Here is a 62,051-nt window from a genome sequence, read left to right as displayed (position 1 = left end):
CACTGAGGGTTGCGATCCGTTGCCGGACACAGAAAAAGACAAAAAAAAAAAAAAAAGAAAGTTTTATAAAATTTTATAATGAACCTACCATAAAACTCAGTGTTTTAAGGTGTACAGTTCAGGGGCTTTTAGTATATTCACATTTGTGCAACTGTTATCATTATCTAATTCCAGAGCATTTTCATAAACCTAAAAAGGCACCCTGCACCCATCAGCAGTCAACCTGTTTCTCCCACTCCCCCAGCTCCAGGCCCCACAAATCTGCTCTGTCTCTGTGGATCTGCCCGTTCTGGACATCTCATCTAAAGAACATACCATCTGCGGCCTCTGTGTCTGGCTTCTTCTGTTTAGCACAGTGTTTGCCAGGTCCACCCGTGTTGCAGCGTGTGTCAGTGCTTCATTCCTTTTTATGGCTGGATCATATTCCAGTGTGTGCATGTGGCACATTGTGTTTGTTCTTCTGTTGATGTCACCTCTTGCAGAGTAACAGAGACACGAAAGATTACTCAGAGCCCATGTATTCAAAGCAATGAGAAGCCCAAAGGGACTGCACGGAGGAAAACTCCTTCAAGGGAGGAGAGCCCAGGCACAGCCCCGAGCCAGTTTTTGCTTCAGTTTTTATTGTAAAGACAAGAAAGTTACAGAAGAAAAACAGGTGGTAAATCAATCAGTGAAAACAAACTGGCTATGTGAGTGACAATCTTCATTAAAGCAGGTGTAACTTAAAATGGTTTAAGCAATTTACCATCAAAAAGAGTCATAAAACTAAGCTGTGTGACATACAAAAAGAAACAATTAGATAATCACTGAAGCATCTAACTCCCCAAGAAACTCAAAGAAACAGCTTAGGGCAAGATATGGGACGTCCCCCAAGTACTAACTAGCAGAATATCCTTGAAGATTTTAGCTCACATACTTTCCCGTTGTTTAGGTTTAGCTGCACCAAGTGCAACTGCCCCCAGAGCAATCACTTTTCACTGTGCTTCAATTCTCTTCTCTACATCAAAGTCTTTAGTCCTGTGAACGTTTTCTCGTCTTTTTCAATCTTAGCACTTCTACGTGTTCTCCTAAAGGGTTGGGCTTTGGCCCCCTAAACTATAGGACTTTGGTCCTCTAAACTACAGGCTTTGTCCTTCTAAGCTATAGGCTTTGGCCCAGACTAAGGACTTTGGTCCTCTAAACTACAAGCTTTGGCCTTCTACACCAAGGACTTTGGTCATGCGAAATACGTGTGTTTTATTTCTATCCCATTAATAACTTCTTAGTCAATACCCTCCACATGTTGAGAGGCATTTGGGCTATTTCCACCTCTTGGCTCTTGTGAATAGCACTGCTGTGAACATTCACGTATAAGTTTTTGTGTGGATATGTTCTCCATTCTCATTCTCTAGGTGTACACCTAGGAGTAAAATTGCTGGGTCATGTAACGGTTTAACTTTTACGGAACTGCCAGATTTTCCCACAGCAGCAGCACCTGTTTACATTCCCACCTGCAATGTATGAATTCTTCCACATCCTCACCAACACTGATTTTCCTTTTCTTTCTTTTTTTTTTTTTTTTAATTCTAGCCATCCTAGTGTGTGTGAAGTGGTATCTTATTGTACTTTTGTTTGTTTTTTGTGGTGGCTGGCCTGTACAGAGATTTGGGGGTTCAGACCCTTGACCTTGGTGTTATCAGCACCACACTCTAACCCACTGAGCTAACCTGCCAGCCCTCATTGTGGTTTTAATTTGCATTTCCCTAATGACTAATGATGAGCATCTTTTAATGTGCTTATTGGCTATTTGTATATCTCCTTTGGTGAAATGCATATTCAAATCTTTTGCCCATTTAAAAAAACTTTTATTGCAATAAATACATATAACAGACTTTACCATCTTAACTTGTTCAGTTCAGTGGCATTAATTACATTCACAATGGTGTGCAACCATCACCACTGTCTATTTCCAGAACTTTTTTTTATCACCCCAAATGGAAACTCTACCAATGAAACTGTAATTTATTCCTCCTTCCCTCCATACCTCCCCTCAGCCCCTGGCAACCACTAGTCTACTTTCTGTCTCTATGAATTTACCTGTTTTGGGTATTTCATGTAAATGGAATCATGCAATATGTGGCCTTTTATGTCTGGCTCCTTTCACTTAGCATAAGGTCTTCAAGGTTCATCCATGTTACAGCATGTGTTAGTACTTCATTCCTTTTTATGGCTGAATAATATTCCATGGTATGAATATATCACATTTTGCTTATTCATCTGCTGATGGGCAGGAGTTTCTATCTTTTGGCTATTGTGAATAATGCTACTGACCATGTTTTAATTGGGTTGCTTATCTTCTTATCAACCTGTAAGAGTTCTGGAAATAAATCCTTATTCAGATAAAGGATTTGCAAATATTTTCTCCCAGTGGACTGTCTTTTCACTTTCTCGATAGTATCTTTGAAGGACAAAAGTTTGTTTATTTATTTATTTATTTATTTATTTATTTATTTATTTATTTATTTTTGGTGGCTGGCTGGTATTGGGATCTGAACCTGTGACCTTGATAAAATTAATTTTGATGGAAATCAACTTACCTATTTTTTCTTTTGATTTCTTGTGCTTTTGGTGTCAGAAACCATCACCCCGTGTAATGTCATGAAGTTTTCCCTCCTGTTTAAGAACTTTATAGTCATAGCTCACTGTAAATAAATAAATCATTCATTTCATCTTTTATCTATTTTCATCCAATTTTTTTTTAATATGGTAAAAAGCAGGTGACCTACATCATTTTTTGTGGATATCCAGTTGTCCCAGCACCATTTGCTGAAGACTATTTTTCTCCCATTCAATGGTCTTGGGACTCTTGTCAAAAATTGATTGACCATACATCAAGGTCAAGGGTTCAGATCCCCATACTGGCCAGCCGCCAAAAACAAACAAAAAAATGATTGACCATAGATGCATGTATTAATATCTGGCATAATAGACAATTGTTGCACATGTTACGAAATTCAAAAGGAACAGGTTATAGAGGGACAAGTGAGTCCCCTCCCCAGAGGGAACCCCTGTTGTCAGTTTCTCATGTAGCCTTTCAGGGACTATCTACAAATCAACACAGGAGCACCCTCAGCCTTTTTCTCACTGTGTCTCACAGAGTCTCTGTCTCAACATTGAGCTGTCCCACCCTTTTTAACAGCTGTAAAATATTTCGCAGTGCGGAGCTCTACCACAATTTTTTAGACCAGTCCCAATGAGGAGTACTTTCTAATCTTGCTATTTTGAGTGAAGGTGTGTTGAATGTCCTCATGTATGTGTCATTTCACTTTTGTGTATATCCATGAGGCAAATACCGAGAAGTGGAATTGCTAGGTCAAGAGTCTCGGGGACTCGTCATTTTGAAACATGGTCCTCCATGGAGATTGTGTCCCAGATCGGGTCATGTCACTGCCCTGCCTAAAGCCCTGTGAAGATTCCTGGTTACCCAAGGGATCAAGGCCAACTCTAACATGGCACCTGAGACTGGACATGCACAGACACTCTACTCCTGGGTCATTTCATACCACGCCCCTGCAGACCACCCTGCCGTCCTTCCATCTGCCCCAAAACAGACCACAGGTGCTGCTTTCTCTCCTGGGGCACTCTGTGCCATGCCCCATCTCAGTCCCTCTGGCTGGCTTCTCACCCTCAGACTCAAGCCCCTCTAGACCCCTTCCTAGGGAGGCTGGTCTGTCTGCCATCCACCCTGGACAGCAAGCCCTGTGCAAACAGGTCCTCTGTCTTCCTCACCATCTTGTGTCCCAAACGTGGGAGTGCAAGTGTTAAGAAGAAAATTGCAAGGAATATTTGTCAGAAGGCTTTTGAAGCAAAATAAAAGCTTCAAGCAAAATAGACATCCCAGAAACTATAAAGGAAAAGGAAGACATTTGATCTCATGGAAATTTTAGATCAGTATGGAAAATGCCATAAACAAAGTTGGAAGATGAAAAAATAGATGAGGAAAAATATAGCAAAATACGATAAAGAAACAGCACCATACTTAATGAGCTATTGCAATTTGATGAGAAAAAGACAATGGGCAGAGACTACAAAGAGGTAAGTTGCAAAACACATCTAAAAGGCTAGAAGATACCTGGAAAGATGTGCACCCTATCAAGTGGGTAGGAAATGAAAATTAAGTTAACAATGCAATAACACTTTGTACCCAGCAGATTTGGGAAAAATTAAGAATTATAGCAACATTCATTGCTGGTGAGAATATGGGGAAAGGAGCAGCTTCATACCGTGTTAGTAATATGTGAATTGCTACAAACTTTAGCAGAAGAAATTAGCAATATTTAAAGTGCAAGCATTTTAAAAATAGAAGCATCTATTCCCTTTGAGCCTGCAATGCTCCATGTGGGAATCTGTCCCATAGAGATAAAGGCACCAGAAGGCAAGGATAATATATATACTAAACATTGACTACAGCATTTCAGTGAGACAAAGTAACTTGACTAAGAGGAATGGCTGAATAAAGTGTGGTACCCTGAATTAGGAAATGTTATTCAGGTACCTCCAGAATTTGTCCAAAACCAGCCCCCCCCCCCATGCCCCATGCTCCCCACTTCCACCGCTTCCCTGCCCCGGTGGAGCAAGCCTCCCGCAGCTCCTGCCTGGGCCATGGCTGTATCCAGCCTCCTCTCCCAATATCCATCCTGCCTGCACAGGCATATCTCCACATGGCAGCCAGAGGGAGCCTTTTAAAACCTAAGTCTGATTATGTCATTCCCCTGTAGCAGGCCTTCCAGTGTCTTTTTTTTGTTTGTGTTGTTGTTGTTGTTGAGATTTCTTTTTTTAAATTTTAACTTCTCAATATGCATTGTAGTTGATTTTTGTGACCCCTTTACCGGTTCCTCTTTCCTCCCCCTTCCCCTCCCCCCCATCATATCTGTTCACTTGTCTTAACAAGTTCAAGAAATTGTTATGATTGTGTCTTCTTCCCCGACACACCCTTTGTTTGTGTTTATTTATTTTTAGCTCCCACAAATAAGTGAGAACATGTGGTATTTCTTTCTGTGCCTGATTTGTTTCACTTAATATAATTTTCTCTAAGGCCATCCACATTGTTGCAAATGGTAGTATTTCATTCCTTTTTATAGCAGAGTAGAATTTCATTGTGTAGATATACCACAGTTTCCTTATCCACTCATCTGATGATGGACATTTGGGCTGGTTCCAACTCTTGGCTATTGTAAATAGTGCTGCAATGAACATTGGAGAACAGGTCTTCCAGTGTCTTTGAAGATAAATTTCAACCTTCTTCTACCCTCATTCACTACACAGGCACAGGACTTTCTTCCTGTCCCTTCAACAAAGAGCACCCCACCTATAACCTCAGGGCCTTTGCACCTGCCACTTTCTCTGCCTGATATGTTGTTTCTTCAGACAGGCTTATCTAAAGCAGTTCACACATACGTGTCCCTAAAGTTTCCATGTCATCACTATTATCATCTTCATAGAACATATCACTACGTTGTTTATTGTTAGTCTCCTGGATTGTAATATAAAGTCTAAGAAGACTGAGAAACCTTGCCTGTTTTATCCAGGGATACCAGGGTACTTGACACTGTACCTGGGCACAACGTGTGTGCTCAATGTGTCTTCATTAGCTGACATTAGGCCCTCAGGGGTTACCAAATGAATGGCTAGTTGCAGGACTTTCCTTAGAAATCCAGGATTTTTCTATCTGCTTGATGACACGTGTAACTAGGAGTGTTTGTTTAAAAACGCAGATTCCCTGGCACCAGCTGCCTTCTTACTGAGTCCAAATCTCCAGGAGAGTGGGCAACTGTGATTAAGAGAAGGGACTTCTGAGAACTAGCGGTGCCCCTATCAACAGCGCTCACTTCATGGGAGCATTGGGAAAGGGGATGCCTGGTCTTGGGTCCCCTAACCTGTTTTGCTTTCTGTGATTTAGAGGTAAGAAAGAGTAAAAGAAGTGGAGATGCCGGGGATTGAACCCGGGACCTCATACATGCAAAGCATGCGCTCTACCACTGAGCTACATCCCCTCACTTTGTAGCTTTGTCTTGAGGGTGGTAATTCAGAAGGTGATGCCCTCCCTCTGTTCGCATGGCTGTCTTTGCCGTTTTTTGCTTCCCCCCCCATTTTCGCTTCTGAATGCTCAGCGCCTCCGTTGACCCCAGGGGGCATCTTCGCGCCCCAGGAAAACCCAAAGACCAGTGTCGCACCTGTGGCGACCCCGGCCCAGAGCAGGTGGGAACGGTAGGCAGACAACACCGCTCTAGAGGTACCAACCTGAAAAATCCTAGCGTGGCATGTCCTCGTTAGTATAGTGGTGAGTATCCCCGCCTGTCACGCGGGAGACCGGGGTTCGATTCCCCGACGGGGAGGCCACTGAGAGTTTTACAACATTTTGAGATGCGAAAAACATCTTCCTGGCCTGCACTCCAAAACGCTCTGTGATATACAGACCCCCTTACACGAGGGTGTATGCGTCACGGTGTGCCTTTGACCCCCTCAACAAGGGCCCTCCGGAGGGTGTCCAGCTCCCCGAGAATATCGTCAGTGGAAAAAGACAGCTGCACAGCAGTGTGCAGAATAGGTTCCCTTTTATGCCAAAAATGACACGTATATACACACAAACACACGTGTGAGTATATTCATATTCATATTTCTGATCGGCATCACAAGAACAATAAAAACAGGTAACAGTTATACAGCACTTGTCTTGTCACATAAGTCACAATTAACTCTTTTTTTTTTTCTTTTTTTTGAAGGATGACCGGTAAGGGGATCTCAACCCTTGGCTTAGTGTTGTCAGCACCACGCTCAGCCAGTGAGCTAACCGGCCATCCCTGTATAGGATCCGAACCCGTGGCCTTGGTGTTATCAGTACCGCACTCTACCGAGTGAGCCACGGGCCGGCCTCACAATTAACTCTTGACATAGGTTACCTCTGGGGAGAAGGACTGGGATGGTGGGTAGGAGTGACTCTTTGATTTTCCATTTCTGCACCTTTCTGGACTGTTTAAATTTTCTTTTTCTCCCTCTCACCTCCCTTCCTTCTTTTCTTCCTCCTTCCCTCCCTCCCTTCTCTCCTTTCTCTCTCTCCCTTCTTTCTTACCTTATTCAACTTTTATCAAAAGATACACCTAAAAAAATAAAAATAAAAAAATAAGAATCACCTAAATTTTAAAAGTCAAATAAAAGTAAAATGCTTTAATAAAAAACAGCAGTAGGAGTCCCATGCCGTACTTTTTTTCTTTAATACCAGTAGGATTTATATGACCAAGGGCTTTATTGGCCTTTTTTTTTCTGTTTATTATACTCCACTGTATTTAATTGAAATCCTGAAACTGTGGAAACGTCTAATGGTTCCAATATCTCAGGTCAAGGAACATCTTTTTCCTTCTAAATTAAAAATATCGATTTAGACTCTCATCTCACTTTTGCAAAAATAACTTCCAGATGGATCAAAAAGGTATATGTATTTTAAAAAGCAAAAGATTAAATTTGAAGAAAAATATAGCAGCATATTCAACAGTCAGTTCTTACAAGTGTTACGGAACCCAAGTCCGGCTGCCCACCCCCTTAAGGAGGAAAGAAAACAAGCTACTCAGAAGTCAAATGGTTGGTGTTATAGGAAGGCGATGTATTCAGCTAAAGGAGATGGTCGGCGATTCCATCTCAAAGCCCCAGATTTGCTGAGGGTTTTTTTAAAGCGGGGTTGAGGGAATGGAATGTGGGAAGTGAAGAGCAGGAGAGAAGGGGCCGTGAGCTACCAGGGTTCCATGTAAGGAGTCAAGTGCAAGGTCTCGCCAAGGCCTCGTCTGGTTCCTGTTCTCTTCGCTGTCATCTCAGAGCCCTGCAGGACTTCGATTTGCTCCGGAGTGGAATCAACTTCTTTGCAAAGTCTTCATGCAGCCTGGCAGGGCTCTGGCTGACTTGGCTGGTGCCCAGGGTCAGCTTCCTGACATTTGGCCTTGATCACTTCTCAAACCCTGCAGTCTCAAAGAACTGTTAGGTTTACAAGGTACTGATTAGCTTCTCAACCTTGTTTTTCTATTTTGCAAGCAAGATAAAGTCATGGGATGGGAAGAAATACAGGAGAAAAAACCCCAAAACTACCCCTTTTAATTTCAACTCCCCCTGTCCCCCTCCCCAGCCAGTTTTAGGTCCTAATATGGCTTCAGTCCTCCCCACTCCAACACAAGCGCAAAAGGAATCCAAAGACGTTGCCTGACTTCCCTGGACAGAAATGGAAAAGTTCTTTTCTTGATTACAAGCCTTTAAGTATTTTGTTAACTATGACCATGTACTACTTTGGTAACTGTAGAAAATAAAGAACTCTGGCAAAGGATTAATATCTTCATTATGGAAATAATTTATTCAAATCACTAAGAAAAATTCTAAAATACCAACAGATCACAGTCAACTAACAATGAACTTACAGAAGAAAAATGATTTGTTCATAAAGCTTATGGAAAAAGTTTATTTTTACAAGCATTTGAATAAGTGGGAGTAAAACACAAGTTACCATTTTTAGTCTATGATATGAATAAACTTTGTTGTTTTGTTTTTTAAAAAGGCAAAAGATTTATACGATCTGAAGAGAAACCAGAGTGTAATTGTTTTGGTTTTTAAATTTTTTTAATTGACCAAATTCACAAAATCCTAGACAGGAAGCAGATTGGTGGTTGCCATGGCCTGGGGAAAGGAGAAAACGGGAATGATTGCTAATGGATACAGGTTTCCTTTGGGATGATGAAAATGTTTGGAACTAGATAGAGGTTGTGGTGGCACAACACTGTAAATATGCTAAGTGCCACCGAATTGTTCATTTTAAAATGGCTAATTTTCCCCACCAGCCAGCTGCCAAAAAAAAAATCCAGATCAGGAAAATAGTTAATTTTATGTTATGTAAATTTCACCTCAATACAAAAAAAAAAAAAAAACTTTTATTTTATTTATTTATTTTTTGGCAGCAGGCCGGTACGGGGATACAAACAACAAACAAAAATACATTTACTTAAGAAAAATGACCAAGACTTGTTTGGGAAAGAAAGGAATGGAATTGGAGGGATGGAACTATAAATGACTTCTGCCCTTTCATTTTTTTTTTTTTTTTTTTTTGAATTATGTAGAATCCTTTACTGCTCTGCTGAAGTTTCTGATCAAGAGGCAAATAGGAGCATTGGTCACATTTTCTATGAATACTTTGCAATATATCTTTTAAACTGACCCAAACCAGAAGAACTAACAAACATACTTATTACTGAATACTAGAAATATTGAATCAAATGTCAAACAATTTGATTTGCTTTAACAAGTAATACTGCATATTCTCTCACAAATTTTAGGAAAACATGAGCTCATTTTATCCTGACCATTTGCCAGGAAGTAGTCTATACCCATGAGATTTGTACAGATTTTCTGTTTGGAAGCAGGCAGAACCAATTTAGGAATTACCAAATTGTGTTTGTAACAAACTGAAAAGTATCTGTAGCACATAGTACACAACTAAAAAATATAATAGAAATATAAAGTTATCTGGGGGGGGATAAAGCTTTTCACTCTTTCTCCATCAGAACCAAGGTTCTTCATGGGAGAAAGACTACAGAAAAGGCGAAATTACAGGTTATTGACAGCCCTCAGTTATTGAGACACTTATATGACAACATGAATCATTATAGAAATCAGCAGCAATGAATTCTATGATTATACAAAGCAAAAAAAGTCAAAAAATTCTAGACATATATTTGACTGTAGGCCTGAAAAAAGAACCCCATCCAGATATCTGGTGCACAGAAAGCACATGCCCCATGTGCGTTCAACTTTTGTGCTTTTCTTTTCTGCACAAAACCTGATACAACCGAGGATCTTAGGCCGGACCATAGTAAATTAAAAATTCTGAAAAAGTTTCCAAAAATTAAAGCATCAATTCCTAGTTGTGTTTCAAAGTTGTGTTTCAAATTTTTTTTCTCTTCTAGGAGCAAACAAATAAAAATATAGCCATATACATGTAATTTTACATGTACTTATAGTTACATGCTGAGCGAGAAAATCTAGCAGGAGACAGCTAGTGTTGGAGGTTCAGCTTTGCTATTGCAATATTTCTTCATCTTTGCACACAAGACCAAGGTCTTGGGCCAGAGACAAGGCTATAGATCCTATGTCCCAACTTAGAGCACTTAATTTTTTTTTCCTCCAACATGGAATGTCCCAACAGCCTTGCTTCAGTCACTGTGAATACTAGAACAGAATAGGTTTTCCTGCAGTTTTTTCTCGGACGTAAGAAGTAAAACGTTTTAGAAATTTAGGATACTCTCGTTTTGCCACTGCCCTTAATACTGAGGCTGGTGCCCATCCTCCAGGGTTCACATTAGCTACATATGTAATCTTGCACAGAATGTTGTCCCTGCTAATCTCCTGGTTTCCTTCTGGTGGGCTTACCAAGGTTTGACAGATCATAGCAATATTTATTTTGGCACGGACACATCGATTGTTTAGAGGAGCACTGTCATGATCTCCAGAAAAATTACAAACTATCCAAGTTTCAGGGTCATTTTCAGTCAAGGCTGGTATCTTTCTAATGGCAGAAAGATACAATACATCTCGCTAAGCAGGCCACACTTGCTTGTGTGTATGATAAATTATGATTGCATTGTCAGCTAATGTTTCCACCACATGAAAGTTTTCTATAGTTGTTTCCCAGTCATTGCGAACATCGACGTTCCAAAAATAATTGCAGACCTCGTGTCCTATAACACCTTTAACTGCATGGGTAGCTTTCTGCCCTTTCAGAGACAGCTTTGGAAATCTTATATCCCTGGCTCTGACTTTATAATCTCATATATGGAATTTTGCCTTTTGTGAAACAAATCTTAAATACAAAAGGAAAAAACCTATGCACAAACAATCTAAATAGGTACAGGTTAGAAGACAGTTGCATTAATTACTATATGTCAGGTGATGAAATAGCCATTTAAATTGATATGAATTCTTTAAAAATGCCTCTAAAATGCTTAATTTATATTTTTTATATTTTTTAAAAAGATGACTGGTAAGGGGATCTCAACCCTTGGCTTGGTGTTGTCAGCACCAACGCTCAGCCAGTGAGCCAACCGGCCATCCCTATATAGGATCCAAACCCGTGGCCTTGGTGCTATCAGCACCACACTCTCCCAAGTGAGCGACGGGCCGGCCCTAAAATGCTTAATTTTTTTAAGAATATTTTTTCTTAGAGGAATTGGTTAGAAACTAATTTCTCTCAGAGGATAAAGTTATCTGAAATTATTTGAAATTCAGTAATTCCTTCAATTTCATTTATGATTTCTTTCTTCTGTTAAATTTAAATTATGTTGCTGCTTTTGTTAAGAACAGAATATAGAGTATGATTCCATTTTTTTCTTTTGGTGGCTGGCCAGTATGGGATCCAAACCCTTGACCTTGGTGTTATAACACCATGCTCTAACCAACCGAGCTAGCCAGCCAGTCCTGACCCCATTTTGATAAGAACCATATGTCTATCTCTCATCTAATATTCTCTCCATATATATCCATAGGAAAGGGACTCAGAATGATGTTCAACTACTATCCTCCATGAGGGCTGTTTTTCAGCAGAGAAATATGGGTGTTTATTAGCTCATATCTTCATACGTTTCTATGATTCTTGATACTGAGCATATTTTGATAAAAAAATCAACTCACAAAAATAAAATAACGTGATGGTAATTGTAATGGGTCTAATACTGGCCCTCACAAGATACCTCTGTTGGGAACCTAAGAATGTAAACTAATTTGGAATAAGGTTCTTTGCATATGTAATTAAAGTAAGGGTCTCCAGATAAGGTCATCCTATATTGTGGCGGAGCCTAAATGCAATGACACATGTTCTTCTAAGAGACAGAAAAGGGAAAAACACACAGAGGCATGGAGGGGAAGGCCATGGAAAGAAGAAGGCAGAGAGTGGAGTGATGTGTCTGCAAGCCGAGGAACACCAAGGTGCCAGCTAGCACCAAAACCTAGGAGACAGGTATCAGACTGTTTTTCCCTCAGAGCCTCCAGAAGGAACCAATCCTGCTGACATCTTGATTTTGAACTTCTGGCCTCCAGAACTCTGACAGAATAAGTTCCTGTTGTTTTAAGCCACCCCGTTTGTGGTAATTTGTTAGTGTAACCCTAGAAGACTAACACAGTAATTAAGACCTTATAACTTGGGGCCTACTGCTGGTTACCTCAGTTGGTTAGAGCATGGTGTTGTAACACAAAGGCCAAGGTTGATCCCTGTACCAGCCAACCACCAAAAGAAAAAAAAACAAAAAAAAAACCTAGTCCTGCCATTCACAGGCTATGTGAACTCAGACAAATTATTAAAAAAAAAAGACCTGGTAACTAATTTATTCAACAAATATTTATTTTTATTTGTATTTATTTATTTTTTATTTGTATTTATTTATTTTTTTCCGATATACAATGTGGTTGATTATTGTTGCCCATTACCGAAACCTCCCTCCCTCTTCCCTCTTCCCCACTCCCACCCAACAATGTCCTTTCTGTTTGCTTGTCAACAAATATTTATTGAAAGCTTTTATATTGAAAGCTTAACTCAAAGCTAAGCATTGAGCTGATATATTTTCAAGTGAGAAAAACAGGAGATGTGTCATATGAACCGAATGATTTGGAAAAGATGGGGGAACGAAACAAAGTGAATAAGTAATTTTAAAATATATTAACAACAGTCACAAGGGCTGGTGGGTCAGCTCAGTTGGCTAGAGTGTAGCCCTGTGTCACTAAGGACAAGGGTTCAGTTCCCAGTACTGGCCGGCTGCCAAAAAAAGAGACTGGGGTAGTTTTCCCTTACTGATTTTTTTAAATGACGTAAATTACGTTTCCAAAACACACACTTTGATTTGGGATCACTGTAGATTGAAGGTCCAGGTGGATATCGAAGCCTACTCCTTCTCTCACAGGCTCAAAGCCAGGTGTGCTGCATTGCTGAACTGGCTGTTTGGAGCTGGATCTTGCCAGACCTGATACCCATATCAGAAATGAATACACGGTTGCTGATCCCTGCCCCCACCCCAATACCATTTGCAAGGCCTTTTCTGAAAGCTTTTTAGACAGGGCTCTGTTCTGGAGCTAAGGATTCCAGAAGGGAGACAATCACTCCTATTTCTCCCAAATCATACCCAATATGATATACCAGAAATCAGAAATCTTCCCTCTCTCCAGGAAAATCCAGCCACAGTGAGTGTTAGGATGGACAAGTATATTCCAACCAGGTGTATTAGTCTGCTTGGACTGTGATAACAAAATACCATGTACTGGGGGACTTAAACAACAGAAATGTACTTTCTTACACTTCTGGAAGCTGGATGTCCAAGATCTAGGTGCTGGCAAGTTTGGTTTTTTTCTGAGGCCTCTCTCCTTGGCTTGCAGACAGCCACTTTCTCGTTGTATCCTCACATGGACATCCCTCCCACCCCCACCCCCCATGTGTGTTGTCTGTGTCCTCATCTCCTCTTCTTTTAAGGACATCAGTCATAGTGGATTAGGACCCACGCTGATAGCCTCATTTTAATGTAATCACCACTTTAAAGGCCCTATCTCCGGTCACATTCTGAGGTATTGGGCATTAGGGTTTCAACATATAAATTTTGGAGGGATGCGATTCAGCCCATAACACTGGTCAAGGGTTCGGATCAGCCGCCAAAAAAACCATGCAGCATGTTTGTGACAGAGTCTTGATTGCCTGGCTCACCCTGCGGGCTCCCGCCCTCAGTCAAGAGCATCCTCCATCTGCTCTGTCGCCTAGGCCAACCCTTGCGTGTCATCCTTCACCCCTTCATTTCTCCTACTCTTATCAAATCCATCAGCAAGTCCTCCCATTTTCCTTCTGAACCCTATCTCAAGCCTGTCCCTTTATTTATTCTTTCCTGGCCAAAGACACCATCAGCTCCGGCCTGGGCCACTGCAGCAGCCTCTCCAGTTGGTCTCCCCACTGCCACTCTAGCCCTCCTGTCCATTTTCCCTACAGCAGCCAGGGGAGACTTTTAAGATGTAAATCACATTACTCCCCAACAACTTTCCAACACTCAAGGAAAATACAAGCCCTTCTTTGAGGCCTTCAAGGCTGGCAAGATCTGGCCTTTGCCCACCTCTCAGACTTTGCCTATTACCTCTGGACCTCTGGACCTCTACACCTCTTCCCCGAAGACTTTCTGTTCTTCCAGCAAGCCAACCTTGTTTCAGCCTCAGGGCCTTTGTACTAGCTGTTCCCTCCATCTGGGATGCTCTTCCTCCTGGTCTTAATATGGCTGGCTCTTGGGCCGGCCCATGGGTCACTCGGGAGAGTGTGGTGCTGATAATACCAAGGCCACGGGTTTGGATCCCTATGTAGGGATGGCCGTTTAGCTCACTTGGGAGAGCATGGTGCTGACATCACCAAGTCAGGGGTTGAGATCCCCTTACTGGTCATCTTAAAAAAAAAAAGAAAGAAAGAAAAAAAAATATGACTGGCTCTTCATTCCTCAGGTCTTCTCAGAGCTCCCTTCTCTTACTGCCCTGCACCCCAGGTATGCCAGGCATCACAACGATTTATTCTTCTTTTTAGCATTTACTACTATACCGAATTATCTTGTTACTGTTACTGGTGGGCCAGATGGGCATCAGTGCTCAACGAAGGCTTATTGGATGGACTTCACATGACGAAGGACCTCCCCACTTCCTCTTCCTCCCCCAGACAGCACCCCCACTCACTTCCCAAAGGGAAGGGAAGCCGGCAGAACCCAGCCTAAATGCAGACCTGTGGATTTCTTCATACCTTGCAGTTGAGCAGGTGCGCACAGGTATGTAGGCTACACTTAGAGGCTGGATCTGAATCACCATTGCCCAAGGATAGCCACATTCTGGCCGATGTGTCCTCCCACAGGCCTTGGCTTGGTCAGCATCCCTGCCACACTTCGTGCTGCTTGGCAAGCTGCACCCAAGGGGTGACCTTATTCCTTTGGGCAGAGAAGGGAGCTTGAGAAAGCTGAGCTCTGAGTCAGATGTCGTCTTTCATTCATTTAGTCAACGAATATTTCTTTTTTAAAAAAGATGACCGATAAGGGGATCTTAACCCTTGACTTGGTGTTGTCAGCACCACGCTCAGCCAGTGAGCGAACCAGCCATCCCTATATGGGATCCGAACCCGGGGAGTTGGTGTTATCAGCACCACACTCTCCCGAATGAGCCACGGGCCAGCCCCAACGAATATTTCTTAAGCACCTACTATGTGCCAGGCACTGTTCTAGGCAACCAAGAAATACAGCAGTAACCGAAGCAGACGACTTCCCCGCTCCTTTTGGGTCTGTCATTCTAGCTGGGGAGACAGATAATAGACAGGAAAAAATGTTAAATAAGCTAACAATAAACAATAAGGGACAGGGGCCCTGTTGGGAGGTGGAATCAGGAAGGCTTCCCGGAGGCGGTGGTCTTGAAAGACGAGAAGGGGCCACCGCGTACAGGTTCCGGGCAATCCGGGCAGGCTGTGGATTCCCGCCAACTCTTGATTTTCGGCATCAGACTCAGCCTGGCTGCAAGCCCGGGGCCTCTGGAACGACGAGGAGGACAGAAGTATCGAACAGTGATGACAACTGCCGAAATAGCTCAGTTGGGAGAGCGTTAGACTGAAGATCTAAAGGTCCCTGGTTCGATCCCGGGTTTCGGCAGGTCTCTTTTCCTTCCGGGCTGAAGGGCGGCGGGCAGTAATGAATGGAAGCTAAACAGACTCCTTCCATTTAGTAAGGCAGGAAGCCAAAAGGACGGGAGACTTCCCTGAAAATCCCCATTTGGGTAAATCCACACAAGGTCAGGTTGTTCCTAGCTCCGTGTCATTTATTCCGTAAGTGCTTATTGATCTCTGTTATGTTTGTCGATGTCTGTTCATTAATTTTTGCTTTTTGTTTATTCCTGTTCTCTAGTCCCTCACGGCGAAATAAAAAGCAGAGCAGGAAACGGCCACCTTAAAATAGTATTAAGTCAAGTCGGATTTGAGGTTGGTTTGTAGAAAAAGTAGAAAATATTTAATTCCCAGAGCATGACAGTCTTTAGGGGAAGTAAATATACCTTAAAGAAGCTCCTTGAGAAGAATTTTACAAGGCTAATCCTCGTTAGTATAGTGGTGAGTATCCCCGCCTGTCACGCGGGAGACCGGGGTTCGATTCCCCGACGGGGAGGCATCTGTGTCTTTTATCGTTTTTCTGCATTTCTCGTTTCTTTTGTAAACAAATTAAATTCAGCTTTCATAGAAGTTCTGTTTATTCCTCCTCAAAAGAGTAAACCTGACTAATAAGCGAGATTCGGTTCTGCGGTTGTCTGTTGACCTGCTGCTTAGTCCTGGTCACCTCTAGTTCCTGAATGGTTAGTTACAAGGTTACGAAAGAGAAAGGAAAAGACAAGGCTCTCATGCTGAATTGTTATTCTATTTCCTGATGTAAATGGTTTATTCAGTATAAGGGTTTCCCAGACAAGGGTGTCAACTTCTAAGTACAGGAACTGCTTATTCTGCTGCCTATACTCCATCTTCTTATGTCTTGCTCCCGCCGCAAGGTTGGCCCTCAGAAAATATTTATGGACTTGAGACATTTTCTTGTCTTAATTCAGTTACAGACTCAACTTCCTGAATATAGCTATCGTCTTTCCCAGGATCCTATTCTTCCATTGATTTATTCATTTTTTCACTTATTTTTTTCACATTCATTTCACAAATATGTAGAGTACCTAATATATGCAAGGAATTGTTCTCGGCACTTGGGAGTACAGCAGGAAATAAGATAGACAAGGCCTTGTCCTGCTGAAATTACAACCTAGTGAGGGACACAGACAATAAACGAATAGTATGATAATGGGTAAATGTTATGAAGAAAAACACAACCAACCAGAGGGGTGCGATAGGGAATGAGTGGGATTTGTAGGTCCCTTTAGAGAGGTGGTTAGGAAAGCCTTTCTGAGTAGGTGACATTTGAGACAGGACCTGGACAATGAGAAGGAGCTAATCATGAGAAGAGCTGGGCAACAAAAAGAAAAAAAGGTGGTGGGGAGAAGGGGGGCTGGTTATCTAAGTGGTTAGACTGTGGTGCTGACAACACCAAAGTCCAGGGTTCAATCCTTGTACCTGCCAGCAGCCGAAAAAACTAAACATCTGGGGAACAGCATTCCAGGCAGAGGGAGCAGCAAACAGCAAGTGCAAAGGCCCTGAGATGGAGGTGGTGTGACTGGTAGTCCAACAAGGGAGAGGGAGAGGGAGAGGCACAGGAGGTGAAGTCAGAGCCCAGATCACAAAGGCCTTAAAGGGGTATGGAGAGTAAGGAGTATGGATTTGATGCTAACAGTTTTGAGCAGAGCACTCTGGCTGCCATGCAGGTGGGCAAGAGAGGAAGCAGGGGCACCTGCTGCACTGAATACAATCTCTTGGCTTGTTCCCATATCCCATATCCAAAATAATGCCACCTATGGTGCCATCATTCTGTTCTACTGCCAGGGTCTGTCTCTCTTGGCCTCCCACTTGAGCTAGAGAAATAAGGACAGAGGATGTGTTGGAGTGAGCAAGACTGAAGCCATGTTGATACTTTAACCACATGGGCTCTAGAAGATTTTAAAAGAACACAGTTTTTTTTTCCTTGACCTGCATTTCTCTGATTCCCTCTTTTCCCATTGTTATTTGATATTTTGAACCTTGGTTATGGGGCAAGATGACATTATTTACATAAATGTAAAGTTGTTTTCCAGTCGGCCTGAAGCAGTAGACTTGCAACAAGGCACATACTATCCAGCAGGACCCTGAGATAAGGATGGGAAAAGAAACCAGATGGAGCCTTGGCAAGAATTTGCATCTGGCCCCTTGCACATCCCCCTCGCTCCTGCTTTTCATTTCCCACATTCCATTCCTTCAGTCCCCTCCTTAAAAACCCCTCAGTAAATGTGAGTCTTTGATATAGCTTTAGTCTGGCCACTCCCCTTCAGGTTTACCAGAGAGATGGGTTAGCCTCACATCTCTCCTCAGGTCGCCAGTATTCCTGAATAAAAGCCGACTTCTGTCTTCACCAAAATTTGACTTTTGAGTTGTTTGTTTTTGAAAGGGGGCAGGCAGCAGGACCTGGGTTCAGTAACAAGATTTTGGGGAGCCAAGCCAGGAGCTGAGTGGCCCCCCACCGTGCCCTGTAACAGATGATTACACAGTGGTCCCATTCCACACCTCACCCCATCGCCCTCCTGCTTTTTCCCCTCAGTCTCACCAAAACAGGATCAGCAAAACATCAGTTCATGCCTTGTGTGGAAGCGAGAAGCAGCAGCCCTCCGCTGGAGATCATATAATGATATCAACATCTATCATAGCCGTAATTCACGTTTCAGAGCATGCACCTTCTACCAGACACTGCCCTAAATGTTTTATGTGTAATGCACTGAATCGTCACAACAATCTGACAAGGCGGGTACTATTAAAATCTCCATTTCGCAGATGAGGCCCAGAGAGATTAGGTAACACAATCACGGCTGCTGTGTCCAGGGATTCCTGTGGATGAGTTTTAGTCACCAGCAGGGAGCTGATAGGGAACAAGGTGGCAGGACATTTTTGAGGTGAGGTCTCCCCTTCACAGTGACTATTTCCCGGGAAATCTCAAGGCTGGTGGAAAGAGGTGTAGCCTTGTTTTCTGCCATCTCTTTGCCTCTCACCTGCTCCTTCATCACTGATAACCTGAAGGACACTAAACATTGTGGCTTCTCTCTCCTGGTGTGCTTGATAAGCCCCCTGGAAAAGAGAGAGGCTAATTCACAGTTAAAGAACGTTTTTTGTTTTTTTTTCCCTGGTGGGATATTGTAAAGAGACTCCTTCCTCCAAGTTTAACCCCTGATTCTGGGGACTGGTTCTGTTTGTTTGAGTTTTCTTGTTTTTCTATTCAAAACAGTTCTTTTGGGAGAAAAACAAAGTCTTCAAGTAGCTGAGCAAAACTCAAAGTCACTGAAGGTTAGAATGACTTCAAAGGATGAGAAATCAGAGATTTCTGGGTGGAGGTACAATCGGGTCAACACCCTTATTTATTGGGCAGAAACTATTTTCCTTTCCTTTTCTGTCTTTGAGGAGTACCATTCAAGAAGGGGTATTGTCTTTTTGTTTTTTGGTTCTGGTAGCAGCTAGAATTTTAGTTGCAAGGCTGTGAAGAACGGGTCTATCTGCTATCTGGGAAACAAAAAACTATTTTGGTTAGCTTTTGCCTATTTCTAACATCCATTTAAACATACAAAGTTTTAATTTAGGGAAAAAACAAAAGCAAGCCCTTTAAGTATAGACCATAGCAGAGATTTTCAGGAGGTAAAGCAGGGAGGGAGGGGGATGTAGCTCAGTGGTAGAGCGCATGCTTTGCATGTATGAGGCCCCGGGTTCGATCCCCGGCATCTCCACTCGATCTTTTATTTGCTTTTATTTCTCCTGGTTGCTCTACTTGAGCTGGGATTTTCATATTAGGTGTGATCTTCCCTTTCTGAAATCCCTAACATTCCAAATGTGCATTTCTTTGAAGAAGCAGAGAGGAAATATTAGCAGAAAAATCTAAAGGCAAAACATAACTTGTTTGAGACCACAGAAAAAGTGAGCAGAATGGTTATTTTGGGAGTTTACTGTAGGTTTAGCAGCATTATGACTGCAGTAAGCTGGCATTGCGGACGGTTGACTCATTCCTGGCCATCAGAGTGCAAGTATTTAAGTCATTTGAAGGTCGGAGCCACTTCCCCTTCATGCTGTAGTAAAACACCATTTTTGGAGGGAGCAACCCCAAAGCAAACTAGCTTCCCAACATAGGCTTTGCTTCATCAACATGTCACGAATGGATAAATGAATTAATGGCTTTGATGCACATACTGTTTATGTTTATATTTATATACTGTATCTGTATTTTATCATTAAAAATAAAAATGTACTTTTATAGAAAGAAGGGATCCTGTTGCATTCTGTGGGTACAGTTCTTTGTCTGCAGTAATAATGAATTCCTCACCTGTCACCTCCGTTCTCTCAGTTGACTTCATGTTCTAAATGGTAAAAGCATCTAATCTTAGAAGTGGAGGGATGTGCGTCTTTGCAAAGCTTTCATTTTTGAGATAAGGAAATTGAAATTCGTGAAATGACTCACCAGTTAGGTGGTGACGCATTGGTGACAACTCCTGTTCCTCCTAATGAGTTTCGGTGAAGGTTATTCCTCCCTAAATGTCAACAAGGTTTAGGGAACAAAAAGTTGAGGGTTATTTTTAAAGTGATCAGGCCTAACACAAAAGTAATTATATGCTTCTGTTTTACTTTGTATCCTATAATTAAATATTTCTAATAATGCATGACAAGAACAGATATCATAAGGAGTTTTTAATATTAAAGGCTCGTGTTGGGAATTGGTGCTTCCTAAGAAAGTTGTAAATCTTTGAAAAGAAATGTTTTTCCAACTATTAAATTTTATTTTACACTTAAAAAAAACAAAGCCGAGGTAGCTGGAGGAGGCAAATTCATAGAGACAGAAAATAGAGTGGTGGGTACCAGGGGCTGAGGGCATGGGGAGTGGGGAGTTATTTAATGGGTACAGAGAGAGTTTCAGTATTTCAAGATGAAAATAGTTCTGTGGATGGATAGGGTGACAGTTGCATAACAGCATGAATGTACTTAATGCCAATGAACTGTACGCTTAAAAATGGTAAATTTTATGTTATGTGTCTCTTACCACAATTTAAAAACAAAAACAATCAACAACAAAAACCAAATAGGTTAAATAACTTCCTAACATTCCCAAACTAGGCAAATTTGGAGACTAGAACTTAATACTGATTTTGACTGGTGAGGGATGAATTGGTTATTTTTTGGCTGGAGCAGTTTGCCATACAATTCAAAAGTGCACATGTAAACGGGGAAAAGAACAAAATCCCTTGGGTTTTTTTTTCTTTTGGTTTGTAAGGCATCTAACCTGCAGATACCCTTGACAACCTTTTATAGTTATATAACCGATGACAAAGCAAGGCAAACCTTTCCCATCCAGCTCTGATTTCACTCTTTCTGTTGGGGGAAAAATATATGCCAACCCTTGTGCTCTCTGAGGGTTTCGTGATCTGAATTAGTCACCTACAGGGTTGTGACCTTCAGGGGAACTGAATTCTTCTGGGGAAAAAAGAAAGGTAAACAGACAAGCTGGCACCAGTCCACCCCCACCCCTTCCAGCTGCAGCCCAACACCCTAGCCCTTTGTGAGCTCAGCCCATCACGTGCTCACATCTACCTGCCAATCCTGCCCTGTTGCTGGGCCTCTGTCATTTTACCATTGGTGCCAGCTCTGAAGCAGTCTTTCCCTGGGGTGCCTCCAAAGGATGGATCTGTGGGTGAAACGAACTCAGAGTGGATCCAATGACTCATCCAGCTTCTCGCACATTCTAGCACATCACATTCTAGGTCAAGGGAGTTTAGGTTTTAGGAGCATGACTTGATAGCCAACTCCTGAGTCCAAGTGGGATATTAAGACTTTAGCAGCCTTTTTCAGAAAATAGAAAAGAAGTTCTAACAACAACAAATGTCCTCTGTAAAACAGGGTTTTCAACCTTGGCACTACTGACGTCTTGGGCCGAATAATTCTGTTGTGGGGGACTGTCCATTGTAGAATGTTTAGCAGCATCCCCGAACTCCACCACTAGATGCTAGAAGTAGCATTCCCCCATCTCCACCCCAACAGTTGTGACAAAAACGTCTCCAAACATTGCCAAATGTCCCCTGAAGGGCAAATCACTCCTGTTTGTGAACCACTGCTCCAGAGAAGCATCAGCAGTCTCTCTCTTTGGGGAGATCATTTTCTCTGCCTCTCCCTCTCACCTCAGAAACCTTGGAGAAATGTTTATTTCTTTGTTTCAATAACAACCCACTGTTACACTGAAGTTAGGGAATGTTGGGGTGTTTGGGGAATTTTTTCTTTTTTTTTTTTTAAAAGATAACTGGGAAGGGGATCTTAACCCTTGGCCTTGGTGGTGTCAGCACCACACTCTCCCGAGTGAGCCACGGGTCAGGCCCTGGGGAATTTCTTCTGCTGGAGACAACACTGGTTTCTCTTTGGAGCTAACCCTTGGCCCATTCCCACAGCCCAAGCCCCTCTCCTTCTCCCTTCTCTTCTCTCCTCTTCTCCTTTGAAATCAGGGCTGTTTTTACTTTGTATCTTTTGGACTGTGAAAAAATGCTATGTCACAAAGCTCGTGACTCAGCCTTTAAACAACATGAATCACAAGGCTTGCAGCAAAGCAACAGCCAAAAGCAAACAGGGTGTGGTTTGAAGCCAGGCCTGGTCACCTTAGAAGGAACCTCAGCTTATATTGTTCCTTTAGAAACTTCCTGATACCAGCCAGCTGCCAAAAAATTTAAAAAATAAAATAAAATAAATAAAAAGCTTCCTGAAATCTAGAAATAAATAACTTTCACAGAAATCTGTGTTGGAAATCACTGGGGTCTCCTGCTAAACCTGGAAAATAACTTTTTAAAAATTATTATGTATTTTAATTTCCCAGTATCACATGAATTGTCTTTGAAAAATGTTAAAAATTAGAGGTTAATGTCTATTTTGAACAATGCTCAGAGCTTGTATTTTTATAAATATATACAAACATAGGTGACCACAGAAAATACATAGTTCTGTTTTGTCTGACATTTTAAGTATAATGTTTAAATAACTGACCTGTTCAGAGTAGACTTTTTATATAATAACCTAAAATAGGAATGCGGCCTTTTCCTAAGGGCAGAACATTTTTCAGTTAGTAGCTTCTTTTCCTGTCTTTTTTTCTCGAAGGCTTTAGGGTAGATGTTAAAATATGCTCCCGCCCCCCATGGTAGAAACTGGGAATATTTCTAGAACAGTCCAGAAGGAAGAGTGGCTGGGGAATTGATGGTGCGAGGGAGACTTTTCAATGTTAATTTTTAAAAACCTGTTTTAAAATCTCACCATGCTCATATATTTGAAAACACGTTACTTATTTTGTTTTGTTTTGTTTTTTGTTTTTGGAGGCTGGCTGGTACGGTAAAACACTTTTAAAACGTTGAAGAAATGACACGTAGGGCTCACAAAATAGGCTGTGGAAAAAAATTAAAAATTTGGCTGGGGATCCTTTGTACCCCCTCTTTTATCAAAACGGAATTTTCTCCTAGAATTACATTTCATATGCGACATATTTAAATACCAGACCCCCGCCCCTCGCCGGCCAGGACTGAAATTCGTGTGTTTTAAAATCTCAGGCTTAAGTGGGTTCAATATCTGGGCTAAACTGAATATCGAAAGAACTGAAATTTCGATGCTCCTTGTTGACAGCCAAGTACAACCTTCTCAAACCCCAGGCCACCGAGAATAGACGGGAAGGCTCAAGAACAATCTAGAAAGACCTAGTTCTGTCAGCTTTCAGTTCCAACTCCAATACGAGTAATTTTAAAAAGCTGTATGGATTTTCCCCTTTTATTTTCCAAATCCAACCTAGACACGCCAGATTCGTTTCTCCGTTGGCAAGACATTTTTCGTTTATTAGTTTTGAGGACTGCTTGTCCTTAGATCAGAGGCCTTGGCCTGTGAATCTGAGATTTGCCGAGTCATTCGCCTTGTCCCAGTGCCCGCTCGGAGGGGGATGGGCCCGGTCACCAAAAGTGGGGGGCTGGGGTCCGGGGGAGCCCCCACGACGGTCCTGCGGGTGAGGAGAGTTTAGCAAAACACACACTATGATTATCTATAATGTAACACAAAATAAAGACCCCTCTCTCGCACAGGACCGGAAGGTGGGGTGGCAGGGCGGGGTGCGCACGAGCGGAGGGGCGCCCTAACTCCCCAACAGGCGCCCGGCCGGCGCCCCTCGTGCGCCAAGTGGGGTCTCGAGAACCCGCGGGGACCGTTGGGGCTGAGGGGAGTGGGCTCAGGCCGCCTTCCCGCTCCCAGCGCCGCGGAATTCGGCACCGGGTTTTCGCCCCACCCGCTGGCCACCTCCCCTCCCCCAAGTCAAGTGCCGGCGACGTCCGTGGACGCAGCGCGCAACGGTCGCGCTGACCCTTCCGCCAGGCCGGACAGGACGGCGATCTATCTCCCACCAGATTCAGCCCCAAAGCCCTAGTCCCAACAGGAGGACATTTTAGGAGTGAGACTGGGTAACTCCGGGACTCGAATTTTCTTTCCAGAGAGCGGAACGGGATGAAAAAGTAGTCCCTTCTCGGCGTTTCTGCGGAGGGATCTCTCCGGAGCAGCGGTCACAGATGACTATATAAGCAAGCGCCGGGTGTGGCGCAGCTAGTTTCGTGAAGGTCGGCAGTTCGGTTGCTCTTTTTCTGTGTGTGCGGTTACCATCACCACTTGGTGAGTAGAGCGGCCGCAGCACTGGCCCTGACTGTAGTGGCCACAGGGGAGGATGGAAAGGTTCCCGCCGCGGGCGGAGAGGCAGCCGAGGCTGTTAGTCGCCCGGGGCCCGCGAGCAGAGTGGCTCTGAGGGGGAGAAACGCAGTAAGATGGCGGCCGTTTCGGAGCCGTAATTGGAAGAGGCCTTCCTATAAAGCCGCTTACGAGGTTGGGGACCCAAGACTGGGGGTATGGTGGGTGGGGGAAAAAAGAAGGGCTCTTTAAGGCTTTAAGTAGGGCCGGAGAGCAAATACTTGGACGGGACTGGGCACTGTACTGGGATTCTAACGCGAAGTCTGTCTCAGGGAGTGACTGAGAAGTCGTTTTTCGTTCGTTGATGGGCGCTGAGTATGGCGGTGCCGCTCAGCAGTGGTGCTGCCGCGGGAGAGGGCGCAAGCTCGTCGTCGCGGTCACGTGACGTCACCCGTTTCGTTGGGTAATAATGTAGGGTGGGGCCACCTGCCGGTATGCGTGGCGTACGTTTTTCTCAGTCGCGGGACACAGGGTTTGGGCCTGCGGTCGACCTTGGTGAGTTGTCAGGGGCCGGACATCCGGTGAAGGGGGAAGATAAATGAAGTGAAGCCCCTGAATTTACTTTGGTTACGTGTTTATGCTTTTCCCTAGTAAGTGGCTAAAACCTGGGTTTTGAAGTTTGTCAGGTCTGTCGCGTGTATTTCGGGAGTTTCTTAGGCAAGCTTATTATAGTTGTTTGAACTAGTATAAAATGATACTTAGCTTTTGGCAGTAGGAATTCAACTGGATTGTCTGCTAAACTCTTGGGTTGTTATTTGCCTTTCCCTTGTAACAGACAATGCAGATCTTTGTGAAGACCCTGACCGGCAAGACCATCACCCTCGAGGTCGAGCCCAGTGACACCATCGAGAACGTCAAGGCCAAGATCCAAGACAAGGAGGGCATCCCCCCTGACCAGCAGAGGTTGATCTTCGCTGGGAAACAGCTGGAAGATGGTCGCACCCTGTCTGACTACAACATCCAGAAAGAGTCCACCTTGCACCTGGTGCTCCGTCTCAGAGGTGGGATGCAGATCTTCGTGAAGACCCTGACCGGCAAGACCATCACCCTCGAGGTCGAGCCCAGTGACACCATTGAGAACGTCAAGGCCAAGATCCAAGACAAGGAGGGCATCCCCCCTGACCAGCAGAGGTTGATCTTCGCTGGGAAACAGCTGGAAGATGGTCGCACCCTGTCTGACTACAACATCCAGAAAGAGTCCACCTTGCACCTGGTGCTCCGTCTCAGAGGTGGGATGCAGATCTTCGTGAAGACCCTGACCGGCAAGACCATCACCCTCGAGGTCGAGCCCAGTGACACCATTGAGAACGTCAAGGCCAAGATCCAAGACAAGGAGGGCATCCCCCCTGACCAGCAGAGGTTGATCTTCGCTGGGAAACAGCTGGAAGATGGTCGCACCCTGTCTGACTACAACATCCAGAAAGAGTCCACCTTGCACCTGGTGCTCCGTCTCAGAGGTGGGATGCAGATCTTCGTGAAGACCCTGACCGGCAAGACCATCACCCTCGAGGTCGAGCCCAGTGACACCATTGAGAACGTCAAGGCCAAGATCCAAGACAAGGAGGGCATCCCCCCTGACCAGCAGAGGTTGATCTTCGCTGGGAAACAGCTGGAAGATGGTCGCACCCTGTCTGACTACAACATCCAGAAAGAGTCCACCTTGCACCTGGTGCTCCGTCTCAGAGGTGGGATGCAGATCTTCGTGAAGACCCTGACCGGCAAGACCATCACCCTCGAGGTCGAGCCCAGTGACACCATTGAGAACGTCAAGGCCAAGATCCAAGACAAGGAGGGGATCCCCCCTGACCAGCAGAGGTTGATCTTCGCTGGGAAACAGCTGGAAGATGGTCGCACCCTGTCTGACTACAACATCCAGAAAGAGTCCACCTTGCACCTGGTGCTCCGTCTCAGAGGTGGGATGCAGATCTTCGTGAAGACCCTGACCGGCAAGACCATCACCCTCGAGGTCGAGCCCAGTGACACCATTGAGAACGTCAAGGCCAAGATCCAAGACAAGGAGGGGATCCCCCCTGACCAGCAGAGGTTGATCTTTGCTGGGAAACAGCTGGAAGATGGACGCACCCTGTCTGACTACAACATTCAGAAAGAGTCCACTCTGCACTTGGTCCTGCGCTTGAGGGGTGGTGTCTAAGTTTTTCCTTCCTTATAAGCTTTCAACAAATTTCATTGCACTGTTCTTTCAATAAAGTTGTTGCATTCCAAAATTGTCTTTCATTGTTCGTTGTAGTGGGATGTGCAGGAATCAGTTTTTACCAGTGTTTCTGTCTTAACCATGAGGTAAGAAATGTCAAAGGTGGCTTTAATATATAGAACTGTAGCAGGTGGATACTAATAAAACTAGGCTATTGGGAGGTAAAGGTATTTTCCATATGTTAGATATACTTGTGAGCTGCTGACTTTAAAAGTGTGGTTTGAGGGTGAGATGCCTGAGAGTGGGAAAGTTTCTGGAACACTGGGAAGGAGGTCTTAAAAAGGTGGGAGTTGTGCAGGCCAGCTGTGTGCAACCCCTCCCTCCCAAAAGGAATGATGGGAAGGGGATACATCTCTAAAATTGATCTGCAGAAGTCACTTGACCAGGTTTTTTTTTGGCAGCTGGCTAGTGTGGGGATCTGAAGTTTTGGCCTTTGACCAGATTTTTTTGAAAAGGTGTGGCAGGTAACAAGTAGAAAGTACACTTACCCACTGTGTGGGAAGTTCAGATAGCAGATATTTAGAGAATAAAAGCTATTGGTTGAAATACCATGATTACTGAGGTTAACTTGACAAGATGAACTCAAATTTTGTGTGGTAGTCACCACAAAGGAAGGGTTCGTGTATAACCTAATCAGTGGGTGAAGCAATTGACCTCTGGCCTTAATTTGCACAAGTGTATAGAAGTGGCATTTGTCCAGTTAGATGGCACTGGTAAGGAATTACACATTGTGACTGGAACCTAAGGTGGAAATGGCAGGGAAGCTGGTTTAATATAAAGAATTGGCAGCAGATGGTAGGCATCCCAGAAATCCAGAGGTATGTTAAAAAACTTCCATTTCTCCGCAGAGCAACACACCCCTTCAGTTTGGGGGGGAGGGGGGGTCCATGCATAACCTTTGCTGTAGAAATTTGTGTTGTTTCTCCCAATTGTAACTGGAGTGAACAGGTTTAAACCAATCCTAGCTTTAGAGATCAATAACTGAAATTAATGCAGATTGAGAAATCAGCTAACGCTGTGCAAATTTATTGTGGGTGGGTTTTCACTTGATGTCATTAATGCATCTAATGTGTGTAATAATTTCCATGTCTTAACAGTGTAAGTCAGCACATAGGTAAAGAAACAACTTTGGAAGAACCCAAGGAACAAACCACCAGGCCCTGTAATTACTTCCCATTTAGAATGCTAGTTTCTGTAACTAGTGCTCATTAAAATCTGAGTGGCCTTGGTGTAAAAAAGTCCTTAAATAGTGTCTTGAAGATGTTCACTCTGGATGACAGGTATTGAAAGGTTCCTTAAAAAGTGCTGAGTGCTTTTTGAAAACTGGCTTCAAAACTACAACCAGAAATCAAGAATAGTGGGTAACAATACTGTTCTTAGTAACATAAGGTTGGGTCATCCCTTACAGCTCAGTATTCCTTAAGACCTATGTGCATTGCACAGAGCCAGAAGGATTTTGGCATTGGAGGGAACATCAGTCTGACAGCTAACCGTGTGAATGTTCTAGGGGTGGGGATACTTAATTCAAAAGTCAATGAAGAACACTCCTTGAACTGAAGTGCTTAAGTTCACTGAGAGGAATTGCTAGTTACAGGTGTTAGGTACTAGAAAGGTTTTGAAAAGTAGAGCAATACAAGCACAATGAAATGAGTGACATAGAAACTAAAATTTTCATACAAAACTCACTCCCAGGAAAAACTTTAATTAGGAATATATTTGCCTCTTACTATTTCTGATTACAGTGTATGCTTGTATGTTGTGTGCGTGCAGGCTTATAAAGTCAAAGGTGATAGTAATTCACCTGTTTTAATCACCCAATTTTATTTCCCAGGGATGACTACTTTTAAATTTGGTACTCTTGGACTTTTCTCTTGTGTAACAAATACACCATATTTACTATGTACATATGTACTTTTTTTTTTTTTGGCTGGCACAGGGTGAAACCCCAGACCTTGGTGTTATGAACACCATGCTCTAACCAATTGAACCAACCAGCCAGCCTTTATTATGCATGTGTGTATGTGTACACATACAAATTGGATAATTCTCAGCATAACATTTCTCAGCTTTTTTTTTTTTTTGGCAAATTAATGATGGGTATCTTTCAGTGCCAGCATATCCAGGTTTACCTCATTCTTTTCCATAATCTTGTATGGATAGCGTATGATTTATTTAACCTGTTCACCAACATTTGTTTACAGATTTTTGTTATTACAGTGCTGCTGCAAAGTACATCTTCATGTTTATCTTTTGTATATTAATATTTCTGTAGGATAGGTTACTTAAATTGAGGGCTGGCTGTTAGCTCATTTGGGAGAGCAGAGTGCTGGTAACACCAAGGTCAAGGGGTTGGATCCCCATACAGGCCAGCTGCCAAAAGGAAAAAAAAACGGTTGCTTCATCTGGAACTGCCAAGTTAAAGGCATCACGGTATCATACTCTTCATTTTGTTTTTTAATTCTGATTTTTTAAAAAATATAGAATGTGGACTGGCCAATTAGCTCTGTTGGTTAGAGGGTGGTACTAATAACGCCGAGGTCCAGCGTTGGGTCCCCGTACCAGCCAGCTACAAAACAAAATTTCAAGAGAACTTGAGAACAATGAGAAAAATCTGCTTTTATAACATCATATTAAAAGCATGCTTTACATAAAGATTTCAAAGGGATAACAAATACAAGTTTCTATTTTAATAGTTCTTGGGGGCAAAGATCCATCTCAGCACTTATTTTTATAATTAATTCATGATTATTTGTTATTGTCCCATGATAATTTTTCTATTTTCAATGTAACTTTTTGAATAGGTGGTAATCTCATATGTTCCAAGCACTTTAACCATTTTATTATTATTTTTCTTTTTTGGTGGCCGGTTGGTACAGGGACCCGAACCCGTTACCTTGGTGTTATAAGGCTGTTCTCTAACCAACTGAACGAAGCAGTCAGACCTGATTATTGAAGCACACCAAAATTTGTTTTCACACTCAAATTACTACGTAAGGTTCATTTACATAGGTGTGATTGTGTAAGGTTTGAATAAACCAGAAGCACATGGCTTGTATTTAAGTAGTTTTTCTTTTATGTTTTACCTGAAAGCACAACGAAATCCTAAGTTATTGTAAATATGACCCCCATTCAGGTATATTGTTCAGAGACTGGCAAATGCCTTTTAATTAAAGAGGTCAACCATCTTAGCCTGCAGTACTAATTTCTGCCAGAAGAGGGAGCTGCTGGGACAGATTTTGGTTTCTTCATGAAGCTTGCAGCGCTCCCAAGCGGTTGTGGTTGAGCAAGCAATTTATGCTTTTATCTTTCTTCTTCCAGAGGCTTGTTTCGTCATCAGTAGAAGTTAATTCACTGACCCCCGCCCCCCCCCCAAATGCCTTTTACTTTCTTTTTCTACCTAGAATGAGCTGCTCTTTCAGTCCTGCAGCCATATCTGGTTCCACTCAAGCTGGAATTACTCTATAACACCTATTGTAGCTATTGTTCAATGGAGACCCTCTATTTCCTGTTTTATCTTATCAGGTCTAACCCGTCAAAAAGCTCCTCCCCGTCCCCCCTCACCTGCCGCTTCCCTTATCTGCCGGCCACTTTCTTCTTCTCCATATACTCTCTGCCATTTTCTACCTCCCTCCTACACTCAAGCTATCACCTCTTTCTAAAATGCCACCACTCCCATCTCAACAAATCAAATGCTAGCCAATGTCAAGACCTAATTCAAAGATTCCACAAAGCCTTAAGTGTTCCAAGTAGAAATGACCTGTCTTCCCTGAAATCTCATCAATTTTTCTATTTTATTCTGAAGCTGTTTATTCAAATAGCCTAGCTCTATTTCTTTATTTGGTAATAATAATGACACATGACACAGGAGCTATGAGATCATCAGGTTGAATGGGGGGGGGTTTGCAATCCTACTTGTCAGATGATCAGAAGACGCTTTCTGGGAAGAGACTATTTAAGTGAGACCTGAGGGTGTGGCAGTGGAAAGTAGCGCTGGAGCTCCAGTGCTGGAAAAGTCTGGTATATTTGAGGAACAGAGAGGAGAACTGTATGGCTGAAATGCAGTCAGCAAGCAGGGAGACTGGGCTGGAGGGCTTTCCACAAATACCAAATGCCTGGTCTGGAGTGGGGCCTAGGCATCAGTATACTTAAAGACTCTCCTAGTGAATCTAATGTGCAGCCAGGGTTGGGAACCATCAGTTTAAAGAATTGTCATTAAGCTGGCCGGTTAGCTCAGTCAGTCAGAGTGTGGTGCTGATAACACCAAGTTCCGGGGTCCATCCCTGTACCAGCCAGACACCAAAATAATAAAGAATTGCTGTCATCAAATGGGTGAGATAGTTTTCAATCGAATTAGTACCACATAATTGTACTGAGGAAGATCGAGCTTCAAATATATTATAAAATAAAGTTTCATCACTACCATTACTTATTTTGGGCAAATGCAGTTATCCATTTAATCAAAGCTTTATTGACCCCCTGCTATATTGGAATGCTTCCATTAATACAGCACTCAACCCAATTGGGGAAATATATTATCTTTCTATACACATTCAGAGCTAGGGCTCTGGCCTCCTCTGTATGTCACTTTTTTTCTCGTCTCACCAAGAAGGCTGAGCAGTTCCAGACATCACAAGCAGACCCGATGAGGCCAAATGAGAGAAAAGTTGACATCTCTTTCCTGTGACTCATTAGAAGCAAGACAATCTTTCCCAGAAGTCCTCTCAGCAGACTTGCCCTCACTGGCCAGAATTGGGTTACATGCTTGTTCTTTCTATTGTTGTTGAAATTATAGAATTTATTTTTTTGTTTTTTAGTTCTTATTGCTCTTTTTCCTCTGTGGTTAGAACACAAGTTATCACAGGAAACAAAGATTAGGATGCATTTATCTCTTCCTCAGAGAAAAACAGGATGTATTTATAACCTGTCAAGTGAAACTCAAAATGTACAGAAACCCCCAAACTCCAGAAAGTGAAGGGTGAAGCCCTTTAGGATAGAATATGGAAGGGGGTGACTGAGTTTAATGGAGGTGGGAGAGGGCAGGTTGGTGTAATTGAAGGCCAATGTTTATGGTCAGCATTTCCTTTAAAGTCCATGTGACAACAGTCTGTTCTGCACTGTGCATACCTGCCTTTAGGAAGTCCAATTACCAGTTTCTCCTCTCTGGTATTTTTGGGGGCTTCTGAAGAATGACTGCCTCAGGAGATTCTGTCCGAGACCTCTTGCCATCCTGCACGTGGTTCCTCTGTGCTGCCTCAGGGACCCAGCTCTTCCCTTGGTATAGCCAGACATAGGGGTAATAGAAGGGATTGCAGTGTGGAAGAGAAATCACAATTGTGTGCTGCAGATATTTTTGCTGCAGGGTCACGCTCCTCCCCTGGAGGGCCTGGCAAGCCCTCTCTCTCCTTGGCCTAGACCTGACATCCTTCTTTGGCCCTGCAGTAATACTTTTAGCTATACCCTCCAAACCCAGAGCCAAACCCCATCCTGTTCTGTGGGGGACCAGTGTAAGGAAAAAAAAGGATTTACCTCACATCTAGGGAACATCATTGTCACCTCTAGAGATGCAGTCCTGCCCACAGTGAAGACAGCATTTACATTAGTTTGTAGTTTTACCTTCTCATTCTTCAAACTTCATTCCAGAGTAGAATTTTGGCTTTTTCATTGGGCCAAAACACTCACTGAAGTTTTTTCTGAGAATGAGTCATCTTTCCCAAAATGATGAATTAAAACAATATTAAAAGCTTGAAAATAACAGTATTTTCATACTTCCAGGCATTGAGCAAATGCTTGTTGTTAACCCATTTGCCAGCAAAGGAAATGGATGGACAATGACTGACCAAGGCTAACTGGGTTCTTCTCGTGGGGGTGGGATCACCATGCCTGAACCAAGTGGACATGAGGAGAATTCTTAAACTAAATGGAGGTTCCATAAGGAAGGAGGACAGGTGGTATGGTCTCTGAGCAGGTAACCATCCATACCTCCTACATACCCTGTGTTCATTGATCACTTACTCTCTCTGCTGTATTAGATATCTAATGCTGCAGAACAAATTATCCCTGAACTTAGCATCTTAATCACGCAGAATCTGTGGGTCAGGAATTGGAGCATGGCTTAGTTAGGTGGTTCTGGCTGCATATCTAATGAAGTTACAGTCTCACTTGAAGGTCTGACTGGGGCTGTAGGATCTGCTGCCAAGGTGGCTTATACCCACGTTTGACAAGATGATGCTACCATGAGTACCTCTTGATAGGGCTGCTTGAGTGACCTTACAACATGGTGGCCAACATCCCTCAGAGTGATTCATTCAAGCAAGCACAAGGTGGAAGGTGCCATGTCTTTCATGACCTAGCATTGGAGATCAGATGCCTACATTTCTTTCTTTCTTTTTTTTTTTTTTAAAAAGATGACCGGTAAGGGGATCTTAACCCTTGACTTGGTGTTGTCAGCACCACGCTCAGCCAGTGAGTGAACCGGCCATCCCTATATAGGATCCGAACCCGGGGCCTTGGTGTTATCAGCACCGCACTCTCCCGAGTGAGCCACGGGCCGGCCCGGGATGCCTACATTTCCACAGTATCCTATTGGTTGCACAGGCCAGCCCTGTTCACAGTGGGAGGAGAGTACACTATGAACAGGAATAGTAGGAGGTGGGGATCACTGGAGTTATCTTGGAGGTGGATACCATACTTGCATTGAGTTCTTGATTGATTATTATTATTTGGCCTTATTCAAAACCAGTGAAGTCCGGGCCGGCCCGTGGCTCACTCGGGAGAGTGCGGTGCTGATAACACCAAGGCCCCGGGTTCGGATCCTATATAGGGATGGCCGGTTCACTCACTGGCTGAGCGTGGTGCTGACAACACCAAGTCAAGGGTTAAGATCCCCTTACCGGTCATCTTTTTAAAAAAAAAAAAAACAAAATCAGTGAAGTCCATTTCATATTATCTGGTCTTTTAGCATTTTCTTTCAAAGAGACATTATAAACTCCCAGCAGCCATTGCTTCTACTTTAAAAAATCTTTTTTTCTTTTTTTGGCAGTTGGCTGGTATAGGGATCTGAACTCTTGACCTGGGGGTTACCAAGGCTGTGCTCTATCTAACCAACCGAGCTAACCAGCCAGCTGAAAAATCTTGTTTGGTACTTAATGCATTTTTTTTTTATTGCTTGATTTTCATTTACACTAGGTGGGCACAAAGTAATCCTCCTTAATAAAGTTGGCAATTAGCTTCACTCAAAACGTTTTAAATAATGCACATTAGGAAAGCAGGGGAACTGGTTGGTTAGCTCACTTGGTAGAGTGTGGTGATCACAACACCAAGGTCAAGGGTTTGAAACCGCTGACGAGCCAGCCTCCGGGGGACAAAAAATTGCAAAAAAAAAAAAGTATTCATCTTACAAATTGTTCTGCAATTGAAATATACAATGGGTTGGAAAACAAAATTTAGAAAATAAAAGTTAATGTAAAAAGACAGATTAAAACAAATAGAACAGTTCAGGTTTTATATGGCTTGGATTTTAGTTTTCTTACTACATCATCAGTGTCAGAAATCTGTTCCTTCACCTGGCTCCATTGCTCCAGATGTAAGGAAACACATTTTCTTCCTGTTTCATTTCACCCTCTGGATCCATCTGGATTCTCTAATATCAATTATAACTTTCCCTTTAAAGTCTCTGATGTATCTCATTTTCCCGATCTGAAACATATTATCATTTCTGCTGCTACTGTTCTGTTTGGAAGATAACAGAACTCTCCTAGTTTCACCAGGCTTTTGCTTCTTAACAGGTTTTTCTGGAGCAACTTGCTTTTTCCTTTTTAATTGTTTGTAAACTTCACTCTCAGAATTGCTGCCAGAAGAGCTCGAAGAAAAAAGTTCCTTTGATTTAGACATTGCTCAGCTCTGCAGTTAAACAAACTCCTGCTTCCTTGACTGACAGAGGGTAATGCATTATTTTGCTTTATATATTTTATGTAGTTTTTTTTTTTTTTTTATAAAGATGACCGGTAAGGGGATCTTAACCCTTGACTTGGTGTTGTCAGCACCACGCTCAGCCAGTGAGCAAACCGGCCATCCCTATATGGGATCCGAACCTGTGGCACTGGTGCTAACAGCACCGCACTCTCCCGAGTGAGCCACAGGCCGGCCCTATATATTTTATGTAGTTTTAAAAAAATGAAGTAAAAATGAATGCAGTTTCTGATGCATACCACCCTTTGAACGAGGTATCATCAGAAGTCATTTTTCTTTTTTTCCGGGATCATATTGTCAATGAGATTCTGTAGGTCCAGTTGTTAGGATTTATAAACTTTTCAAAGTCCTACCACAATGCTTGAGATTGTAAAAAAAAAAAAAAGAAAAAGAAAGAAAGAAAGAAAATTGTATCCAATACATGAAAATTACCAAATTTAATTTAAATTTTTTTGAACTTAATATATTTTATTTAACCCTATATATCCAAAAGTTATCATTTAAACATGTAATTAACATAAGAAATATTATTGTGATTAAAAACTTTAAAACTGTTCTTGTACTAAGATTTCTTTTCTTCTTATTTTAATAATAGGTACATTATTAGATGTTGTTGGGGGTGGGGCTGGCCCATAGCTGGCTCCATTGCTGGCCTGGTTGCAGTGGGAGTGGGGGGATGGGGTGAGGCTAGGGCCCCTAAATATTTTAATATCTACAAAAGATAATACATAAACTGGTACCCACCTCAACTATGATATAGGGAATTGCACTTAATGTGGGTACATTTCAAAGTATAATATAATATGAAATGTTTACTATTTGGCTGCGGTATCTAAAGTAAAAATGCCTAGGGCTTACAAAGGTCTTAAAATGGCCCTGTTTTTGCTTTTTTTTAATTGAAAAAAATATATATTTGATTGTAACAGCCAGCTGCCAAAAAAAATCAAAAACAGATTAGACTTTTTTTTCTTCAAATGTTTGATTGCCAAAGGAGAAGTCTGAAAGTTTTTGGAGTAAATTGTCTGTGGCATCTGTGTGTTAATTCTGGGCTAAAAGGATGAAAAATAATTACTGGACAGAACACTTTAGCTCTTGCTGTTTCCCCTGTTTACTAAGTATGAGAAATAATCTTTCATGGGCTCTTCGTTAGGACTTCCCCAAACAATAGGGCTCTAGAAATCCTTAGATGATTTGTACTAGGCCTCTCATTTGCTTGAAAAGAAAGCTAGATTAAGAGCCATGTTCTGAGGCTGGCTGGTTAGCTCAGTTGGGTTCGAGTGTGGTGCTTGAAACACCAACGTCCAGGGTTCCAAGAAAAAAAAAATCATGTTCCTTTCCCTCATAGGATGAACACTGAAATAAAACCACGTTCCTGTGTTAGGCATAGAATTAGAAGACAGAAGCCAAATATTGTTTTCTGCCCTGAGACAGATACATTGCATACACCTGAACAATGAGTAAAATGGCAGGTTTTTATGATCAAAGGCTTTCAATGAGTAATTAAGAATGCTTTTAAATGAGTAGTAAATGCACACTAATAAATAATAGTAATAAGAGATTTATGTGAAACTCCACCCACAGCACCAAGAAAAGTTGGTTTCTGTCTTGCAGAGGGGTCAGTAATATAGGCATTTTTGTTTCCTTATTTAAGCCATCTGACTCTTTGACTGGCTTCTGTGAAAGCATCTAACCTTTTTACAATGCAGAAGAGAAGCCTATAAACCAGAGCTGAGATAGTTAAAACCTTCTCATTAGTTCACCAGCTAGAATTAAACTGAGTAGTAGTATGAGGATTAGGAGTGCTTTTGGCTACTGGAAACAGAAAAGTCAAATCATAGAGGTTTAAACAAAGGAGTGTTAATATTTTCATATAACAAGAATTCTGGATGCAAGTGGCAAGGGAGTCTGATGTCAGGGCCTGCTTTCTTGTGATTCTCTTATTCTTTCCCTCATAGTTGCAAGATTGTTGCCACAGCTCCAGAGATCACATCAGTATTCAAAGCAGGAAGAAGTGGGAAGAGGTGGGACAGCCTCATCTGTGACTTTTACGAAGAAAATAAAAGTTTTCCCTGACTTACCCTCAGGTCTCATAGTCAGAACTAGGTCAGGTGACCTTCCCTCACTGCAAAAGAACCTGCAAAGTGGGGATTAAGGGTTTCATGATTAGTTTAGGCCAAGGTTTTCAAACTCAGCACTATTGACATTTTGGCCTACCTAATTCTTTGTGGTGTGGGTTGTCCTGTGCATTGTAGGGTGTTTAACAGCATCCCTTGCCTCTACCCTCTAGACGCTGTAGCCCTTAGTTGTGACAACCAAAAATGTTTCCAGACATTTCCAAAGTCAGTTGGGAGGCAAAATTTTCCCTCCTCGAAAAACCATGGATTTAGACCAACCATGACCCAATTTGAAGCTGGATATGTTTAAAAAAAATCAGAATTCTATTAGCAAAGGATGAAGAGGATTGTAGATAGGAGGTTAGGTAGCTAAAAGCAGTAGTAATGAAATTAAGGACACTCTTATTTTTGATCTGTCATCTGGGTAAAGCTCAATGTACATGTCTTTAGACCAGTGGTTCTTAAAGTGTTCGGGGTAGGGCCAGGATCTGCATTTTTAATAATGCCCAAGGGGATTCTGGATATAGCTGATTTTCAAGCATACGAGAGGTTGAAAGAATAATACCACAACATAATGACTCCTCCTCCTAGATTTGATAATTAACATTTTGCTGTAACTGCTCTATCTATCCATCCATCCATTCATCTATCTAAGTCACTGGAAAGTAAATTACAAACATCATATTTTTTACCCCTAAAGACTGTACTTCAGCTTGCCCCTCCTGAGAAGAGCAACCACGACACTGTTATCACATCTAACAAAATAAGTTCCATAATTTTGTCTATTATGTCGTCTACATTCAAATTTTCCTAATCATCCCAAGAATGTCTGTTATAGCTCCTTTGTTTTTTTGAACTAGGATCCAATATAGATTTCTGTTTGCATTTGTTATTCCATCTCTTTTTTTTTTGGTTGCTGGCTGGTTCAGGGATCTGAACGCTTGACCTTTGTGTGATAAGACCATACTCTAACCAACTGAGCTAACCAGCCAGGCTTTTCTTTCCTTAATCTAGAACAATCCTCTGCCATTTTCACTTCCTAGGACATACAGTTTTTAAAGAAATTTTTTTATAATTCCTATTACAGTTAGTCATTGACTTTTTGAAGAATCCAGGCCAGCTGACTTAAGAAATGTCCCACAGTCTTGATTTGTCTCGTTGTTTCCTCATGGGTGGGTGTCATTTTGAAAAATAGAATGTATAATAGAAAGCATTTACTGTCTCTCGATTTGGAGTCCTCTTCCATCTGGCCCTTCCTTCGTCTTCCCATCTCAGTTAATGTCTGCACCTGTCTTCATGTTCAAGCGAAAACCTTTGTCTCTCTCTCCCTCTCATTCCTTCAGTCCTAATCATCAGCGAAGCCCCAAACGCATTGAGGGTCTTTCAGCCCTGTCCCCACTGCCAACACCCTTGTCCAAGCTGCCATGTTCTTGTATCTTAACCTCCTAACTGGCCTCGGCTTCCACTTGGGCCTGGGACAATCCATTCTCTCAGCAGTCTGGGAGTGGGCAGATTTCTAGAAAGATGATAGCTTCAGCCTCATCACTCGTTCCTCACCTCCAGCTCTCTCTTTGGGCAGATACAACGATGGGGAGAAGAAAGCACATGGGGTCTGAAAGCATAAGTGAGGAGGTGAGCCCAGGGACCCCAGCAAGTAGCACTGTGCTGGTACCTTCACCCCCAGCCTGCATGTCTTCCCACTGGCTTGTTTGCCTGTTCCAGTTATCCACTAAAAACAAAAAGCCCTTCTTGTTTTTAAAACTGTCCAAAGGCCACCCGTTCCACTTTGAGCACAGTCTCAGCTCTTGGCCTTGGATGACCAGGCTCACCTCCAGCCATTCTGTCCCCACTCATTGTCCCTTAGTCACACTGTTTTTCCTTCTGGCCCATTAACATGACAAGCTTTTCCCTGCCTCAGAGGCTTTTCCTACTCAGTTCCCTGTGCCTGGAATGACCTTCCCCTAGATCTGCCCACAGTAGGATCCCTCTCCTTGTTCAGGTCTCATCTCAAACCTCCTGTCCCTGGCCACCATTCTAAACTTATCACCTTGCCCCCAACCAGTAGCTTTCTCACCCCATGATTCATTTTTATGTCCTTCACAGCGCTCATCACTCTCCTGAATTTACTCACTAGGTGTGGATGTGTATACGTGGACTGTTAGTTCCCCATGTCCATTAAAACAATAATAAAAAACATGTACATGTACTCATAATGCACCAGGCACTGTCCTAAGCTTCTTACTTTATAACAATTCTATGACAAGGGCATGGTCATCTTTCAGGTTTTATCGATGTGGCAACTTAGGCACAGAGAGGTAAAATGACTCGCCCAAGTTCACACTGGCTGATCACTCAGGCAGCCTGGCTCTGGCTCCGTCCTCTTAACCACTACGCACTCAGACCTCCATTTAAGCACCATGAAGGCTGAGGCTTTCTGTTTGCTTTACTACTTCGGCTGCAGCTTTTAGCCCCTAGGGCCTCTGAGTGTCTGAATCAGGCTCTGGTAGTAGCCTTCTGTCTTCTTGCTGGGCTGGGAGGTTGAGCCATCGTATCAAGCCAAGGGACCCAGGAATAGTTTGCCAAATGCCACAGTCAGGAGGAGCAGAATGATCTGCCTCAGGGAATTCTCAGGAATAATTTGTTGATGTGAAAAATGAAAGACAAGGCCAAGTTGCCACAAGGTAGCTTCGTAGCTCAACTTTAAGAAGCTAATCACATGTGGCTATTTACATTTAAATTAATTAAAATTAAATACAATTTGTTCCCCAGTGACACTAGCCACATTTATAAGTGCTCATTAGAAACATGGAGCTGGGGCTACCATAGTGGACTGTGTAGATACAGAATATTCCCATCACCACAGAAAGTTCTGTTGACAGAGTTGGTGTAGATGGGCCATAAGTTTGCTTTCCTGGAGTTCAATCTCTGAGATCACAGCAGGGAATTTATTTAAATTATTCATAGGACATTGCCCAGAAGTGGGCTTCTTCCTATGATGGAAAGGGCACATTTGGTCTTTTTCTGGAAAACTGTGTCCTCAGTGACCTGGTGTTTCCATCTTGATTTCCATGTTTCCTAGCTCTTGCTTGTTATAGGGTACCTGAGTTAATATTTGCACCAAAAATGTTAGGTGCCTTCCCGAACCTGGCCAGGATTGTCAGGCAGATGTTGAATTTGCAACAGTAATCTGCTACTCTCTTCTGTAGCATGTTGCTGCAGCTGAATGAGGACTGAAGGAAGCAGAGACTGGAAAGAACATGTCACCTCAGCTTTACGGTCCCCTGAGATGCTTTAGGGGCTACAGCTGGCCCCAGCAAGCTGAAGCCCTGTCTTTATAACACGGCTGTCTAATTTGCCTCCTGGTCGTGGGTCATTACCATGTAAGATGCAGGCCTCTGAGTAGCATTTCACGTTGCTTTTTCATTGTTTGTTCATTGTCAAGCTGCATAGGGGAGTTCTGGGTAGACCCAAACGTCTAGAGACAAGCAAGAGAAAGTAATTTTGGCTGGGGGTGAGGGTAGGAAACAAGTTCAAAATGTTCGTTAAGCACGTGATATTTCTAAAGCCTATCACTGCCTTCCTGAACTGAATTAAAAGCATCTTCCGTTAGAATGAAAACAACTATTTTTAGAAAGTAATGTACGTGCATATGAAAAAATTAAGAATGGAACAGGGTAAAAAGAAAGTTTTTTCTTATCCCTGTTTGTCCTCAGTTCCCTTCCTTACTGTCTTAGTTCATTTTATGCTGCTATAACAGAATACCACACTGTGTAATTTATAAAGAAAAGAAGTTTATTTGGCTCACAGTTCTAGATGCTGGAAAGTCAAAGAGCGTGACGCCGGCATCTGGTGAGGGCCTTCGTGCTGTGTCATCCCATGGTGGAAGGTGGAAGGGCAAGTGAGCGTGAGAGCAAGAGGGGGCCAAACTCATTTTTATAACAAACACCTTCTCCAGATAGCTGACCCACTCCTGAGATAACAACATTAACCCTAATCACCTCTCAACCTACTCACTTCTTATTAGGCCCCACCTCTCAACACTGTTGCATTGGAGATTAAGCTTCTAGCCCACGAACTTTGGGGAACACATTCAAACCACAGTACCCACTGTTACTAGTTTACTTATCTCCTGCGTAAATGGATGTACATGGTACACACTCTCCCTACCTTGCTTTTTCACTTAAGAATATAGTGTAAGAATAATTTTTTTTCAGTCCACATAGATCTGTTTTATTTTGTTCCCAGCTGCAAAATATTCTATTAACGTACATCTGCACTAGCATGGGAGCCACTAATCACACATGGCTATTTAAATTTATTTTAAAAAATTTTTTAGGAGGAAAATGCTTTTTTATTTGCACATAAGGAGAACATGGGGGATCGTTCCCAAAGCAGTGTCTCTTAAATTAAATTAATTAAAATTAAATAGTTAGTTCCTCAGTTGTACTAGCCACATTTCACGTGCTCAATAGAAACATGTAACTGGGTCTACCATCTTGGATAGTGTAGATATAGATCATTTCCATCCTTGCAGAAAGTACTATTGGACAGTGCTGGTATAGAGGGACCATACTTTACTTAAGCAATCCCTTGCTGCTGGATATTTAGGTTCTTTTCAATATTTTGCTACTATAATTGGTGCAGCAAGGACTGTTCTTATACACAGATCTTTGCCCATGTGTGTATGTGTATCAAAAAGATAAACTTTTCAAAGTATACTTGTGCTGGGTCAAATATGCATTTTATTTTATTTATTTTTGGGGGCTGGCTAGTACAGGAATTGAACCCCAGACCTTGGTGTTGTCAGCACCATGCTCTAACTAACTGATCTAATTGGCCAGCCTCGAAAATGCATTTTAAATTTAGGCGGATTTTGGGCTGGCCGGTTAACTGTGTTGGTAGAGTGTGGTGCTGACAACACCAGGGTCAAGGGTTCCAATCCTCATATTGGCCAGCTGCCAAAAAACAGATAAATAAATTTAGATAAGCTTTGTCAAATTCCCCTCCAAAGAGGTTATACAAATTTATACTTCTGCCAGCAGCTGTCAACAATGCCTATGGTTTCCCCACACCATAGCCAACACAGGAGCTATTCAAACTTTGATTTTTGCTCATCTGCTCGATGAATAATGGCATCTCATGATAGTTTTACTTTAAAAATTATTTTAAGAGTCTCCTAACACCATAAGGACTGCATTAATAATTCCACTTGACAAAGTCACTTCCAATGTGAAAAAACATTTCTTAAAGCTCTTCCTATTTCAGCTGGGGACTTTGCCCCACAGGAAGGCGTCTAATGTTTATATTGCTTGCCTCATCTGTCATTTGTGTTGAACTGTGCATTGCTAATTATTAGCTATGGTGGCTTCAGAGAGAAAGACAGAATTGGATCAGGAATGCCAAAAGCTATGACAAATTGTCAGAGTAACTGGCTGTTACTTTTTAAAAAATTTATGATGTTTTTCATAGATAATTTAGGTATAAAGTAATTGTACAGCCAGCTGGTTCATTTAACTGAGCAAATAACGGGTTGTTCTTACTGCCACCCTTTGATGGACTGATTTGCTCTTCGATTCCAAGATTTATGCAGCAGCAGAGATGCAACATTGTTGACTTAGCTGAACTGCATAACATTTAAAAGTCATTACGGCACACCCATGTTCACAGCAGCACTTTTCCAGTAACCAAAGATAGAAACACCCAGATGTCCAACACTGGATGAACTGCTAAGCAAAATATGGTATATCCACATAAGGGAATAGTATTTGGCTTTAAAAAGGGAGGAAAGTCTGACAGAGGCTATAACACGGATGGGCCTTGAAGTCGTTATTCTATGTGAAAGAAGCCAGTCACGAAAGGACAGATACTGTATGATTCAGCTTATATGAGGTCCCTAGAATAGCTAAATAGGACAGAAGGTAGGACGGTGGGTTCTGGGGTTGGGGGGAGGGGGAATGGAGAATTAGTGTTTAATAGGGACAGTTTCAGTTTGGGAAGATGATAGAGTTCTGTGGAGGGACAGTGGTGACGGTTTTACAACAAAGTGAATGTACTTAATGCCACAAATTGTGCACTTGAAAATGGGTAAAATGGTTAAAAAAGATTACATGCATGGTGGCAAGACATGGAAAAGTGTTTTTCTAAACAGAAAACAGTTGTAGCGTGTCCCATGTGAGAAGATTTTAAAATGTTGCCTAGAAGAGGAACCATGCACTGACCACGCTTGGGTACAGAAGGTTTCTGTGCCCAGGCTCAAGGGTGCCACAGTGGGTTATGGGGCTGAAAAGAGCCCTGGTGAAATGTTCTAAAACCCAGGCTGAGAGTCCATGAATCAAAAGCCTGTTGGCTATACACAGCGTGCCTCGGCACCCCATGCTCTCCAAGGCTGCTGCAAAAACCTCAGCAGCCACAAGGAGGCATGAAGTGACGATTCGCTCCTAGCAAGTCACTGAGCACGGTGAAAGGAAGGGAGCCAGGATACCTCTCAGGGGTGGCACCACCCTCCTTCCCTTCCTCTTGTGTCCCCCCTTCCCTCCCTTCATTCCCTTATTTCCCCCTTCCTTTTTTAAAAATTGTGGTACAATACACGTAACATACAACTCACCATTTTAAAGTGAACAATTCGGCGGCATTTAGTGTGTTCACAATGTTGTGCAACCACCACCTCTATCTAGTTCCAGAACATTCTCACCACCCCCAAAGCAAACCTTGTACTCATGAGCAGTCACTCCCCATTCTTCCCTCTCCCCAGCCCCCAGCAACCACCAATTGGCTTTCTGTCTCTTTTCTAGATTTGTCTCTTGTAGACTTTTCACATGAATGGAATCATGCAATGACTGTCCTTTTGTGTCTGGCTTCTTTCAATCAGCATGATATTTTCAAGCTTCACCCATGTTGTAGCCTGTGTCAGAATGTCATTTCTTTTTATGGCTGAATCATATTCCACTGTATAGATAGATCACATTTTGTTTATCCATTCATTCGTTGGTGGACATTTGTTTCCCAAATAGTTTACTAAAAGGTTAAAATGGTGGATTCTCTGTGATGTGTATTTTTGCTTTTTGCTGTTGTGAATAGTGCTGCTATGAACATGCTCACACAGGTATTTCAGAGTCTGCTTTCAATTCTCTTGGATATATACCTAGGAGTAGAATTGCTGGACCATATGGTAACTCTATGTTTAACTTGTTGAGGAACTGCCAAACTGTTTTCTTCTTCTTACTTTTTGATTTTGATGAACAAAACTTCTCAACTGAAATGCTTTCAGCTCATATTTGAAGTCCCTCCACTCTCTGCAAAGCAGACAGGGATTCCTTCAAAATGACCACCTGATTCTTGCCCCTTCCCTGCTTAAATCTCTCCAATGGCTTTTTCCCAATGCACACAAAGAAGATATAAATTCCTGCCAAAACCTACAAGTCCCTAAAATCAGGTCCTCCCAACCCTCCCCCTCACCCCCACTACTCAGGTCTTATATCAAAGTCATTTCCTAAGAGAGACTCTGAGGCTGTCCGATCTGTTGTTTCTCCCACACAGTCACTTTCTTCTTCTCCATGACACCAATTTTGCTCGCTCATCACGCTTGTCCCAGTCTGAGCAGACAGAAGAATAATAGCTCAGCACGGCCTACCAGGCTTAGCTGCCCTGGGCCTGCCCACCTCTCTGCTTGCCTCTGGCACCACCCTCCCTCTTGCAGTCCACATTCCAAGTTGCCAGACCAGCTCCTGCCACAGGCCCTTTGCATGTGCTGCTCCCCCTACCCAGCATGCTCCACTTTCATGAGTGACTTCTCAATCACTGGGTTTTGACTCAGATTTTACCCCATCAAAGAAGCCCCCTGTGGTGGACTCCCTCAAAGATGTCCACACCCTAATTCCCTGGAACCTGTGAGTTTGTTACTTTATGTGGCAAAGGGTACTTTGTACATGGGATTAAGTTAAAGATCTTGAGATGGGGAGATTATCCTGGGTTGTCTGGTGGGCTGATGTAACCCCAGGGGTCCTTATAAGAGGGACCTAAGAGTCAGCACCGGAGGAGAAGGCAATGTGAAGACACGCAGCGTCTGGGGTGATGGCTTTGAAGGTGCAGGAAGGAGCGAGGAGCCAAGAAATGCAGGCGCCTCTGGAAGCTGGAAGAGGCAAAGAAGTGGATTCTCCCGTAGAGCCTCCAGCAGGAACACAGCCCCACTGACACCTTGAATTTAGCCTTGTAGGACCCACTTTGGACTTCTGACCTTCAGAAATGTAGGATAATACGTTGTTTTAACTTACTGAGTTTGTGATAATTTGTTACAGCAGCAACAAGAAAACCCCCCATTCCCTCCCCTGCACCGTCACAGCCTAATCGTTCCCCTGTTCTCAAAGTACCGTCTTCATTTCATCATGGCTCGAGTATTCTATAGGTGGAACGCTGGTTCAAAGGGTATACACATTTTAAAGGTTTCGATCCTATTACCAAACTGTACTCCAGAAATGTGTTGCCAATTCCCAGTGTCATCCACAGCAAGGGAGGGGGTCACTTCTCTTTGCTCTTGGCGTGGTGGCCACAGGAAATACTGCCGCCCTCCCTGAGGACACATCCCTTCCACCCCCTCCTCTTGCCCCCCTGCTCCAAGCTCTGGGCCTTTGTGCTGTTCCTTTAACACATCAAGTTAGTTCAAACCTCTCACGACGTTGGCACGTGCTGTTCCCTCTGCCTGCGGTGCTTTTCCTGTGTTTGAGTGGCAGGCTCCTTCTGTCATTCCTGGGTTAGTGTAACTGTCAGAGAGGCCTTCCCTGGGCTCCCAACCTAAAGTGGCCATCTGGTCACGCCTGACCCTACCACCTGTTTATTTCTTCACCCAGCACCTGGTTTCTGTCCTCCCGTGTTCTTCATGAGCAGGTGCCCTGTCTGTCTTCACTGCTACTTCCTTGGTACCTAGAGTAGGACTTGACAAGAGTAGCTGCTCAATAAATATCTGTGGAATAAATAATAGTAATTTTTTTTCTATTGTGGATATATATATATATATATATATTTTTAGTCGGTGCTTTCCATCGGTTAGAATGCATGGGCCGTGTGTAACAGAAAGCCCAACAACAGTGGCTCAAGCAATTAAGACTGAGATGTTCTCACTTACGAGAGGTTTTACATTTTCTTTCTTTTTTCTTTTCCTTTTTTATTTATTGAAGCAATTGATTGTACATATCTGTGTGGAGATGTTTCCATTGCAATTTTGAGTCTTGTTATCTTTCCAAAGCAAACTTCCTCATTTCAAAATTTTAAAAATTTTTTCTGGAGATACAGCAATAGGGATGGTATTGGGAACGGGCATATATGAGTCTTCAAGTGTGTCAATAATACTTTATTTCTTGAAAGGAAGCAGAAATACAAAAGGCCCCATAATGTATAATTCCATTCACATGAAATGTCAGAATAGGTAAGTCCATAGAGACAGAAAGTAGATTGGTGTTTGCCAGGAGCTGGGGGAGGGAGGAACGGAGAATGACTGTTTAACTGGTATGGGATTTTATTTTGGGGTGATAAAAATGTTTGGAACTAGACAGAGGTGGTGGTTGCACAACACGGTGAACATACTAAATGCTAATGAATTATTCCATTTAAAATGTCTACTTTTGGGGCCGGCCCGGTGGCGCACTGGATAAGTGCGCCGCTTGGGAAGTGCGGCGGCGCTCCCGCCCAAGGGTTCGGATCCCACATACAGACCGGTTCCCGCTCACTGGCTGAGCGAGGCGCGGGAGCAACACCGAGGGTTGCGGTCCCATTGCCGGTCCCTGGTCCGGTGCGGGGGCAACACTGAGGGTTGCGATCTGTTCCCGGACACGGAAAAAGACAAAAGACAAAAAAAAAAAAAAAAAAGTCTACTTTTAAAAAATCAAAAGAAAAAAATGGTTAGTTTTATGTTATTTTACATCAATCTAAAAAACAAGCCGGGGCAAATATGACCTATATTAAGGTTTACTAAAGTTGGTGGTAGGTATATGACATTCATTATACTATTCTTTGTCTTCTTGTGAATGTTTGCTATATTCCACAATCAGGAAAAAATTCTGAAAGTAGTTCATTAGGATACACAAACAAATAATTATATCTAGAAGTTTTGAAATATTTTGTGCAAATCTGTAGATTTTAAAAACATCAGTAAATCTTTACTTATCTTTCTGAAATTAAGAGCATACTAAATACATATACGTGATTTTAAAATTCAGCAGTAGGGGACAACCTGTGGCTCACTTGGGAGAGTGTGGTGCTGACAACACCAAGTCAAGGGTTAAGATCCCCTTACCGGTCATCTTTAAAAATAAATAAATAAATAAAATAAAATAAAATTCAGCAGTATTATTTTGGCTATGTATTGCTACTTGGTAAAGCATTCCAAACTTAGTCATGTGAAACAACAATCTACTATGATTATCTCACATGGTTTTGAGGGTGACTGGGCTCAGCAAGTTGGCTTTTGCTTGGGTCTCTCATGCACTTGGGGTCAGCCATGGCTGGGGCCTCAAGAAAGCTTCCTCACTCACACATCTGGAAGTACAAGGTGGTTTGGGCTGGGCCTCAGTGGGGCCGTCAGTCAGAGCACTCCACACAGCATCTTCATGTGGTCTGGGCTTCCTCCCAGAATGGCGGCCAGGTTCCAAGGCAAGCATCCCATGAGAACCAGGCAGAAGTTGTGTCACCTTTTAGGACCTCACCTCAGAGGCCCCAGGGTGCAACTTCCACCACATTCTATACATTACAAAGAGTACAGCTATAAGGTACAACTTCAAGGTCACCTTGTTAGAAAGAAATCTGGTTGTCCTCCATGCTCTTTTCCACTTCCCTTGGGCTGGAATGTGGATGGGGTGTTGGTGAGCCAGCTCTGACAGGCCCCATGGAAGGGGAAGAGAATTAGGCTTCACCTTTTTAAAAACTGTGGTAAAAAACACATAACATAAAATTTAACATCTTAACCATTTTTAAATGTCTCAGTAGTGTTGAGTATATTCACATTGTCAAACAGATCTTCAAAACTTTTTCATTTTGTAAAACTGAAACTCTGTACCCATTACACAACTCCCCATTTCTATACCCTTCCCCAAGCCCCTGTAACCTCCATTCTACTTTCCATTTATATGAATTTGACTAGTCTAGATACCTCATATAAACTATACATTATTTGTGTTTTCAAATTTATTTGTTACTTTGCTTGGCATAATGTCCTCAAGGTTCATCCATAGCACTGTTGAAAACATCCATATGCACTGTTAAAGGAGAGAGTAATAGCATGCAACAAGATTTCCCTCCTTCTTAAAGCTCAATAATATTCTATTGTATGGATATACCACATTTTGTTTATCCACTCATCAGTGGACGGATGTTTGGATTGTTGCCCCTTTTGGCTATTACGAATAGTACTGCTATGAACATGGGTGTGCAAATAACTCTTTGAGACCCTGCTTTAAATTCTTTTGGATATTTAAAGAAAGTAGGATTGCTGGATCATAAGGTAGTTCTCTTTTTAATTTTTTGAAGGCCCTCCATGCTGTTTTCCACAGTGGCTTCCCCATTTTACATTCCCACCAGCAAAACACAAGGGTCCAATCTCTCCACATCCTCGTCCACACTTCTTATTTTCTGTTTTTGTTTTTTTTTATGATAGTAGCCATCCATATGGGTGTGAGGTGATATCTCACTGTGGTTTCGATTTGCATTTTTCTGATGATGAATGATGTTGAGCGTCTTTTTATTTGCTCGTTGGCCACTTGTATATCTTCTCTGGAGAAATGCCTCTTTGTGTCTTTTGAAAAAAATTTTTTTAAAGATTACTGGTAAGGGGATCTTTACCCTTGACTTGGTGTTGTCAGCACCACACTCACCCATTGAGCGAAGAAGCCATCCCTATATGGGATCCGAACCCGTGGCCTTGGTGTTATCAGCACCACACTCTCCCGAGTGAGCCACGAGACAGCCCAATGCACATTTTTTAATTGCACCATTTGATTGTTTTGTTGTTGAATTGTAGGGGTCCTTTATATATTCTGAATACTAACCCCTTACCAGGTATATGATTGTGAATATTTTCTCCCATTCTGTAGATTGCCTTTTTATTGTTGATTGTGTCATTTGATGCACAATAGACTTCATTTTTTTATGGAGAAGTGTCAAGGAATTCACGGATGTTTTAAAGCATCACTGTATAAAAGAGGTTTTGGCAAAAAGTAAGTCTTGCTCTGCTCTGACTGCCCTCCCCAGAGGCAATCTCTATTACCAGTTTCTTGTGTAGCCTTACAGAGATTTTCTTTGAGGCTTTCTAATGTAAAGTTTCCATAGAAATTGTGCAGAGTTTGTTTTTATGCAAAATGAACTGAGAAACAAACCTTGGCTGTGACTGGTCTCTCAGGGCCTCAGTACTCCATTGGTAACATGAGGGAGTATGAGTGGATAATCTCTAAAGACCCTTCTTTCCAGCTTTATCATGGATGAACACAGGCCACACATTCTTTGGATCTCCTTTCATCCCAGTTTGTGAAGGTTCTGTCTTGACGTGAAAGGTTGCTTCTTGAAGGAGAAAACCATTTGCTCCGTTCAGTGTCTGAGAGGCTGTTTTGTGGGAACAGTGTTTTGTTCCACTTAACATAAGAACTCGGTTCCTCTTGTCAGTTCTATGTTGAGCAAAACTCTAACTTCAGTTCTTTATTTCTTAGAATTTTAAAGAACGTAAAAAGAGGCAACAGGAAGAACCCACAACTGCTGCCCATTGTAAGAATTTTCAGTCTGAAATTCATGTCCACAGGGTCCCAGTTGTTGATGAAGGTGAAGCTTAAGGTGAGATATTGTGGGGAAGATTTTTCATTGTTCCCCAATTAGCATATTTCCCATTTCCTTTTAGTTTTTGAGTCCCTAAACAGAAAGGCACATGGGCCCCCAGCTAGAGGAGATGTTTCCATGCTTCCATTGAAGTTAGGTATGACCTTGTAGTTATGTTCTGACCTGTTAGGTACAGGTGGAAGTCATAGGGACACTTCTGGTCCAGGTGGTTGAAAAGGAAGCTGGTTGTCCACCTCTCTTTCCCACTCCCTTTGAGCTGGAGCATGGACATGGTGTGGGTGAGCCATCTCTGGCCCTGGGGGACTGTGAAGCAGCAAGACAGCAGGAGCCTGGATCCCTGAGTGGCCCTGTGGAGCCAAATCTCCTACCTTCCTGGACCACCGCCACCTCTGCACTGTTAAAGGAGAGAGTAATAGATTTCTAATTTATCAGAACCACTGTATTTTGGGGTCTCTTAGCAGCTTAACTTGTATCCTAACATAGGTGGCTTTCCCTTTTTCATATAACTTTAATTTTTACCTTTCTTTTTTTTTTTTTGTCTTTTGTCTTTTTTTCCATGTCCGGCAACGGATCGCAACCCTCAGTGTTGCCCCCGTACCGGACCGGGGACCGGCAACGGGATCGCAACCCTCGGCGTCGCTCCCGCGCCTCGCTCAGCCAGTGAGCGGGAACCGGTCTGTATGTGGGATCCGAACCCTCGGGCGGGAGCGCCGCCGCGCTTCCCAAGCAGCGCACTATCCAGTGCGCCACCGGGCCGGCCCTTTACCTTTTTAAACAGTGTTTTTTACTGAAGTAGGAATTGCATGAGAACAGGAACTTTGCCTTCTCGGTCACCATTATATCACAGCCCCTGACAGATAGTAGTCATTTGATTAAAATGGTCCTCAGACTATGATTAGCTGGATCATAGATTTTTTTTTTTCCTTTTTGTCTTTTTTCGTGTCCGGCAACGGATCGCAACCCTCAGTGTCACGCCCATACCGGACCGGGACCGGCAACGGGATCGCAACCCTCGGTGTTGCTCCCATACCTCGCTCAGCCAGTGAGCGGGAACCGGTCTGTATGTGGGATTCGAACCCTCGGCGGGAGCGCCGCCGTGCTCCCAAGCGGCGCACTGTAGCAGTGCGCCACCGGGCCGGCCCTTGATCATAGATTAACAATGCATATTTCTCAGGGTCTCAACCGAAACCTCCTGAATCAATCTTTGGAGCTGGCTATATATACATAACTTTACTTATAACAGAAGAAAAGATCCCACTTACGGTCACACCCATATGATAAAATATTCAGCAGCAAACTTACCAAGAAATGTGGAGGACATAAATGTAAAAAACTTTAAAATTCTACTATTATAATATAAAAGGAAACTTGAATTAGTGTCAAGACAATCTCTGTTCTTAAGAAGAATCAGCTTTGGAAAGATGTCAGAGTTCCCTAAAATTCAACCAGAAATCCATGCAATCCCAATTAAAATACCAACAGGAAATTTGGGGGAATTTGAGAAAATGGTGATTAAGTTTATCAAGCATAAGAATTGCCAGGAAACTTCTGGAAATGAAGAATAATAAGGGGAGACTAGGTTTCTTGAATATTATAATGAACTATAAAGCTGGAGTATCAGGTATAGTTGGTCCTACAGAAAAGAATGGGCAGATTGAGCAATTTCACAAGAGAGGAAAATCTAGAAGGAGCCGAGTATATGGAGCAGCTGGTATATGAAGGACTGTTGCTCCAGTCAATGGGGAAAGAATTGAAAGTACATCAGGTTGGGATAACTGGATCCCTTTCTTATTACATAGCTGAAAACAAGTTAATTCCAAATAAACCAGAAGTTCAAAAAATAAAAACACCTACAAAGCACTGGAAGAGAGAATACATTAAAAAAATATTTTTTTTGGTCCAGGAGCCTTTTCTGAAAATGACCTGAATGTCATTTAATTTTTATGTGAGTGGCTTTAAACTTTGCATTATACTGATAACATATTATAAGGTATTATAATATCATAAAGGTGCCAGGTCCTAGGCCTGGCTTTCCCCAAAGTGCAGACACCTGCTGGCCAGACAAAACCGTGTTCTATGAGGCAGGAGGCTAGGGGGGTGTGTAGTGAGGAATGGCTACTGGACAGACTCCTGCTCTTGCCCCTCCTGAAGATGTCATTCAAAACAACCCCACCATGGAGCAGTAAAGGGGGTAAAAGCAAGTCCAGTAGCGTTCTGATGACCTCACGCTGACCACTTGGATGCTTTCTCAAAACATTAACTACCAAATCTTTCCAGAGTGCGTAGAGTAGGACAAGTGGCAAACGGTCAGAGAGGGAGGGGACTTTCATCAAGCATACCTTTCTGTTTCTCTTGAATTTTGTAGAACTCAGGTTCAAGTCTGGGCTCGGTTACTCCCTGGCTGTGTGACCTTTAGCAAGTCACTTCACTTCTCCATGCCTCAGTTTCTACATCTGAAATATTGGTTCTGACTTCAGAGGGTGAGTGTGGACGTTCCATGAGCTAAGATGTAAAGAGTTTAGAGCAGTGCCAGCACAGAGTTAAGAATTAAATATTAGTTATTATTATGATCAATATTTGTTATGGGTTGAATTGTGTTCTCCAAAAAGATATGTTAAAGCCCTAAGCCTTATATCTCAGAATGTGACTTCATTTGGATAAAGAGTCATTGCAGATGAGTTAAGGTGTGGTCATACTGGAGTAGGGTGGGCCCCTAATCCAATGTGTCCTTAGAAGAAAGAGGACACCTTGTGAACACGGATATACACAGAGAGAAGAGGATGTGAAGACACACGGAGGAGGTGACCATGTGACTGCAGATGCACCTACAAGCCAAGAACTCCAAGGACTGCCACATCCACCAGGGGTTGGAAGAGGCAGGAAGGAGCCTTCCTAGAGACTTCAAAGGCAGCACAGTCCTGCTGACACCTTCATTTCAGACTTCTGGACTCTAGAACTGTGACAGAATACAATTTCTGCTGGTTTTTTTGTTTTGTTTTGTTTTGGTGACTGGCTGGTGTGGGGATCTGAACCCTGGACAGAATTTCTATTGTTTTAAGCCACTTAGTTTGTGGAACTTTTTATGGCAGCCCTAGCAAACCAATACAATATCTCTTCAAAGTTATCTGATAAATTTAAACAAAAACTTTTTTTTAAGTATAATAATTGTTATAGTTTTTAACATTTATTTGTATATATTTGTGTGGTATGGGTGTCATTTCAATATGTGCATATACCACACAATCATTTACTCAGGGTAGACAGCATAGTTTTGTACCCATTAGTCCACCACTTCTGCCTTCCACCTCCCTCCCCTCCAGCCTCTGGTATCCACTATTCTACTCTCTACTTCTATGAGAACCCCCCCCATTTTTTTCTCCTTAGATTTCACATATGAGTGATATCATGCAGTATTTTGTCTTTCTGTGCCTGACTTATTTCACTTACCGTGATGGTTTCTGGTTCCATCCATGTTGCTGCAACTCATAGGATATCATTTCTTTTTATAGCTGAATAGTATTCCGTTGTGTATATATATACCACGGTTTTTTATCCATTCATCCATTGCTGGGCATTTAGGTTGATTCCATCTCTTGGCTATTGTGAATAGTGTTGCAATGAACAGGGGAGTGCAGGTGTCTTTTTGATAGATTGATTTCATTTCCTTTGGGTCTATACCCAGTAGTGGTACATAAGGTGGATCTATTTTTAGTTCTCTGAGGAGCCTCCACACTGTTGTCCACAGTGGCTGTACCAATTTACATTTCCACCAACAACGTAGGAGAGGTCCCTTTTCTCCGCATACTCGCCAGCATTAGTTATTTTCTCTCTTGTTGATAATAGCCATTCTAACTGAGGTAAGATGATATCTCATTGTGGTTTTAATTTGTATTTCCCTGATGATTAGTGTTTTTGAGCACTTTTTCATGTGTTCGTTGGCCATTTGTATGTCTTCTTTTGAGAAATGTCTGTTTAGATTCTTTGCCCATTTTTTATTGGGTAATTTGTTTTTTTGTGCGGTTTTTTTTGTTTGTTTTTTTGGGGTTTTTTGCTATTGAGTTATTTGAGTTCCTTACATTTTCTGGATATCAGCCCCTTGTCTGATGTGTAGTTTGTAAACACTTTCTCTCATTCTGTAGATTGTCTCTTCACTCTGTCAATAGTGTCCCTTGCTGTGCAGAAGCTTTTCAGTTTGATGTAGTTCCATTTATCTATTTTTGCTTTAGTTTCCTGTGCCTTTGTTGTCTGGCTCAAAAAAGTGCTACCCACTCCCCTATGTTTTCTTCTGGTAGTTTTGTAGTTTCAGGTCGTAAATTTTGGTCTTTAATCCACTTTGTGTTGATTTTTGTGTATGGTGAGAGATAGAGGTCTAGTTTCAATCTTCTGCATGTGGATATCCAGTCTTCCCAGCACCATTTACTGAAGAGGCTGTCCTTTCCCCAGTGTATATTCTAGGCACCTTTGCCAAAACTCAGTTGGCTGTAAGTACATGGGTTTATTCCTGGGTTTTCTATTCTGTTCCATTGGTCCAAACATCTATTTTCATGCCAGTACCATGCTGTTTTGGTTACTATAGCTTTGTAGTATATATTTTGAAGTCAAGAAGTTGTTGCCTCCAACTTTGTACTTTTTGTTCAAGATTGTTTTAACTCTACAGGGTCTTTTGTGGTTCTACACAAATGTTAAGATTGGGCTGGCCAGTTAGCTCACTTGGGAGAGCATGGTGCTGGTAACACCAAGGTCAAGGGTTTGGATCCCATTCCAGCCAGCTGCTAAAAAAATTTTCTTTTTAAGATTTTCTTCCTATTTCTGTGAAGAATGTCATTGGGGTTTTGATAGGAATCGCATTGAACTCTGGGTAATATGGCCATTCTGATTATGTTAATTCTTCCAACCCATGAACATAGGCTATCTTTCCATTTATTGGCATCCAGTTCAATTTTTTTCACCAGCATTTTGTAGTTTTCATTATACAGGTCTTTTACCTTCTTGGTTAAATTTACTCCTAGGTATTTCATTTTTTTGGTAGCTATTGTGACTGAGATTACATTCTTGATTTCTTCTTCAGCTATTTCATTATTGGCATATAGGAAGGCTATTGATTTTTGTGTGTTGATTTTGCATCCTGCCAGTATACTGACTTTATTTATTCGTTCTACTAATTTTTTAGTGAAGTCTTTAGGGTTTTCTATGTATACAATCATGTCATCTGCAAATAGGGATAGTTTGACTTTCTCCTTTCCAATTTGAATGCCCTTGATTGCTTTATCTTGCCTTATTGCGCTAGCTAGAACTTCCAGTACTATGTTGAATAAGAGTGGGTAAAGTGGGTATCCTTGTATTGTTCCGGATGTTAGAGGACATGCCTCCAATTACTGTCCATTCTGTATATTAGCTGTGGGTTTGTTGTATATGGTCTTTATTGTGTTGAGGTACATTCCTTCTATACATAATTTGTTGAGTGTTTTTATCATGAAGGGGTGTTGTATTTTATCAAATTCTTTTACTGTATCTATTGAAATGACCATATGGGTTTTCCTTAATTCTGTTGATGTGATGTATCATGTTTATTGATTTGTGTATGTTGAACCATTCTTGCATCCCTGGGATGAATCCCATTTGATCATAATGAGTGATCTTTTTTTTTTTTTTTGACCGGTAAGGGTTTTGCAACCCTCAGCACCGTGTGGTCTGCACCACGCTCAGCCAGTGAGTGCACCGGCCATCCCTATATAGGATCCAAACCCATGGCCTCGGCGCTACCAGCGCCACACTCTCCTGACTGAGCCATGGGGCCGGCCCTGAATGATCTTTTAATGTGTTGTTAAGGATCTTGCACCTGTGTTCATTAGGAATACTGGTCTGTAGCTTTCTTTTTTTCATTGTATCTTTTTAAGGTTGTGGTATGAGGTTAATGTTGGCCTTTGATATGAGGTTAAGTTTGAAAGTATTCCCTCCTCTTCAATTTTTTGGAAGAGTTTGAGAAGAATTGGTATTAGTTCTTCTTTAAATGTTTGGTAGCATCAGACAGTAAAGCCATTTGGTCCTGGCGTTTACTTTGGAGACTTTTTATTTCTGCTTCAATCTCATCACTTGTTGGTCTGTTTAGCTTTGCTAGTTCTTCATGATTCAACCTTGGTAGGTTGGATGTGTTCAGGAACTTATCCATTTCTCCTAGGTTTTCCAGTTTGTTTGCATATCGTTGTTCATTGTACTCTCAGGATCCTTTGTATTTATGTGGTATCAGTTGTAATGCCTCTTTTTTCATTTCTGATTTTATTTATTTGAGTGTTCTCTCTTTTTTACTACATTAGTCTAGCTAAAGTTTTTTTGATTTTGTTTCTTTTTGAAAAACCAGCTCTTTGTTTTGTTGATCTTTTGTACTTTTTTTTTTTCTCTCATTCATCTATTTCTACTCTATCTTTGTTATTTCTCTCCTTCTACTGATTTTGGGTTTGTTTTGTTCTTGTTTTTCTAGTTCCTTGAGGTATAACATTAGGTTGTTTATTTGAAGTCTTTCTTCATTTTGATGTAGGCATTTATTGCTGTAAACCTCCCTCTTAGAACTGCTTTTGCTGTGTCCCATAGGTTTTTGTATGTTGTGTTTTCATTTTCATTTGTCTCCAGGAATTTTTAAATTTCCTTCTTGATTTCTTCTTTAACTCACTTGTTGTTCAGGAAAATGCTTTTAATTTCTATGTATTTGTACAGTTTCTAGTGTCCCTTTTGTTGTTGATTTCTAGTTTTATTCCATTGTAATCAGAATTCTTGAAAACATTTCTCTCTCCTGTTCTTTCTGTGCCCTGGGGCGGGTGAGTGCATGTGTCCAGTATCCTCAGCTGAGACCAGGCAGTAAGGGATGGCTAATGAAAATGTTTGGACTTCGTCTGGCAGACCACGAGAAGCCACTTGAGGTTTTAAATTAGGGAATGACAGTTTCTGAGGTGAGTTTTAGGAAGCTCAGTCTGCCTGCAGGTGGAGGGTAGAAGAGAGGATTTAGGTCACTGAGGGGGTTGGGCTGTCACCCAAGCACACAATGGTGGTGGCCTGGATCAGTGATTCTCAACGTGTGGTTCCCAAACCAGCAGCATCAGTGTCCCCTAGGAGCATGCTAGAAATGCAAAATTATCAGGCCCATCTAGACCTACTGAATCAGATGCTCTGGGGGTGAGGCCCAGCAATCTGAGTTTCACAAACCCTCCAGGTGATTCTGATGTGTGCTCAAGTGAGAAGCACCTGGCTAAACTAAGGTGGTGGAGATGGTGCATTAGTCCCCTGGGGCTGCTGTAACAAAGTACCACAGCTGGGTGGCTTAAAACAACAGAAAGTTATTTCTCACAGTTCTGGAGGCCAGAAGTCAGACAGCAAGGTGCTGGTTGGGGCCACCCTTCCTCTGGAGGCTTTAGGGGAGGATCTTTCCCGGGTCGTCAGCTTCTGATGGCTTCCTGCAGTCCTTGGTGTGCCTTGGTTTGTAGATATATCACTGTGGTCTCTACCTCCATGGGCACACGGTGCTCTCCTCTCGGACACCAGCTGTTGGACTTAGGGCCCCCCAATTCAGTATGACCACTTCTTTTTTTTTTTTTTTCCTTTTTGTGTTTTTTACTGATTGGTAACGGGACCGCAACCCTCGGTGTTGCGCCCGCACCACGCTCAGCCAGTGAGCGGGAACCGGTCTCCACATGGGATCCGAACCCTCGGTGGGAGTGCCGACGCGCTCCCAAGCGCCGCACTCTCCAGTGCGCCACCGGGCCGGCCCAGTATGACCACTTCTTAATTGTATCTGCAAAGAACCTATTTCCAAATAAGGCCACATTCACAGGTACCAGGGGTTAGGACTTGGACATATCTTTTTGGGGGGACACTGTTTTGCCGACCACAGATGGGGAGAAGTGAAAGGATTCAAGAAATATCAAAACAAGAGAAATCTTAGTGATGAGTGAATGGAAGTAGAGTGAAGAGAAAAAGAGCCACTATTGTTATGTAAATAGCAAAGCTTTGAGTAAGGTGTCTTTTTTCTCTCCAAATGAATTCTTTTAGGATAGTATTTCAGGAACTTTATTCTGAGATCTTGGGACTGGTAAACACATTGCTGAAATGAACTCCTTCCCACCTAACAACATTTCTGGCTTCCCTGTGGGGCAGGGTTGGGGAGTGAGGGGCATGAGAAGGCCCCCTCTTCCCCATGTGCACAGAGAGCCCTACCACTGACTGCACTAACTACAGCACAGGGTGACATTTCAGAGCCAAGTTCAAGTTCAAGTTCAAGGTCCCAGGATCTGGGGGCATCTGAGGCTGCTCCAGATCTCAGCTGCCTCAAGGGAAAGGGTGGTCTCAGAGACAGCCTAGGGTCTTTCTTGCTAAGGAGGAGGCAGTTAACGGTCAGCATGGGAGTCCTCTCTTCCAACACGAGGCAGGGCTCAAAGCATCTGTCCTTCTGGAAGATTCTTCTCTTCCCATCACTCGAGAGTCATCAGAATCCCTGGGAGCGCATGTAGAAATGCAGATTGCTGGGCCTCACTCCTGACTGTCTAATTCACAGGTCTGGGGTCAGGACTGGGATTCTGTATTTCTAACACGTTCCCAGATGGCCTGGTACCGCTGCTCTGGAGAATGCTTAGAAGGAGAAGCCAAACCTGAGATGAATGGCTACCACCCCTGTGTGCATGGGAGAATCACATGTTGAGTTTCAGAACTACACCAACCCCTGTGCCAGACCCCAGATCCTGGGAGGTCTTGGAGGGTGCGGCATGCTGTGTGGCTCGCAGTGGATTCTAATCATTGGCCAAAGTTGAGGTCCATAGCTCAATTGCTTCTTGTCCATCTGATGTCAGTTGAGATACTGCTTCTTCAGAAAGCTTCCCTGACTCCCCAAGGCAGGGTCACATCCCACATTCATTCATTCATTCATTCATTACACAAACCATCGTGCTCCTCCCCTGTGTCAGGCCTGTGAGGACAGGCAGGGTCTTTGCCCTCATGAAGCTTCTGTACAGAGCATGGAGGAAACAGACAGTGAACAACCAGGCTGGACAAAGTCAGGGTGTGATGAAAATAAAACAGGATGACGTGATAAAGAGCCTTCCTTTAGAAGCGTTGGTCAGGGGAGGCCTCTTTGAGGAGGTGACCTTGGAGCCACACTTCAAAGGACCCGCCATGGAAACCTTTTAAACATGAATAGTGTTTAAAGCAGAGAGCATAGCACATGCCAAGGTCCTGCAGTGAGCCCAAACTGAATGTGTTAGAAGATCCACAAGACACCAGGGTGGCTGCATCTCAGGGAGTAAGGGATAGGGGGATAAGCGAGGTAGGGGAGGCGAGACCTGGGAGGGGTCTGAAATTTATGCCTGCACAAGGGGAAGCCAGTGGAGAGTTTAAGCAGGAAGTAACACCATCTGTTTGCTTTGAAAAAGGTCCACTCTGTGATCTCTGTAATATACGTTCACCAAAGCAGATTCCTTTCCCTGAGATCGTTTTTCTCAGGTGTCATTATAGATTCATTGGTGTGAAAGTAATGTCTTTGTCCCCACTGGTCTGTGACCTGTATGAGGTCATGGCTAAAGCCCACCCATGTTCCCCTTGCCCATAGGACCTGCTCAGTTAACAAAGTCCCACAAATGCTGCTGTGAGTGACAGTCCAGTGGCCCTGTTGGCATCACCTCATCCCCACCCAAATGGGAGCCTCAGCTGCTGCCATCTACACCTGGAGGTCTGTTGCTTTCCAAAGAATATTTTTGGAACTGTCCCTATGTGGATTACAGCCACCCCTGGCACACACCTCGGCCTGGTGCCTAAGAACAGTTTCCCTCTCAGGAAAGACATTGGTATCTTTGCTGTTCTATGGTGAGTAAAATTTTTTTAAAAGTGCAAGGGCTTTTCCTAATCTAAAGGATTCTCTGAACCAGTGTTGGCTTCCAGAATACTCCTTCTGCTTGGCTGCACCATGACTGTCCTCTTGCTCTGATGCTGTCCCCAGGCCTTGGTAGGCCCTAAGCAGATGAGGTGAGTGTTGGAGAGGAGGGGACGATGACAAGAGCTGCAGTTTTCTGAGCAGGAAGGAAAACGTTACTCTGGCAGGCCAAGTAGCAAAACAGATGGGGACTAAGTGCAGACTGAGTTGTTTAGTTAGGATGAAGCATGACAAGTTGGTTTTCATTTAAAAAATCAGTGTGTGTCAGGCCCACACATGGTGAGAAGTGAAGTGGCTCTCTTGTGTTAGGAAGTGAAGCCTGAAAACTCAGCTCAAATTCCAGCAAAGAAGAGCTCATAAGCATTGGGCCTGGGAACAAAAATCCAAAGGAAGAGGAAGGGAGAAGAGAGACTCAGAATGACCCTTTGTATATTTTTAGATACTTTCTTGGAAGCTGCTACTGTAAGCATGCCACTGTCACATTCCACGTTTTAGTTCCTCAAATGCACAACATTCACTCCTACCTCAGGGCCTTTGCACGTGCTGTGTCCTCCACCTGGAATGCTCTCCGCTGGTCTTCACATGTTCGGCCATTCTTCATTCAGTTCTCCACTCAAATGTCACCTCCCCAGAGAAGCCCCACCCTTTCTCACTCTCTATCAAGCCACTCTGTTTGGTTTCTTCCTCAGCATTTAACATTACCTAAAATTATTTCATTTGCTTATTTGCAGACTTGCTTTTGTGTCCATATCCACAGGAGTCCTGGTCTGGTCCCTGCTTATCTGTTCCTTGACTAAAATGATCATCTCCCTACCACAGGGCCTTTGCACTTGCTGGTTGATTTGCCAGAAATGCCCTCCCTGGCTCTCACCCTTCAGGCCTCACCCTCTACCCCCCCATCTCCAGGTGGCATTGCCTTGCTTATTTCTCTCATTAGCACTTAGCATCATCTAAATGCCTTATTTATTTATTTGCTTATATGTTTTTGTTTTTTGAATCTCTCTCCCCATTAAAAAGTAAGGCCAGGGCAGAGGTGACCTGCCTGTCTTGTTCACTATTCTATCCCCACCCCTAACCCACGGTAGGCCTGGCACATAGTGGGTGCTTGGCAAATATTTGCCTCATGAATGAATGAATGCATGTGTACATCCCTTCCCCAGGCAGGCAGGGTACAGCCAGGTGACCTCAGAGGAGCCTTCTGGGTCCTAGCCCAGGAACCATCCTCCTGTCTCTATCTGCCATTGGCTGTGGGAGCTGATAGAAGCTTCTCTCCTCTTGTGATCTGTCAATGGAGCAGAGTGATTAGCTCATAGCTGCTGCCTGGGTCCTCCCCATTCACTTGCACCTTTGTCCTGAAGGCATTTCTATGCTAGAGGGTTAGCTCTTGCCAGACAGGTGAAATCACAGGTCTTGAGGGCCAGGGAGCAAAGGTGAGGTTGATTGCCAGCCCTGAGTCAGAGCAGGAAGGCTCCTGGAGGAAGGTTGGTGGTCTCAGACTGACAGAGGCAGAAGAGATTGCAGGAAGTCGGGATTTTTTTTTTTTCCATACTGGAACCATTTTATTTTTTTTAATTTTTTAATTTTTTAAGTTAACGTTTTTCATTGTGTATGTTTATGGGATACACTTTGTTGTTTCAATACATGAACATATTATATAATGATCTAATCAGAATAGATAACATATCTATCACCTAAACACTTATCATTTCTTTGTGGTTATAACATTCAAGGTCCTGTTTTCTGGCTATCTGGAAATATACTACACAATATTGTTAGCTATTGTCACCCCAGGGCATCTGAAGGGAAGTCAGGATTGACGGGTGTCTCAGTCTGTTTGGGCTGCTATAACAAAGTAGTGTAGACTGGGGTCTTATAAACAGCAGACATGTATTTCTCACAGTTCTGGATGCTGGAAGTCCAAGATCAAGGCGCCTGCAGGTTTGGTGTCTGATGAGGGCCTGTGTCCTGGTTCACAGATGGCTCCTTCTCACTGTGGCCTCCCCTGGTGGAAGGGGAGAACGAGCTCTCTGTGGCCTCTTTTATAAGGGCACTAATCCCATCCATGAGGGCTCCACCCTCATGATCTAGTCACCCCCATAGGCTCCACCCCATAATAGGTCACATTGGTGATTAGGTTTCAACATATGGATTTTGGGATGACACAAGCATTCAGACCATAGCATGGGAGCTCCAGTCTGAGTTGGCATAGAACCCAGGGGCAGAGGCCGAGGCTCCCCAGGGGATATTGGGGGGCTCCAGAGACCTCCACGATATTCACAATATTGTAGGGGGCATTTTAATCTACTGAAGAAAAACAACTCCTAAGAAGTCACTTGCATCAACATAAGAAATTAACATTTAAATTAAAATCTATCCAGGTACTTCTCCTGCCTCCAGGCCTTTGTCCTGGCTGTTCCTTCTGCCTGGAATGCTCTTCCTCGCATTGTTTCTGCACTTCCTCTAGGTCTTTGCACAGATGTCACCTTCTCAGAGTGGCCATCCCCAACCACTCCATTTAAATTGCCACCCCCGCCCCACTGGTGGCATTTACGCTGTTCTTGTATTTTTTTCCCTAAAGCACGCATCGTCCTGTAACAGTGCTTT

The 62,051-nt window shown here is 42.9% G+C and overlaps 2 protein-coding genes and 5 non-coding genes across 7 annotated transcripts; 5 read left to right on the top strand and 2 right to left on the bottom strand.

Annotated features, from left to right (window-relative positions):
* Nucleotides 1–5,960: 5,960 nt before the first annotated feature.
* On the bottom strand, nt 5,961–6,032 carry TRNAA-UGC. Its single transcript has one exon. It is a non-coding gene; the product is annotated as a tRNA-Ala (tRNA).
* Nucleotides 6,033–6,302: 270 nt separating this feature from the next.
* On the top strand, nt 6,303–6,374 carry TRNAD-GUC. Its single transcript has one exon. It is a non-coding gene; the product is annotated as a tRNA-Asp (tRNA).
* A 9,251-nt stretch (nt 6,375–15,625) lies between these two features.
* TRNAF-GAA lies at nt 15,626–15,698 on the top strand. The gene has a single exon. It is a non-coding gene; the product is annotated as a tRNA-Phe (tRNA).
* Nucleotides 15,699–16,133: 435 nt separating this feature from the next.
* TRNAD-GUC lies at nt 16,134–16,205 on the top strand. The gene has a single exon. It is a non-coding gene; the product is annotated as a tRNA-Asp (tRNA).
* Nucleotides 16,206–19,356: 3,151 nt separating this feature from the next.
* On the top strand, nt 19,357–19,428 carry TRNAA-UGC. Its single transcript has one exon. It is a non-coding gene; the product is annotated as a tRNA-Ala (tRNA).
* Nucleotides 19,429–25,208: 5,780 nt separating this feature from the next.
* UBC (ubiquitin C) lies at nt 25,209–26,658 on the top strand. Its single transcript, XM_008574288.1, has one exon. The coding sequence runs from the start codon at nt 25,212–25,214 to the stop codon at nt 26,583–26,585; it is 1,374 nt and encodes a 457-aa protein (XP_008572510.1). The 5' UTR covers nt 25,209–25,211; the 3' UTR covers nt 26,586–26,658.
* A 7,480-nt stretch (nt 26,659–34,138) lies between these two features.
* LOC103591779 (activated RNA polymerase II transcriptional coactivator p15-like) lies at nt 34,139–34,535 on the bottom strand. The gene is given in 3 exon segments (XM_008574293.1): nt 34,139–34,251; nt 34,254–34,280; nt 34,283–34,535. Coding segments are annotated over 3 exon segments (393 nt in total).
* Nucleotides 34,536–62,051: the final 27,516 nt, after the last annotated feature.

This window comes from Galeopterus variegatus, unplaced genomic scaffold, assembly GCF_000696425.1.
Source record: "Galeopterus variegatus unplaced genomic scaffold, G_variegatus-3.0.2 Scaffold1028, whole genome shotgun sequence".
Lineage (NCBI taxonomy): Eukaryota > Metazoa > Chordata > Mammalia > Dermoptera > Cynocephalidae > Galeopterus > Galeopterus variegatus.
This window is presented reverse-complemented; position numbering and strand designations above follow the sequence as displayed.

Bases quoted from the DNA above. Each gene is read 5' to 3' on its own strand.
- UBC (XM_008574288.1), top strand. From the start codon at position 25,212: ATGCAGATCTTTGTGAAGACCCTGACCGGCAAGACCATCACCCTCGAG.